At 46.0% G+C, this 70604-nt stretch overlaps 3 protein-coding genes across 8 annotated transcripts in view; 2 read left to right on the plus strand and 1 right to left on the minus strand.

Moving 5' to 3' along the window:
• Positions 1 to 18971: 18971 nt before the first annotated feature.
• On the plus strand, positions 18972 to 39398 carry BTNL2 (butyrophilin like 2). Of its 2 annotated transcripts, none has more exons than XM_070418820.1 (9): positions 18972 to 19037; positions 21428 to 21600; positions 25488 to 25838; positions 27592 to 27873; positions 28885 to 28905; positions 32980 to 33327; positions 34461 to 34742; positions 36163 to 36273; positions 36784 to 39398. In XM_070418820.1, the coding sequence occupies exons 2-9, from the start codon at positions 21522 to 21524 to the stop codon at positions 36963 to 36965; spliced, it is 1656 nt and encodes a 551-aa protein (XP_070274921.1). In that variant the 5' UTR covers positions 18972 to 19037; positions 21428 to 21521; the 3' UTR covers positions 36966 to 39398. The 2 variants fall into 2 exon arrangements, with proteins under 2 accessions (XP_070274921.1, XP_070274922.1); XM_070418821.1 differs by having other exon boundaries at positions 18981 to 19037; positions 21517 to 21600.
• A 5139-nt stretch (positions 39399 to 44537) lies between these two features.
• On the minus strand, positions 44538 to 59608 carry LOC139012654 (butyrophilin subfamily 1 member A1-like). 3 transcript variants are annotated; one of them, XM_070418822.1, is made up of 10 exons: positions 59387 to 59608; positions 58620 to 58748; positions 57710 to 58057; positions 51162 to 51443; positions 50877 to 51044; positions 50267 to 50287; positions 48659 to 48685; positions 47829 to 47855; positions 47587 to 47613; positions 44538 to 45905 (listed from the first exon to the last, which is right to left on the minus strand). In XM_070418822.1, the coding sequence occupies exons 1-10, from the start codon at positions 59412 to 59414 to the stop codon at positions 45256 to 45258; spliced, it is 1707 nt and encodes a 568-aa protein (XP_070274923.1). In that variant the 5' UTR covers positions 59415 to 59608; the 3' UTR covers positions 44538 to 45255. The 3 variants fall into 3 exon arrangements, with proteins under 3 accessions (XP_070274923.1, XP_070274924.1, XP_070274925.1); XM_070418823.1 differs by having other exon boundaries at positions 59358 to 59608; XM_070418824.1 differs by lacking the exon at positions 51162 to 51443.
• A 4736-nt stretch (positions 59609 to 64344) lies between these two features.
• Positions 64345 to 70604, plus strand: part of LOC139013278 (butyrophilin-like protein 1) — a 10962-nt gene continuing 4702 nt past the window's right edge. The window contains exons 1-5 of one of the 3 annotated variants that reach the window (XM_070419452.1): positions 64345 to 64635; positions 65174 to 65310; positions 68042 to 68392; positions 69687 to 69968; positions 70079 to 70279. In XM_070419452.1, coding sequence (XP_070275553.1) covers positions 64496 to 64635; positions 65174 to 65310; positions 68042 to 68392; positions 69687 to 69968; positions 70079 to 70279 — 1111 coding nt within the window. In that variant the 5' untranslated portion in view covers positions 64345 to 64495. The remainder of the gene's footprint in view (positions 64636 to 65173; positions 65311 to 68041; positions 68393 to 69686; positions 69969 to 70078; positions 70280 to 70604) is intronic. The other 2 variants (XM_070419453.1, XM_070419455.1) reach the window with 2 other exon arrangements.

A 70604-nucleotide genomic window follows, 5' to 3' on the forward strand; every position in this document is an offset into this window, starting at 1 on the left:
TGATTTCTGACTATTAGTTTTGTATCATGCTATTTCACTAAATTAATTTATCAGTTTAATTTTTTTTGCTGAAATCTTAGGATGATTTAAAAATATATATATTTCATTGATTTTTTTTTTTTACAGAGAGCAAGGGAGAGGAATAGAGAGTTGGAAACATCAATGATGGAGAGAATCATTGATAAGAGGCTTCCTGCATGCCCCCTACTGGGGATCAAGCCTGCAACCAAGATACATGCCCTTGACTGGAATCAAACTCAGGACCCTTCAGTCTGAGGGCTGACGCTCTATCCACTGAGCCAAACCGGTTAGGGCCTTAAGGTGATTTTCACATAGTATTATGTTACCTGTAAATAATTATAGTTATACTTCTTTCCAATTTGAATGACTTTTTTTCCTTGTCTGCTTAGTGTGGCTAGGACTTCTAATAGCACGCTGAGTAAAAGTGGTGAAAGTGGACATTCTTGCCTTTTATTTTCTGATCTTAAAGAAAAAGATTTCAGCTTTTCACTGTTGAGTATAATGTTAAGCTATGAGTTTGTCACCCCGGAACTTGCTCACCTAGGGAGGCCAGTCACCCTCTGTCTGACTCTCATGCAACAGTCCCTCCCCTGCCCTAAGTCAACCCAGAGCCAGGTACCAGGCAACCAGCCATGGCCTCCACAGCCCCAACCCACTGGGGTTATTCAAACTAGCCACTCTGAGCTGCTTCCTCCGCCCTCCCTTGCACCCTGCGGAAACCCCATAAAGACTGGCCTGGGCTCTCCCCGCAGTCCCACTTCTGCTCTGACCAAAACCTCCTCCTGCTTCCTCTGAGGCTGTGTGTGGTGTGCAGGCCCCTTCTCTCCAGAAAGGGAAGTAATGGCATTCACCTCTCCTGGTAGGGGCCTCAATCACCTCCGCAGGTTAAAGTCCCACAGGTACAAGTGCAGTAATTTGCGCAGTGAGCAGGGTGACTCAGCATGACAGAGATCATGAAGGCGTGGCTCTGGTGATGGGAGTAGTGCCCTGATAAGAAGAGGAGTCCACATAGAGTTCACTCTCTCCGCCACGGGAGGCACAGCCGGAAGGTGGCCATCGGAGGTGAGCAGCGGGCTCTCACCAAGACCCCACAGGCTGGTACTCAGTCTGGGCTTCCCAGCCTTCAGAACTGTGGGAAATAAATGTGTTATTTACACCTCCCAGTCCATGATATTTCGTTACAGCAGCTGCCTGAGGAGAGAAAGAACTACTTTGATCCATGCCCCCAGGACTGCCAAGGAGCTTCTCAGCTTGAGATTGCAGACCACCAGGTCCAGGTGCCTGGGCTTTCTTAGTGCCACTGCCTACTGACACGTGAAGAGTCTCCACTGTAAAATCAAATTGCCACAAACAACGACTTTTAATGATAAAAAGCTGAGGTCACGATTGCTCTCCTAAATGTCGACCCCAGGCCCCTGAGGTGATTGGGACACCCTAGGACAGGAGCCACTGATCACACAAAGGCCACTCAAGACAACCAGGAGTTTGTAAGGTAAGCATTCAAAGGAAAACAAAACAAAACAAATGAACAAACAAAAATACACACACAAAAAAAGACCCCAAATAATCAGGGACAGACAGGAGAGAAAGAAAAAGAAGAGGAAAAAGGTTACCTGTCTAGACATATGACCCATTCTAAAAGATTTTGTTTAAGAGAAAAAAGGAGGCGGGGGTGGGGGTGGGGTGGAGCAGGGACTTGTTATGATGCAGGCAGGTGCCTAGAGTACCAGGTCCCTCTTCCTCTTTTCCTTGTATCAGCCAGAGCCTAAGACCTGAACTTCAGGAGAAAAAACCTAAGCAAAAATAATAATAATAATAATAATAATAATAATAATAAAACAAGATACCTGAGGAGCAAATCAAAGGTAAATAAATTACATATATTCTGTAAAGTTCCATCTTTTAATACAATTGAAAATTTATACACAAATATATATTTGTGCATTCAACATCTGCCCCCTGGTGATCAGTATGCATCATAGCAACCAGTAGTTCCACAGTTCAGTCAATTTGCATATTAGCCTTTTATTATATAGGATAGGATAAACTTGCTTAATTAGACCTGCTTTCTGATTTAGGTAAACTTTTTACAACCCAGCGAAGCACCCCTTTGTTCTCCCTGCATGATCTACAATAACAATATGCTTCGTGTTGATATTTACTGCTGTGTTGCTGACAATTACCTGAAAGAGAAGTTGGGATGCTTCACTGGGTTGGATAAAGTTTAGCTACATCAGAAAGCAGGTCTAATTAAGTAAGTTTATTCTATGTCTATAAAAGGCTAAGCTGACTCACACATGCCCAATACATATAAAGCTCTTGCTGGCTCCAATCACAAGCGTGTGTTTCAATCTGTCTTTACCCATTGTGAATTTGGTTGACACTTCTATTATTGAGAAAGGGCAAATAGCGATATTAAAATATTTCTTCTAATTGATTTCCTTTCAATGTGCACAAATCCATGCACTGGGACACTAGTAGTAATATAGTCCCCTGTAAATTAAAACAGGGCCTTCTAGGATTAAACTTATTATATCAAACCTAATTAATAAAAGGAATGATTATCCCCACTGCTTCTCCTTTGATAGACAATTTCACTTGTTCATAAACTTGCAAAAAATAAAGTGTGCCTCACAGTGGATGACTGCAGCTTTAATGCTGGAGTTCCCCCATTGAGGCCTCAGATCCAGCCCTGAATGTTAACACCCAGTTAACAACCAGCAGCATTTTGCTGTAAAAACTTGGCTAATGTGTTCTTTTCAGTGCCTGTTTCAATAGCCTCCCAGCTGCAAGTTGGGCTCGTCAGAAGGGACACAGCACACCTCCTCTGGGCTGCAGGTGGGTGGGCACCTGGGCAGCTTCACCATGGTGCATGGTCTTTGCAGCAAGATCTTAACTGCATCACTTTTCTCCAGGGCACAGGTGTGACATTACATAACATTCTCCTCCAAATAAACTCACTTGACACTGTCACAGGGCACAACATCCAGCGTCTTTTCTGTTACTTGGGTTCTGGTGACGACATTTCCTTCATTCGCAGACTTGACTTCCAGGTGTAAGTCAGCTCCTGTTAGTGCCGCAGAGACTCCTGCACTGAAGGACATCGGCAACCTCTTCTCAAGCTGCCCGAGGGCTTCCGGTGCCAGAGGCTGCCCTCATTGGCCTCCCGATGTACAGCATTGAAACAACAGACAGCCGGCTGTATACCAGGCTCCCTGGAAAATACAAGCTCTTATCCACCCTGAGCCTGTGACCCTCTGTAACTCAGCTGCCCCTTATGCTCATGGAAACAACAAGTTTGGTCCAGCCACCACGTCCTTCTTAAGACAGGATCGAGCCAGAGCTGGGCCCTCAGGTGTATCCCACCTACAGGAAAGGGTGGCTTACTCTGTCCTCAGTCCCTTGCCAGATGTCATGATGCCAGAGGTCGCCCCATCCCAGGCCCCTTGGACACCTGGGAAGCCCTTTAACTGAGTGAACAGCAGTGAGCGTTCATGAACTATATGAATGGCACTGCTAACCATCAGACATGACGGAGGTCCCTGGAATATGGCTGATTTCCATCCCTTGGCCAGATATCCTTAATGGATGGGGCCCAGAGAGCATCTCACTTGGCCAGAGTTTAGGCAGGCATATCAGCACTGGATAGATACCCTGGCCAACAAATGGAGCCATCTTCACATTTATTACAAACGGTTGGGTTCTTGTCTGAAAATTGGGAAGAACTTTGAGAAACTCTTGTTTCACAGATACCCAAAATATAAATCAAAATCACACATCTCTCCACATTACTAAGACCATATCCTAAGGCACCCCAAACACTCCTCATTCCCTTCAGAGTAACTGGCAATAACCAAGACACTCGTGCCATTTTCCAAAATACATAATCTGGGGCTCTTGGGAAAGGCACTCAATGGACCGTTCATGTCCCTGAGAGGCCCCGGGTCGCCAGTTTAATTGAGAGACATAATGGTCTGCTCAGGCAACTCCCTTTCAAATTCTAGACCAACAAATAAATCCCTAAATGAGTCTGGGTCTTTCCCATCTTTATAAATTGTTGATCTTGCCTCACCCACGGGGGCTGGCAGCCAGACGGAGGATGCAGGCTGCCCTGGGACCCATCAGCCATAGGCTGTTCCCTGGGCCAGGTGACTGCTCCTCAGATTGAGGAGCCATTTAAGTCCAAACTTCCACCCAAACCCGAAAACCTGGCAAGTGCAGCTGTTGGTGATTGTTGATCCTATTACTGGGCCAGTGGTTTACAATCCAGAGGCCCAAACCCTCCAAATGAGCCATTGTTTCAATAAACATGGCAAATGCCCCACATCTTCTCAAGTGTGTACACACGTAAAAAGAGTAGCCCAAGCCCCACTCCCAGACTCCCTCACCCTGGCTCCTCAGCGCACTCCTGGAGATGACATCACCTGAGGGCTGATCGGCAAGTCCAAGACCCACTGCCATGAAGATAACTTCACCCCAGACATGCAAACCTTCGCCCTAGCAATGCCCACAAACTGCCTCTCTTAAGGCAAAGTCAGACAAAGGACAATTTTGCTTTTCCCGATTTGAAAGTAGAGATTCCATTATGTTTCTCAGCCTGCTGCCAGCTTAATCCGTAATCCTACCTGTGACTTTCTAAAATGGAGATTGTTCATTTCCCCAGGGGGCACCTGCCTCATATCAGTCAACCTCCCGCCCCGACCCTTACAGAGAGAGCCACTCACTGTCCCACTACCTTCTCCTGCTAACTGCCTGCAGTTTGTCACCACTACCTTTCACCTTACACCTGACCATGACCACACTACAGCCACTTCTCCCCCTTGGTTACACACAAATGCTACTAATGTTTACATAGACTTACCAGTTCATATCCTCCAATAACACACCTGCTGGGCCTGCCACCCTGACCTCAGCATACTTCTAACATTTGCAACGCCACCAAAATATAGCTAAAGACTCTAAACAATTTCAAATATTTTCTTGGCTAATGCCATGTAAATAGAAAACCTAGTTATAGGCTGGCCAACAAGGTCTCCTTATACCTCTGCTTGCATTTCTCCTTTCTCCTTTCATAATGAAATGTTGTCTGTGCTTTTTGGAGCAACTTATACCCTACACCCTAAAACTCACCCCAAAGTTTCCTCACACGATGCCAGGTAGCAGCAGAGCAAATGAAACGCACTGCCCGAGGTTACTGCTGGTCCCGCCGCGGTACGCAAACCCACATCCTGGGGCTGGAGCCCCTTCCAGAAGCAAATCGGCTGCTGTTTTCACCTGCTTCCTGATCCGATGTGAATGCCTCTGGTTGCAGGGACTCGGAAAAGCAGTGTCCAGGTCCAGCCCCGTGGGATGCAGAGCCCAGACATGAGGGAAACGCATGTAGTGACAAAGGACAGTATCTTCAGTTCACAATTTTTTGAATAGTTGCTCACAAATATATTACTCTTTTCTAATTCTTTCTCGCAAATTTTATTTTTTTCTGTTGTCCATATATTTAATGGATTTTTAATTATTTTAATTACTTTAAGGTTGTGAATACAAAAAGGGACTATGTAATAAATCTGGAAAGCTCAGTGGCCTGAAGTAGCCTCACAGGGTGATGTGATCATGAATTCCTAACTGGGCAGGTCCTGGGGGGAGTCGTGCCCGAGGCTCATCTTCACCATAAGAAAGCCCTGCCCATTGCATTGTGCATCTAGGTTAACACACCTTTTTATTTTTAATTTATTTTTGACACAATTACAGATGCCCCCCATTCCCTGTCCCACCCCCCTCCCAGCCCCAGCCCACTCCTCCCCAGCCCTCACCACACTGTTTGTTGTTTGTGTGTCTGTGGGCCGTGCATCTATGTTCTTTAGCCAATCTCTTCACCTTCTTTCACCCAGTCCCCCTCCCCGCTGACCCCCTGCAGTATGGTCCGTGCATCCATGCTTCTGGTGTTATTTTGTTGTCAGTTTATTTTGTTCACTAGATTCCACATATAAGTGAGATCATATGGTGTTTGTCTTTCTCTGTCTGACTTATTTCACTTAACAGTCTAATCTCCATCCTATTGAGGTCAATCCATGCTATCCCCAAAGGTAAGAGTTCTTCCTTTTTTACACATGCATAGTATTCCACTGTGTAAATGTACCACAGCAGAGAAATCTCTTTTCCAGGTCCCTCGGAGGCATAACCACCTTCAAGGGATCACATGATCTTGTTGCCGTTAATACCATTTCTATTTACTATAAATGTTAACTCTCCTGTACCCACCAATGTAAAAGAAGTAGGCATTGATTCATTTTACTCTTTAATCATAGAGATTTCCCATCCTTGCTTTCTCTCACCTCCTTAATCCACCATCAATGGATTTCATTTGCATCCCCCCCTTTATCCCAAATGCATAAAAAGAGCCACAAAGCCCCTGGAGCCTTTTCTGTCTGTTGAGGTATTGTTTCTGGGCCTGCCCTCAGTTAGGCTCAAGTAAACTCTAACAAACTCACAACATTTTTTATTGTTTTGAACATTCTTACACCAACTATTCTGTATTTAATAGAAACATTAATGCTTTTTATATTAATTACACTTGGTTTAACATCTGATATAGCAGATCTTAAATGTTATCAATCAGATTTTAGCCTCTGGAGTTAGTGAGCACCACTAGGATCGTATTCTTGTTTCCCACGCCAGTATAGGATGTGTTAGGCCACCGCAGGATAATTCTCCCACTAGTAACAACTAGAAAAACAATAATCACATTTTAAAATCCCACTTTTAAAGGAATCACTGTTGACATAAGAAATGTCCAAACCTGTAGAGAATTTTTATGAGTTTATTTGAGCCAAACCAACAACATTGCCAGAAAAGAAGATGTCAAATGCTCGGGAGAATGACAGTTTGCAGCTTCTTTTATGCATTTGGAATTAAGGGAAAAACATAAGGAAGTTACCTGAAGGTGGGAGAAGGCAAGTGGGGACCAGATTACTGTACAGTTAACAAGATCATGTGCTCTCTCGGGGATGATCATTATTTAAAGGTGTGCTCACCTAGATGGACAAAACTATGGGCAGATAAATCTTTTACTAAAGAAACTACAGGCCTGGGGTGTGACTGCCCCCATGACCTGCCCAGCTCGGAGGTTATGATCAGGTCACCCTGTGTGGTCACTTTGAGGTAGATTTATTACAGAACCCCCTTTTTTGTCCATAATTCTTTTATTAGAATTAGCATAAAAGGATTTAAAATTATTATGATTAATATGTTCAAATAAAAAAGAAATTTGAGAAAAGAGTTTCAAAACATAATTGTAATGCAAAACCCATCAAACTGATACTTTGAAAATAAAAAAATACATCTCAAATAAAGGGCTTAGTAGGAAGATTAGACAGAGCTGAAGAGATCAGTGAACTGGCAAACAAAAAAACAACAGCTCCCCTAGAATTCCATACACCCTGGAAATGTTCTTCAGCTATTAGAATGAATGAAATGGTTTTTAGACAAAAGAAGGAGTTGAAAGGGATACATTCAATTTCCATTTTTATTAGATGATATGATAGTCTTACAAGAAAATCTTTTTGCCCTAACAGGTTTGGCTCTGTGGATAGAGCGTCGGCCTTAAGACTCAAGGGTCCCAGGTTCGATTCCAGTCCAGGGCATGTACCTTGTTTGCGGGCACATCCCCAGTAGGGAGTGTGCAGGAGGCAGCTGATTGATGTTTCTCTCTCATCGATGTTTCTAACTCTCTGTCCCTCTCCCTTCCTCTCTGTAAAAAATCAATAAAATATATTTTTTAAAAAAGAAAATCTTTTCAGGAAAAACTTTTAGGATTAATAAGCAAATTTAGCAAGATTACCATAACCAAGATCAGTACTGACAACTGTTTTTGTTTAATGATCTATTGATGTGTAATAAACCAGTTCCAAATGAGTGGCTTACAACAGCTGTTTTGTTCATGAATCAGTCTGGGCAGGGCTCAGTGTGGAGGACTCAGCATCTGCTGAGGTGCCTCAAAGGCTGTGACCCCACAGCTGGAGGCTGGAACCAGCTGGAGCCTCACTCACTGGCTCGCTCGCTCACTCCTGTGGTTGATGCTGGTTACTGACAGGACCGTCCTGGGTTTGGCTGTAAACACGAGGGCCTCTCTGTGGCTGCCTGGCTTCCTCCCACGTGGTGGCTGGCTCCAAGCATGGGGCCACCTAAGAAAACCAAAGTGGAAGCTTCGTTTTCCTAAGGTGAGGCCTCAGAGACTAGTGCAGTGTCACTTCCACTCTTTCCTATTTGTCAAAACATCCCAAATGAAAAGGAGATGGATAGAGATGGATATAGAAGAATTCGGGAGCAATACCTTCAAACAGGTGCATCACGAGTGCTCAGTCTTGTCACCTGACAGAAAACTGGGAGCCCTGCAGTGACACTGGGAGGCAGGCTGGCTTCTCAGAAAAGCACCTGCAGCCTCACAGGTTCCCAGTGAGACTCAGCGTAGTGGGTACAACAGGTGGAGGCAAGGAAGTCCCCGGTGTTGTCAGATCTTGCCACCACCACCATTGAGGAGATGGTGAGAGAGGGTGGCCAAGCTCAGGAAGAATAACTGAGTATTCACCATGTAGCCCACATTTGAGAGAGAAAGAGAGGGAGAGAGAGAGGCTATTGATCAGTTACATCACATTAACTGAGAGGACTTTGAGCTGTGACATGACTGGAGCCCTGAGCAGTAGCCCTGGAGATGTAAAGGGGAGAAGGACAGCCTCCCAAGACCATCAGGTAGTGCCCTCTAAACCGACCTGAGCCAATTAGGGTTGAACAAGAGACTCTGGCCCTGGTTGTGCTGCCGCCACGAGACCACAGGTGCCCAGAACTGCAGGTGAGACTCAGGCAAAGAAACAAATCTACACTGTCAGATGAGTGGATAGGACGGTGGTGTACACACACAACGGACACCATTCAGCCTTAAAGAAGGAGGAAGTCCTGCTACATATGACAACATGCATGAACTCATAGGACATGCTAAGTGAAATAAGTCAAGGAAGGACAAATGCTGCATGATTCCACCTACATGAGGATCTGAAATAGTCGAACCAATAGAGACAGAGAGCAGGAGGGTGGTGTCCAGGGGATGGGGGCGAGGGACTGGGAGTTGCTGTTGAATGGGCACAGAGTTTCAGTTCTGCAAGAGAAAGTTACAGAGACCCGCTGTGCAGATTCCCACCTACAGTGCACAATACTGTGCGGCACACTTAAAAGTTGGTTAAGAGGGTAGATCTCATGTTGTATTCTTACCACAATAATGAAAAATAAAATTAACTGGAGAAAGAGGTGGATCAGAACATATAATTGCTATCAGCAAGAAGGTTATTTCATTACAAGTTACCTCACCAATACCAGAGGCCAGCACTACCCTCCCAGAGGTTTTATAACCTGGGTGGGTCTCTGTCTCTTCAAATGTCAGAGAGAGAGAGTTGGCTCTGAACTTCAGTGTGTGCTGGCCCTCCTGCCTCCCTCTCCAAGGAGCTTCAAGATCTGGCTTGTATGCGGGGAGCTCCCACCACGGGCCTGAGAGAGTCCTGAGCTCGGACATCGGGCAGAGACCCCGTCTGCCTCTGCAGCCTCGGGCCTGGAGCTCAGCCCTGTGCCCACCAACACTCAAGAAATCACCTGTGGGGGACTCTGGCGTGAATCAGGGCCCCCTATTCCTGCTTTCTCACTCCATCCCTGTGTCACCGCCAACATCTTACCTGATTCCAGCAGCTGTTCCTCTGTGGGGTCCAAGACATCTCCTTAGCCTGAGTGAGGAAGCGCAAATAGCCCATGGATGGTGGGGACAGCTGGAGACCGTAGCTCACTCGAAAGGATGGAATATTTCATCCAGCCCATGGTGCGTGCACAGCTCTCCCTTCCCTTTCGTGGGATTTTTCCTTTTTCTAACTGTTGTACCGGGAGCATTGGGCTAATCTGACTATTCCCTACACCAGTGGTCGGCAAACTGTGGCTCATGAGCCACATGTGGCTCTTTGGCCCCTTGAGTGTGGCTCTTCCACAAAATACCGACTTCTGCACATGGGCCACAAAGTTTCAATCGCACTATACGTGCGCGCCCGCACGTGGTATTTTGTGGAAGAGCCACACTCAAGGGGCCAAAGAGCCGCATGTGGCTCGCAAGCCGCAGTTTGCTGACCACTGCACCTACACGCAAGTCAGAGTCCCATTAGTCTACTCTTATTTTCTGATATTCTCTCCTGTTTATTCTGGGTCCCCTTTTGGCTACCGGGCCCTCATGCCTGTCCACCTGGCTCTTCTGCACCCAGGCACCTATATGCCTTTTAAAAAAATTGAGGTCTTTGTAAAAGGAAAACACGAGAAATGCTTTGAGGCTCCAGATGAGGTCATATTTCCCCAGAGGTCATTTAGGTTTGCTTCCATCGGCCAGCCAGGCACCGCTGCCTCACACCAAGGGACTCCGACCAACATTGAATCAGGTAAAACGTGACCTTCAGTCCCTGTGAGGGATTGCCTATTTCTAGCTCATCCTTCATACTAGACGGTCAGGTTTGTACTGAAAGTCCACTTTTACCCGAAGGGGCCCCTCCTTTTTGTGAGCCATGAGTTTAAAATGTGTCCCTCTGGCCCCTTGGACATGGACACGCCAAGAGGATACATGGTGTGAGTGTTTTTGTGCAACGGGAACTGAGCCACATGAAAAGGAACACAAATCTGAGTCACCTGGAGCTGCCGCAGCTTCCTGTCGGGCTTCCCCTTGAACCTCAGCTTCCTCCTCCTGTGACGAACAGCCCTACGCTCCTCTCACCGCAGCCGGGACCCGGGAAGCACCCTCTGCTTTGCCTCCACATTTTCTGGCCTTTGCAGGTTAGCAAGTCATTTGCAGACGTGACTCTGTCCCACCTGGTCTGGGTCAATATCCTGCTGCTCTTATTCAAGGGGGTGATGCAGACAGTGGATTCGTTGGGGCTGGATACACACCTGGATGGTTTTGGATGTGAAGGTGCGTTCGACCTCCACAGGGTTCGCTGGAGACTTGCCCTCCCCACGACCCGCCCAAGTGCTTTCCGGGCTGCCTGTGCCTCAGCCAGCAGTTCTAGGTGAGCAGAGAAAACTCTGAGCCTCCACGTACACCGGGCCCTCATGCCTGTCCACCTGGCTCTTCTGCCCCCGGGCACCTATCAGGGTTTGCACCTGATGACTCGTCTACAGAAGAGAAAAACACCAGGAATGTAAAAAAGATGAGGCTATTGATTTGCTTGCTTTGCTTCTAAAAATGGAATAACTGCCTCCCTTTTGCTGCCGTGTTCCTGGTTCATAGGGCGCGGCTGCTGCTGCCTGTGCGCCTGTTGTAAAGGCGTCGTCAGAAAATGAAACATTCAGATTTCTAGCCTTTTCCAAAGGTCCTCCCGTTAGCAAAGAGCCACAACAAATATTCCCATGCTCATGCCTCTTCTTTCCTGTTTTATTCACCTGATCCCTTTTTTATCATCTGCTTTTCTGTCTGACTTTTTCCCGACTCTCAGTTCTGTCCTGCTGCTGATCAGTGACACCCACCTCATCAGTCTCTTCACAAAATGTGGGGAAGTAGCTCGAATCTAGCGGTATTTCCGGTGTCGTCCCACATGCCCCTTCGCGGGCAGAAGATCGATCATTAAAAACTATCCCCGAGCACTCCTCAAACTGAAAATTATGTGAGCCAACACTTGTTTGCAGGGACAGTAAATAAAGAAGTTTTGGAGAAACTCACGTTAGCTTTATTAACTCTCACCTATGGTAATAAGACGGTGTGTGTAGTCTGCATTTCAAGACCGGCTGAAAACCCATGTTCAGATGTGGAAGGTACCACCTCCCAATGCCTCCTTCTCCACAAACAGCTGGAATGTGTAATGCTGGGGCAATCATACCTTGTCACCTCCCCCCGCCCCCTCTTTCTTTCATTCTGTACGTTCTTTCCTGTCCCTGCTTCACCTGTCATTAAAGGGCCGGTCCAGGTGCACAGGAGGGCGGGGCATGGAGGTGATGAGCAGACACCTGAGGGAGCAGAGATCCTGCACAATCCGGTGTAGGAGGGAGAGGGAAGCCCAGCTTAGCTCGGGAATAATGTGCTACAAACAGTATACGCCCTGACAGATGCTCAGTGCCTGGAGCGTCCTCCATACACCAAAGGGTTGCAGGTTCAATTCCCGGTCAGACACTCACCTAGGTTTTGGGTTTGATCCCGTCAGGATGGATATGGAAGGCAACCAAGCAATGTTTCTCTCTCCCTTCTCTCTTTCTCCTCTCTCTAAAATCAATAAAAACTCGTGTGTGTGTGTGTGTGTGTGTGTGTGTGTGTGCGTGTGTTTAAAAAGGGTGAACATTTCCCTGGAGACAGCAGTGGCTTCCTTAATAAAAGAGCAGGCTGGCTCTTCCTGAAACCTCCCTCTCTCCCAGTCGCTGCCTGTGAGTAAAAATCAGATGGAAATGCTGTGAGGACCTTACAGGATAAAGTTCTTAAAAACTCTAATCAGATCTCAACCCTACAAGTTACAGTTTGTCCTCATGCAACGGAAAGAAGAGCGTACAGGTGGCTCCCAGGCCGGGACCAGATCCAGCAGTGGCTCCTCTCGTGAGCTCATGCCAGCAGCCTGGGGAGGCACCGACCCTGAGCACTGACCACCTGGACAGCTGGGGACCCTGAGCACCCACCACCCGGACAGCTGGGGACCCTGAGCACCCACCACCCAGACAGCTGGGGACCCTGAGCACCCACCACCCAGACAGCTGGGGACCCTGAGCACCCTCTCCAATCCGGGACCCCTCGGGGATTTCATTAGCGCCTCTCATCAGCGTTTTGTAGTTGACACTGGTTTGTAGAGACAGCACACATCGTTTGGTTAAATTCATCTCTAAGTATTTTATTGCTATTGTAATAAAATTACTTTTTATATGCAGCATTCTGCTGCTAGTATATAGCATTGTAACTGTTTTTGTAAACTGCCATTGTTAAATTCACACATCCTGGACATTTAAATAACTTTCTTAGGGTTTCCTGTGTAAACATAAAATTGTTTTCCAGGCTGCAAAGTTTATTCTTTGCCCAAAAGAGTCGGAAATGGTGTGATCTGCTTGGCCCATTTAAAACATCATTTTGAGGTATAAGGCCCGCTTACTTAAAAACTTTAAGGTACATTTTAAAAATCGTTTCTCATAACCAATTGTATGTTTAATTACAACCAGTCACAGTTAGTTAAATACCTTAAACATGATCGTGGAACTGAACAGCCACCAATTCCCGTGCTCCAGGTTAAGTCATTTTCACGGCCAGGATATCCTACAAGGGGTAGATTTCCTTTCTCTCTGCCAATATCCGGCACTCCTTGTTTTCATGCATCCGCGACCACACATCCCCTGATGGTTACAGCACCGTGTCCCTAACCGGGAACGCCCTGCACCCGCACCCAGCACCTGCGCCTGGCAGCGCCATCCCGCACACCAGCTGCGCCCATGTTGCTGGCTGCCTCCTCAGTCGCCGAGTTGCTATAATTTAGTGCCTATGTCCTCCCCTCTAGTGTTTTCGGCGTTGCTCCTGGAGCGTGCCGGCAGGAAGCATGATGGCCAAGGAAGGTAGGATGAGAAAGCAGCCTTGCCTCTGGCCTCTGCCTCCCCTTCAACCTCTCCATGGCTCCCCGCCTCTCTCCATGCCATCACTGAATTTCTCTGGGGCCTCCAAGGAGATTGAAGCATATTCTGCAGCAGCAGTTTTCCATTATTCCCGCTCCCATTCCGCACAATTTTGAAAGGAAGAGATGGGAAGTTAAGATCTGGGACGTTAGGGGGCACAACTCAGTCCTCCTCGCTCAGGGTGAAGTCGGTCTGCCTCCTGGACACCTGGTGCAGGTTTGTGGACAGGCACGCCCTCTGGTGGTCAGATGCGGGACTGCAACAGTCCTCTTTGCGTGAACCAAGGAGCGTGGCAGGGTGTGCAGGCGAATGCAGGAGGCTTGGGCGCTGGGGTGCTTTACCTTAACCCTCTTCCTCCCTACACTCGGAAGGTTCTCTTTCCTCCAGTGTGCGACCTGCCGGGCGATCTCTGTGAGTGTGCGGGCCCCAACCCGCGTTCTGGCGCCTGCACAGCGCTGGTTTGCTGGTGGCTGGGACTGACAGGTGTGTTTCACCCATGTCCTCACCTCTTCCCGGGAACTCCACTCCTACAGGCCGAGCCTGCGTGAAGTCAGATTCACATAATTTTATCATTTTCAAAAGATCACGCATGATAGTCATTTCACACTTTTGTAACTTTTTCATTTAAACGTTTAAATCTTTCAGAAGAATTGGTTTATCAGATAATTTTTGGATTCTAAGACCGCGATCACTCCAACAGCACAGCCAGCTCTGCAGCTTAGACTGCAGGTTCATCCGAACCAGGAATGACCTCGTTCCATCCCCTAAGTGAGAAAGTTCTACTGCGTTTCTTCCCTTTTTTCTTTTCTTTTCTTTTCTTTTCTTTTCTTTTCTTTTCTTTTCTTTTCTTTTCTTTTCTTTATTTTGGATGCATTCTGGTGGGTACTCTATTATAACATGAGGATATTTTGTTAAGAAAGTGGGGTGTGGATGGAGTCTTGGGGGCCATTACAGTGTTAAAGTTATGCTTCTGTTGGCATGAACTTTCAAAACCACCCTCTTCTTCATTCTCCTTCACAAGACTCCTCCATCCACAGGGTGTCACTTTGCTTTTTCTTCCGTGGGCCTTGCCAGATGGCACTGCAGTGCTTCCCTCTGAGTGGGATGGACACTGTCCCTGCCCTAAGCCAGGGCATCTCAGGTGGCAGCCAAATCCCATGCCCACGGTGCCCTGTGGAGGCCAAGGGCAGACTGGGTGAGGTGGGCGAGGGCGAGGAGGCTACACACCAGGCAGCCCCAGAGCTGTCTCCTGGCAGTTTATCCCCACATCACCTCCACCCCATGGACCCCGAGATATCACAGAATAACTTGTTTCTCTCACAGAATAGCTAGTCTCCAGGTGATTTACACCCTGGAGCCCACCACCCTGTGGGTGCAGCCTTCCCAGAGGTGGGCTGTTGACTTGCCCCTGTCCTCCTGCACACAGAGCCCCTCTAGGACCTACTTCCACCCTTACTGACCCTGTAATGGGCGACCTGGACTCCTAAAACCTCAGTGTGAGGTGATCATTCCCCACTCCCAAAACCAACTACCTTTTATTTGTGTCAGAAGCATTCATTTGCAAGAGAAACTAATCTAGGAAACACTGTTTTAAACAACATTTCAAGGCCTCAGGCTTCTTCCAAACACCAGCAACAATGAGAGTCAGGCAGAGCATAAAGACTGATGGGGGAGGGAGGGACGGAGGGTCCCAATCCCCTCCCCAGGTGGCCATACTGAGGAAGGAAGGCCATCATCCACCTTTGAGCCTCAACCCTCTTTTCCTCTCCTGGGAACTCCAGGCCTCTGACCTGTATTTGGGTGGGCGTCTCAGGGCTCAGTCAGTCCGTCTCCCCTGCAGGCAGGAAACAAACCCAGAGGCCTGTAGGGTGATGATCTGCTGTGACACCGGTGTATGGGGGCTGAGGATTCCCTGTTCTCTCCTTGAGGGAACTCTACATGTGTAGGCCCAATGCCGGGGACTCCGTGAAATGAATAATTATTCTTTCTGGTGAGTTGACCTGACAACTGTCAACAAAGGTTTCTACCAAGTCCCCAAGACCTAAGCTGATCACCAAGTCCCCAAGACCTAAGCTGATCACCGAGTCCCCAAGACCCTCACTGATCACCGAGTCCCCAAGACCCTCACTGATCACCGAGTCCCCAAGACCCTCACTGATCACCGAGTCCCCAAGACCTGAGCTGATCACCGAGTCCCCAAGACCTGAGCTGATCACCGAGTCCCCAAGACCTGAGCTGATCACCGAGTCCGCAAGACCTGAGCTACCTTCTTTCCATGGCTTTCACTCCCAATAACAAAATCTTATAACTAGGTTGGGACTTTGTGTCATAATTATATTCTCCCACTACCCTTTTAAGAATATTTTTATGTGAGTTGTGTACATATTATCACTATTTTATTTTTGTTTAATTTATTGAAGTGACATTGGCTAATAAAATTATTTAAGTTTCAGGTATACGATTCTACAATGCATCATCTGCATATTGCATTGTGTGTTCACCATCCCAAGTCAAGTCTCCTTCCATCACCATTTATCCTCCCTTTACCTTCTTCTACTTCCCCCCACCCTTCTTCCTTCTGGCAGTCACCATACTGTTGTCTGTGCTCTTGAGTCTTTCATTTTTTTTATTTTTATTTAATCCTTTCTCCCTTCTCACCCCCGCCCCCTCTGACAGCTGCCAGTCTGTTCTTTGTATCCCTAGTCTGTTTCCACTCTTAGTTTATTAGATTCCACATATGAGTGGAATCATATGGTACTTGCCTTTCTCTGGCTGGCTTATTTCACTTACCACAATATTCTCCGGGTCCATCCATGCTGTCGCAAAGGGTAAGATTTCCTTCCTTTTTATGACTGAGTAGTATCGCTATTTTAAAGCTAAGGACATTGAAGCCCCAGAAATAAACAGACTTATCCAAATAAATCTTGTCCAAATTTATAGCAAAAGTAGAATTAAAATCTCAGACATCCTAAGCTCAGGGCTCCTTTTGTCATTTACTGGCTGAGGGAGCCTTCATGTGGGTCACACATGACAATAGCATTTGGAGGAGGAAACATCTGTGAATGAATCACCTTTGGAAGAAAAGTCCTTGAAGGCCAGACAGTGAGTGTGCCTCTGCTGCCCTCTGGTGGCCGTGTAGATGCATGGGTCTCTGGAGACTGACCATAAACAGAATGCAGACTCCCGGGTTCCAACACTATGTCCATCTTCAAGGGGTTAGGGGATATGTGCAGCGGGTAGAACATTTTCACAAGTCTGGGTTGAAAAAATTCTGCATTTTCCTATAACGGTTCCTAATTTTTAAGTCAAGCACTGTAATGTCTTACAGCAGAGGAGTTAATCTAGCAATTTCCAGAACAGTGGCTTTCACAGAGTGAATAATTTAAAATCAGCTCCCCCCAGGGTTGTTTCTAAGTGCTGATAGAGGTGCAGGGTGGCTGCGGAAGGCTCCCCTCATATTTCCGGCCTTGACCCCCCACTTCCTGTCATGGCCATTTCGTGCCCCTGGTGGTCACTGCCCTGGTGATGGCCATCATATCCCCACCATCTCTCTCCCCTGCTGTATCATTCCGTGCCAGCATTTTAGGCAGTGAACTTCCATTCCAGTCCCTAAGCCTTCCAGGGCCACCTCTTCTTACCGGGGTGTGTATGGAAGGGGACTGTGGGGGGGCGGTGAGGGGTGAGGGGTGAGGGGTAGAGGGGTGGGGGTGGGGGAGAAGGTGGAGGGGGTGGTGGTTATTGCCTTCCTTTTGCTGATGCCCTGCAGCTTTGTGGGGAGGGAAGGCTGTGGGCACCGCTGCAATTCCCAAAACAGAGGGAAGGGGGCGCTGTCCGCCCTGGGGAATGGAGGCAGACACGGAAAGGAGACGCCAACATTTACTTTTTTCTCTTCTCTTCACACCCCTCACCCTCCACAGGGGGAAGGGTCTTTATCACACTGGGAGGTGGAGGGAACATTCTCACATTAAGAATAGCAACCTCCAGAACAAAATCTTACCCTTTGCGACAGCATGGGTGGACCTGAGGATATTAAGCCACGTGAAATAAGTCAGACAGGGAAAGGCAAATATCATGACTTCACTTCTATGTGGAATCTAAGGGATAAAATAAGCAAACAGACTCAGATACAGAGAACAGACTGATGGTCGTAAGAGGGGAGAGGGTTGGGGGCTGAGAGAAAAGGGTGAAGGGATTGAGACTACAGGTTGGGAGATAAATATCGTCACGGGGGTGTAACGTACAGCACAGGGAATGGAGCCAATAATACTGTAATAACTAATATGGTGTCAGGTGGGCACTGGGAGTACCAGGGGGCTCAGTTTGTGAATTACATGAATGTCACCTCAAGTTAGATCTCCAAATGCGGGCTGATCACGACAGGCGAGGGGAGACACTGCAGGGAAAAAGTTTAAACCTTATCCTCATCTCGCATGTGCGTGTGTTTTACACCGAAATGAATTCCGAAAATGAAGTTGTTCTGGGAGCTCTCGAATCCCCGAGAATAGACCTGCGGACCCAGGGCTACCTCCACGGCGATTCAAGAAAAACTGACTTAAGGGGAAACTCAACCTGAACAACCCCCATCCGTAAATGTGCCTACAAGCTCGAGCGCTATAATTTTGTGCCCAAACACTGTGCTGAGAAGCCTACTCAGTTTCTTTGGTCGCTATTGTGGGGGGAGGGGGGGTGTCGTTAAGCTCTTTATTTCCCAGCAAAAGGGGATAAAGAACCCGGGCGGCACTGAGGGCACACAGGGGCCTGGGCCTGGGCTGAGCTGCTGGAGAAGGCCAGTCCTTTCTCCCGCCTCCGCTGTCTCCTCAGCAAGACCAGGGTGGGACCGGGCTGCTGGGTGCCCTCCTCACTGGGCCTCAGCCCTGCTTCCAGCTCTAAGCCTGTGAGCACCCTCTTCTGAGACCTCGGCCTGGGCCGGGGTCCTTGACCTCTAAGAGGCAGCGGGAGGGGTGGAGGCAGACCCCGGGGGAGGGAGCTGCTGTGCGGGGCCTGACCCCTGTCACCGGGCCGCGCCCTGCCCTGGCTCTCCGGGGACGGGTGAGCCCAGCTAATGCCACCGTTCAGTCTGCAGGAGGAACGAACTCATAACTAGACCAGGCAAAGTCCACGGGTCCGAGTTTCAGTTTTCGGAGGATCGCAGCGGAGGCGGGACACGCCTCTCCACTGGAATCTGTCTGATTTCTCTGGGCCTCTGGGTGCGGCTCTCCCAAGGCAGCATTCACCCTCCCAAGCCCGGGCCTGGCCGCTCCCCGCCCGCGCCCACAGCTGTGGCTCCAGCCTCGGTCACCTGCTGCGCGGATGGAGGGAGCACCTGAGCCCCAGTGAGGAGGGCGCCCAGCAGCCGGTCAGGAGCCGGCAGACAGGTGAGTGTGCTGACCCGGCGCAGGACCAGGACAGGGTGTCCCGGGGGTTAAGAGACAAGGAGCGGGTGTGGACAGGTGGCACGGCCCGGACACTGTCTGTCGGAACCCCTCCCACTTGGGTTCATCCTCCGACCCCCTTGACACTCCTCGGAGGGCTGCGTGAGCCCCAGTGCGGCTGTGAGCAGGAGGGTGCGGGAGGGGCGCAGGTCCGCACTCAGGAGGCTGGGGCACCTGGACGCTTCTCACACCTGGTGCTTGTCTGCGTCTTGAGCCACATGGCGATGCAGGGGAAGAAGGTAGGACAATGGTCTCCATCCTGAGCAAGGAGCGGGGAGGTTCAGAAGGACCTGCCAGGGGCTCCGCTCACAGCAGGAAACCGTCACCTGAGTCAGAGGACCCTTTGCTTCCTCTCTAAACATGTCCTGTTAGCATGGGATACGCTGCACCTGTTTTTTAAGTTACACAGATATATAAGCTTCAAATTTGGTGAACTGACTTAATTCTCACTAGTTAATTACTGCAGTTCCTTGGCACTTTGAGAATTTAAGTTGTGAGGTATATATATATATTTTTTTTTTTAACTAGAAAACCTCATGCTGGGTGATGGTAGTTTGTAAGGGTCTGCGGTGTGGTGTTAATACTATGTGCTCAGACCTTGGGCTCAGAATTGTAGTCCACCGAATGGCTAAGCACAGACCACGCACCCCCGCCTCCTAACACCGGTGCTTCCTGGGAAAGTAAGTGAAAGGGGCTTTTCAGAACCTGGTGACACACCCGTTAGAGCCTCTCTCTGACAACACCGGAGTTTGCCATATTCAACATCCACGGCAGCTTCGGGAGATTCCTGGCCTCCATTCAAAAGGTAAAATAGAGATGTCAAAAGGCTGACCGCTAAAATGTTATGATTTAAAGTCACAATTTACCAGTAAGTCCAGTTGCAAAAAGTGTGCCAACAGCTTCCTGCGCGCGGTGGGCAGATGGTCCAGGCGGGTTTTCCCGGGCTGACAGCGGGGGCTGCAGGGCGGCCTGTGCTCTGTGGGAGGGTCAGCAGCACCCCAGCTGCCACCTACTGGATGCCCCTCCCCCGTGACTCCCAAAATGTCTGCGGACATTGCCCATCGACCTCGCAGCTCAAAACTGGCCCCTCCCCACCGAGAACCCTGGGCCAAGGCAGTTTCTCCAGCTCATACGGGGCACAGAGCTCTCTCCGGCACCAGGGAAGGGTAGATGCACTTCACAACTGTCTTCCAGAGCTTCGTTGATTTGGACAGTTCTTGCTGGAGTGCAGCTGTATTCCCCCCTCCCCCCCCAACACACACACACACACACACACAGACTGATAAGCTGGTTTGTGGCAAGTGTGGGTCTTTCCTCCTCAGTCACAGGACCAGCGAGGGTGCAGGGTGTGGCCTTCGCTCAGAACAAAGGTTCTGCTTATCTCAGGGCGGCAAGGAGGCCTCTGCAAGTTCCTCGGTCTGGGGGGGTGAGGGGGGCGGGGAGAGGGAGAGACACTGGGACCTTCCAGAGCGCACAGCCTCGTTTTCATGTAAATATTTTAGCTCTTTCGGATCTGGGCACTGAGACTGGGCGTACAGCAGGTTCCCTAGAGGTTTTGGTGAAAGTGAGCGTCGCTTTAAACCCAAGCAGAGTGAGAGTAAAACCAACTCCCAAAGCACCCGAGTCGCAGCCTCAGGCTCAGGTGGCTGTGATTCCCCGCCTTGTAGTCTCCGGACATGGGCTTCTGGCTGACAGCTCCGAGCAGGCTCTTCTGCTGGGAGTGAAGCGAGTCCTTCTTTCAATACGACACTCGGCACACCCTGTAGAGCAGGTCTTATATGCCTTTCATTCAGAAGTTCCCAGATTTCAAAACGGAAGCTGTGGCTCTTTGGGTCTCCGGAGCTTTCCAAGGTCCTGGCCGGGACGCACCGGCTGTGGCCTGCGCCCTGGCGTGTGGTTTACCCACCTCTGCCTGGCTCCTCCTTTTAGCCATCCCCGTGCCTTCAAGCCCACGCTGCAAGGCCGTCCAGGGCTGCTCCCTAGGTCCTCGCTGCGTGGAGCGCCATTTCCACGGCTCTTCCCTCCCTTTTCCAAGGCGGCCCTGCCTGGCTCCCTGGGCCCCAGCGATGGAGGCATTTGCAGGAGGGCCTGGAGGAGGACTGGAGAAATATTTGCCGCCTGCTCTAGAATTTCTGCATGCCCAGGTAGACGGAACTAAGGCGATTTTTAAAGTAAATATTACTGTCCCTTTAGCCCAGGAATGCGTTTCATTTCCATCAGGCCTGAACTCAGCTCAGAGGGCAGCACATGTGTCGGAATGGTCAATGACTGAGAAGGGAGCCCAGGTCATTTCACTGTTTGCGCGCGGAGGCATTGATGGTGATTCCTCATAGGACCACGGAACCGCGCCGGGAACCAGGGAACCACTCGGGTGGCAGCCTCACTGAGGTGCAGCAGCTGCTTTCTCTCCTGTCTGCTTCAGGGAGGATGGTGGACTTCCCGGGGTACAGCCTGCCAGGCGTGGCTGCCTCCTTCCTCTTCGTGCTGCTCACCATGAAGCATCCAGGTATGCCTCCTCCCCCTCCATGGAGCAGTCAGATAGGCCCCCCTCCCCCTCCATTGAGCAGTCAGATAGGCCCCCTCCCCCTCCATGGAGCAGTCAGATAGGCCCCCTCCCCCTCCATGGAGCAGTCAGGTGGGCCCCCCTCCCCCTCCATGGAGCAGTCAGGTAGGCCCCCCTCCCCCTCCATGGAGCAGTCAGATAGGCCCCCTCCCCCTCCATGGAGCAGTCAGGTAGGCCCCCCTCGCCCTCCATGGAGCAGTCAGATAGGCCCCCTCCCCCTCCATGGAGCAGTCAGATAGGCCCCCTCCCCCTCCATGGAGCAGTCAGGTAGGCCCCCCTCGCCCTCCTGTGCACCCAGGTGCAGAGTCCACAGCCCAAGGTCTAGGAAACTAGCAAGGGTGGGGTCCTGGGACCAAACATCTGGGTTCTAAGAGGGCCTCCACCTCCTGCCTTGGACAGCTGCTTGAGTACCTCCTGCCTCAGTTTCCTCAGTTTTATCGGCCACACAGCACTGAGAAAGGAGGCTGTGCGAGCAGTGAGTCAGCCCCCGGAGCATCTGGCCAGACCACTCCTCCTCCTCCTGCTCCTCTGGGATGCATTTGGGGCTAGAAAAACGCTTTGTAGCAAAAATCAAGTAGCGTGAAAACACCTGGAAATAAGGAACTAGGAGCGACTTCTAGTAAACGGGCTTGGAAAGCTCAGTAGCTGAATTTTGTTGTCAAAATATTGTCCTTTGGAAAAGGATTATGAAAATGCAGAGTCAGTGGGTGATGTCCGAGCCACAGGAAATGCAGTGGGCAAAGTGGGAAAAGCACCAGCTAGAGCATCAGAAGGCAGAGCTGCTTTGGGCTGCAGGGGACTATGTGGGGTGAGCTGGCCTTCACTCTGGACATGGCAGGTCCCTCACAGGGAAGCAGCCTCCAGGTGGGATGGCCACCTCTGGCTTCAGTGGATTCCATCAACAAGAAGGCAGGTGACCCACTTGGGTCCTGCAGCATTCTGTGAGGAGCCTCTACATGACACTGAGCCACTAAGCAAGGCCAGGCTCCTGCTAAGGGGGTGGGATCTGCACAAAGTCCCTGCAGCACAGAGACTGAGAAAGACAGCACATGTGGCATAGGACATTATTAAGCACTAGAGGCCTGGTGCACGAAATTCGTGCACGGGTGGGCTCCCTGGGCCTGAACTGCAATCAGGACTGATCAGGTCCCCAAAATCCCTGCCTCCTCCTTCCCTCACAGCCGAAGTGCTGCCACCTTGTGGCTCTCTGCCTCCTGCTGCCTCCTTCCCTCACCCTCAGTGCCCTGCGGCTGCCGCTTGTCATCGGCCATGGTCTGCACCACCCCCTGGTGGTCAGCACATATCATAGTGAGTGATCAAACTCCCAAGGGGACAATTTTCATATTAGCCTTTTATTATATACTCGAGGCCCGGTGCACAAAAATCTGTGCACTTGAGGGTAGGAGGTCCCTCAGCCTGGCCTGTGCCCTTTCGCAGTCTGGGACACCAGGGGTGACCACTTGCTGGCTTAGGCCTGCTCCCCGGGGGATTGGGCCTAAGATGGCAATCCGACATCCCTCTGGCAGCCCAGCAGCCCTCGGGGGATGTCCATTTGCCAGCGGGGAGCAGGCCTAAACTGCCGTCAGCCTGGCTTGTGGCTGAGCAGAGCTGCCCCCTTTGAGAGCGCACTGACAACCAGAGGGCAGCTCCTTCATTGAGCGTCTTCCCCCTGGTGGTCAGTGTGTGTCTAGTGACCAGTCATTCCCAGTTTTTCTGCTGTTAGGGTCAGTTTGCATATTACTCTTTTACTATATAGGATAGAGGCCTGGTGCATGAGAGGGGGCCGGCTGGTTTGTTCTGAAGGATGTCCCAGATCAGGTTGGGGGTCCCGCTTGGGTGCCTGGCCAGCCTGGGTGAGGGGCTGATGGCTGTTTGCAGCTGGTCACATCCGCTTCAGGGTGGGGATCCCCACTGGGGTGCCTGGCCAGCCTGGATGAGGGGCTGTTTGCAGCTGGTTACACCCCCTTCCGTGTGGGGGTCCCCACTGGGGTGCCTGACCAGTCTGGGTGAGTGGCTGAGGGCTGTTTTCAGGCTGGCAGGCGACTGAAGCTCCCAACCTTTCCTTTTTTTCTTTTTTTTAAATTCTGGGATATATTTACCTTCTATGGCTGTCACTGGAGCTGAGAGCCAGCTTTAGCTCTGAGGCCGGCTCAAGCTCTGAGGCCTCAGCTGCTGACAGCAGGTATCTGGGGTTTGTTTAGCTTCTATAATTGCACCATTGTTTCTTAGAGTGCAGCTCAGAGCTGGGCCGTGACAGGCGGGGAACCTTGGTTTCCTCCATCGCCGGGGCAACCAAGCCTCATGTTCGCTTCAGCTGCGTGGCTGCCGGCTGTCATCTTGGTTGGCAGTTAATTTGCATATCACCCTGATTAGCCAATGGGAAGCGTACCGGCGGTACGGTTAATTACCCATTTGTCTTTTATTAGATTAGATGGTAGGATAAGGAATAACACATGAAACTATTAACCTCCTCAATTTGCAGATAACAATGAAGGAGTCAAACATGACTCAACATTTGATTGGAAGGTTCAAACCCTAGACAAATCACTGCCCTTAATCCACCACAAATGTTCTTGTAAAAACTGCCTCCTAAAACAACCCCAGGGACTGGAGTCCTGCCTGCTCCACACCAAAAAAGAACACACACACACACACACACACACACACACACACACAGCAACAACCAAAACCTCAGTGTTTGACCCAGGATAAGTAAAACTCTGAAAAGTTGAAAAATCTATTCAATAAATGTATTACCTAAATTTTTAAGACAGTGATTACATTGTCAGTCACTTACAATATAAAGTGAAATTACGAAGTATAAATCACTATCCTATCTAATAATAGATAAACATGGTAATTAACCGTACCTTCATTACTATTGCCATTGGCTGATCAGTGTGATATGCAAATTAACCGCCAACAAAGATGGCGGCTAATTTGCATACTGAACGCAGGGCGGGACCCTGGGAGCCGCCATCCAGACCCCCGTCTTCGACCCCAGGAGCCGCTGGAAAGCCAGGTTGCAGGCAAGGCGCCCACCCCCCTCAGGACCCAGGAGCCACCTTGCCTGTGGCCCATGATAGTGATCATGATCGGAAAACTGGGCCGCAGGCAAGACAGCTCCCTGGGACCCAGGAGCCCATAGGTGAGGTCTGCAGGTGAAGCAGCAATCAAGCTATGAGGGGGAGGGTAGGGGGCAGACGGAACTACAGGAGCAGCTCTGGCCAGAGACTGAAGAATCCCACCAGAGTGAGGAGCAAAGACTGAAGGCTCCCGCCACAGCGAAGCCTGTGTCCAGAGCGAAGATGGAAGGCGATGGCCAGAGTGAAGGTCTGCATCCCGGGTGCCAGAGGAAAACTGGTGCTGGCAGCCAGAGGAAAGAAGGCCTATTGCAGGAATGTTTGTGCAATGGGCCTCTAGTAAATATAAAATAATTCAGTAATATGGTTCCCAGTTAAAAATGGATTTACACATTAACTTATATGAGAATGAAAACACCCCGGAAATGATGGCTGCAGTATTTTAAAGGTGAAGAAATTGAGATTCCAAATCTCAAATCTCACTGAAAATAATGGATTTGCCCCCAATCCACACAGCTGGCGATAGATTCGGCGCTGACTCACATTTGTGGGCTGTGTGTTATTTTCAGTACATGGAATTGTTCCTGAAACAGCCACGTGTGCAAACCTCCAGGCTGGGCTGCTCCAAACACTGAAACTGGAACCCGCCCTCCTCCAGGGGCCTCCATTTGGGTAGCGGGTCTCCCATAGCAAGCAAGTTAGCATCCAGTTGGCATTGCCTGGTTCCTCTTTTGCACTCTTTTGTAGAGGACTTCAGAGTGATTGGTCCTGCTCCTCGCATCCTGGCCAGGGTCGGGGAAGATGCCCTCCTCACTTGTCAGCTCTTCCCCGAGAGGAGCGCGGAGCACATGGAGGTGAGGTGGTACCGCTCAGAGCCCAGCACGCATGTGCTGTTTGCACACCGGGACGGAGCTGAGGTGAGCGAGATGCAGGCGGAGGAGTACCGGGGCCGAGTGGAGTGGGTAGAGCACGACCTGGCCAAGGGAAGCGTGGCTCTGAAGATGCACAATATCCAGCCATCCGACGACGGGCAATACTGGTGCCGTTTCCAAGAGGGGGACTACCATGGAGAGACCAGCCTGCTGCTCCAGGTGGCAGGTGAATATCCGGGGAAAGACACCAGGTCTCGGATCTCAGAGGGAGAAGTCTATTGATTTATGGGAAGTTCATGGCCAGTTAAAAAGCTCCCTTTAATCTTTGAGGCACTTCCCAATGCCCAGTCCTCCACCCTGATCCATCTGAGGGCAAATGGTCCCGAGGTCTCCGGAGCAGGCCCACATGGGCAATATCCCCAAACTGAACTGGTCTGGTTTTGACTATTCTTGACAGTTATTTTAAATCCCTGGCATGCGGTCGTTCGCAGTTTTGCGGAGGATGATTTGTGCCACACAGGCTGATGTGCAAGGGCAAGTTCATCTCTGAGTGAGTCTAGCTGACTGCTTAGCACCCATGTCTCAGTGGAACTGGTTGGTCTCTTCCCACCACCAATACGCAGGAACTGAGATGTGAACCCTTCTTTCTTTGTGTAATGTCTCCAATTAGAAGGCCAGTGATGGGGCCACAGCGGTTAAGAACTTGGTGCCTTTATGGAGATTATTATATACTGTGTCCCATGAGTCTGGGACTCACTGTGAATAGCAGGTTCTGTCTTCATAACGCTTCTGTAAAGCAAAGCAGGAAGGAGTCCAGAAGAAGGGGACCACGAAGAAAGGATCTGTCTTTAAGGAGAACAAATAACTGAAAATTAAACTGTCAGATGGTTTGCTGGCAGGAATAACTCCTCCACATGCTGAGGAGAAAACCAGGCAAATCCATTTACCTTATCGGCAAAATAGTATCTGGCTGTTTCCTAGCACACCCACCCACTTTTTCTCTTAAATACTCATAATGTTCGAGGTGGTTCAAGATGAATGCAAGAACTGCGTGTTTCTGAGCTGTGGAGGGTGCACATTACTAAGGTGTTTCACAGTCAGGGACACTTGAAAATAAGCTACACACTTTCCTAGGCTCTCGCTGAAGGAGTGGGTCTCCGTCACCCAGCGAGTGACAGACACTTACCGTGTAGGGAAAATGCAGTCCCCTTTGTTTGGGCTTGAGAATTGTGTTGAATAGAGAAAGAATTTCAACGCTGTGTAAAACTAGGATTTCACAAACACATTTCCCCATTGAATAGACTATTTAGATGTGGGAGCTCCTCATGGAGCATCCCATTTTACACACCCAGCTGCCTCAGAGCGTCCCAAGGTCACAGCCACAACAGAAAGAATGCGGAAGGTCCCCAGGGAGGTGATTTCAGACTTGTTATTAGTCTGTTTAAATTGGAGTCAAGTTATCATCCAAAATGTCAGACAAAGTGATACCATTGAAAAGGACATAATGTTATATTTTTATTTTCAAGTGTTCCTGATAGAGAGGCCTTGGTATGTGCCTCCCTCCCCCACCCCCCACACTCCACATCTCAGAAACACATGGATTCTTTCATCCATATTGAATCGCCTTGAACACAATAATATTAAGATGAAGAGAGGCAGAGGTTGTGGCTAGGGCAAGTTCATGAATAAATTATAACACATCTCTGTTTCCAGTACTAGAGACAACAGCCACAGTTCATATGTCTTTTCCTCTTATTCTCTGCCTAGATCCTTAGAAAAGTATTGCTTATTTGCAAAAATTTATAGATCCCGCCTGGGGAACAAGCACAGTGGATAGGAACTCCCACTGGGATGGATGGAAGACTTGGGAATGGTTTTTGCTCCCCAGACCCCTAGACGCCTACTCTCTCCTTCCAATGTCGCCCTGATCTCAGTCGCCATGATTTGTGACTGAATGCAGGGCTATGTCCTCTCCACAGGTCTGGGGCCCGCCCCGCACATCCACATGGAGGGATCCGTGGCAGGTGAGATCCAGCTTGTGTGCACTGCAGATGGCTGGTTCCCAGAGCCCCAGGTTCATTGGGAAGACTCCAGGGGAGAGAAACTGCTGACTCTCTCTGAGCATCACATCCCGCATGAAGATGGCTTGTTCCACGTGGAAGCCACGCTCGTGGTCAGGAACGCCTCCACAGAGACTGTGTCCTGCTCCATCCACAACCCTGTCCTCACCGAGGAGAAGGGCACAGTCTTCTCCATCCCAGGTCAGTGCTCTGCCCCCAGGACCAAGATGCTCAGATTAGCAGGAGAGGTTCTGGGAACTGCTGCAGAGCACTGGATATTTTTTAATCAAGAAAATTATCTAGCATTTAATAATTTGTATTGAAAGCTATAAAACATTTATGACTAAAATGTATACATTGTATTTTGAATGAATAGCTATTGCTAATGGTGTTTCAATTATTTCCAATTTCAAGATTTTATTACTCACAAGTATGCATGCCATTGTATAAGAAAAAAAATATATTCTTTCAGCTGAAATGTTTTCTTACGTGATATTGTACCAGTTACTTCTAGGAACTTGTCATATGAAGATAATCAAAGATGGAGACAATTATTTACACAATAGCATCCTAATTATAGCCTTACTGGTAAATAGCAATAAAAACAATGGCCCAATGAAATTACATTATAGCATCAATGAAAAATAATAATGGTTGAAATTTTAATGGTTGAAAAAACTCTTCATTATGGACTATTTAATGGTAAAGATTACATCTGTCTATTATATATCTATCTATATAGTAAATAGGCATTTCCAATCCTGTAAAGATTTTTGAGCTTTTGGGATGCCATACATATTTAGACATAAGGATATAAAGACAGAGCTATTCTTATTATAGATGAATACAGAAAAAATTGAAGTAGATGCCATATGTTAATATTAACATGGGACACACTATGTTTTATCTCTCAGTTTGGAATTATAGGTGATAATTGTCTAGGTCCATATACGTTATACTTTCCATGCATTTATAAAAAGGGTATGCATTATGAGGTGGTAGAACTGAGAGCGTTTTTATTGTTCAGAGGAAAGGAAAAGCAGCTGAACCATGAGGAAAGAATCAATATTTTTTCTATGGTTAATTTATTTTTTATGAATCTGGATTTCCAATAAAATGTAGGACTTGCTTTTTATTTTTGTGAGATATTTTAACTCCTTTTTCTTAGAAAAAATTGCTTACTTAACATGTTGTTCTTGTTCTTTTTTCCAGAGAAACTCCAAACTGAGCTGGGTAAGTAGCCGCACGCCCATGGGTGTGGATGAGGCCCTGGGCTGCCTGGAGGGAGCCGGGAGCCCTGGGCCTAGCAGGCCCCAAGACACCGCGTGATCCCCAGGCGAAGCTCCGCCCCCTGGCTCCCCTGTGCCACAGTTTGCACCTGCCCCTTGCCCAGGGCGCTCCTAACCTCATTACCACACGACTTGCTTTCCCAGGTGCAGCCTGGGACCCTGTGCTGCCTGGGCTGATAATTCTCCATTTTTGTCTGTTTTGTGTTTTTCTTTTTCACTTAATGGTTGGACTGCAGGTATTTTACTGTGCCTAAGATAAGTGTTTTAAAAATAGCCAATTGATATTTGAATGTATCTCGCTTTCTCCTTTACCTCGTTTTTGTCTTCCTCCTTTTTGTGACCTCTTCTCCCAGCCCATGACCACAGCCTGCACCTGCCCAAATGCATATGAACTTGTGTCACTCATCTCTGCCATCCACACCCTGCTCTCCGTCACCTGTTACAGGAGTGTGTGTGTGTGTGTGTGTGTGTGTGTGAGAGAGAGTGTGTGTGTGTGTGAGTGTGTGTGTGTGTGAGTGTGTGTGTGTGTGTGAGAGAGAGTGTGTGTGTGAGTGTGTGTGTGAGTGTGTGTGTGTGAGTGTGTGTGTGAGAGTGTGTGTGTGTGAGTGTGTGTGTGTGAGTGTGTGTGTGTGTGTGTGTGTGTGAGAGTGTGTGTGTGTGAGTGTGTGTGTGTGTCTGCACGCCCGCCTGTGTGCACATCAGGTGAGCATAAGCACACTTCTGTGCCCATGTAGGAGTTTCTAGGAACATCAGGGTGGCAAACACTCCCCAACATTTCCCAGAGTTTAGTGTGACACTTTGGACCCCAGTGGGCCATAGAGATAAAGGAAAGGGCCTCAGGAAGTTCAAAGGTAACTCCACAAGCTGAGGAGAACTGCACACCTGTGTGCCTCACCTTCCAAGTTGGATCCCTTTCTGTCCGGGGCAGCATCTGCTCCCGATCAGACAGAAACCTTCCCCAGCAGCGCTTGTCAGTTACAGATCAGAAAGCCAAGCCGGTGTTGGGCAGGTTGGCGCTTGTCTCTGTCCTTCAGGAAGGTGTTAGGTGAAGTGTCATCCTCTGAGTTATGGGGACCCAGCACGGAGTACAGCCTGAGGCTGTGCGGTTCCTGAGTTGTGCTGGCCTCTGGGACGCACTGAAACCAGAAGAGAGCCCAGCTTCCCCAGACTCGGAGGCTGGGCCCTCCAGTGCCTGGAGTGAGCTGCCGAGGAGGCAGGAGCATCAAGCCGCCTCTTATTTTCCTCAGGAATTAGGGCTCCGAGGCAAAGGAGGGTTGGCAGACCGAGCTCTCTCTGGAAGTCCCGAGACAGGAACCCCAGCTCCCGCTCTGGCTAATAATGTTGTTGGTTTATAAAAGTAATGACTAGTTCTTCGAAATATTAATTATATGCTGGGCACTATGCTAAGTGCTTTACAGGAATTTTTTCCTTATGTTATTTATAATGGTTAATAGAATTATCCTTATTTTACAGTTGGGGAATAATCTTAGAGACATATGTGGTTTGCTAAAAACCATGAATAAATTGTGATGTTTGCTTTCTAACCTATGTCTAACTTATGGGTGCAAGTTCTTAATCTTTTATGTGTGATTTAAGTAAAGCGTTGGTCCCTATTTTTCTCAACTTTAAAATGAACATGTTGAATTTAATCTCTAAAGTGTCAGCTTATAAGAGTGTTGATATGATATGATAACATATGTAGTATAGCCCTGGCTGGTATTCTCAATGGTTAGAGTGTCAGCCTAAGGACCAAAGGGCTGTGGTTTGATTCCTGGTCAAGGGCATGTAACTAGATAGCAGATTTGCTACCCACCCCTGGTTAGGGCCTGTGTAGAAGGCAACCAGTTGATCTCTCACATTGCTACTTCTCTCCTCTCTCCCTCTTCCTCTTCCCTCTCTTTCACATTCTGAAAATCAATGGAAAAAATATCCTCAGGTGGGGAATAAAAGGAAACAAATCATATATAGTATAGTATAATATAATTGAGCATATCGGGGAATGAGATAGCCCCTTAACTGGATATGCTGACTGAATGAGGATTTATGTTATCATGATGAGATGGTCAGGTTTCAGGGAATGAGTGTGTAAGTTGGTGGGCTTCACACTCCAGAAAGGTTTTAATTTTTCAGTGAATATTCCGAAGGCATTTCAGGAGCATGCGTCCAATTCTCAAAACTAAAACAAAACAGGAAGTGTGAGCATGGATTGGGGGTGGGGTGCTGTGCACACAGCTGTATGGGAAGGGTGTGTAGAGCTGTCCTCAAGTTCTTTCCCTGGTGGAGCATCAGTTCCTGACAGGCCTGGAGGGCTCCGCGGGACTTTAAACTCGATTTTCACTTGGATTCTGGAAGGACAGGAGTTTCATGTATCTATAACACACCTGATTCCAAACTTACATTATGCTTTCTTCAGTTTCCATTAACATCAGTTTTAGCTCTTAATTAACCGGTGCCTGGCAGGGTGATCCAGTTTGACATGCACCACGGGCCATGCACCGGGGAAATCCTCAGATGGTAGCAGAGATGAGGAAATGGTCGGTTTTACTGAGTAATTTACTGTCAGACACACAGGTGGAGGAATAGCAGCAAGCTAATCCCTACATCATTTTTTCATTATAAAAATTGAAATCATAGTTGGTATACAATCTTATCCTGGTTATATTAGTTTCCAGTGTACAGTATAGTGATTCAACATTTATATACCTTACACTTGTGATCACCCCACTAATTCTAGTAATTATTTGTTTACTTTTTGACTCTTGCATTTGTTTTTAGCCTTTAACAGATACACACGGAATGGATACATATTTTATATTTCAACAGATACATACTGTTTTAGGCAAAATTGAAGGGCCAACCAAACAAAATGCTGGAAATAAGTGGGAATTTAATTTTAGCTAGAACAGAAGGAAATAATCTGAAAATTAGAACTGTGTCAACAGTGATTTTTCTCGCTCGAAAAGTACCTAGCAGATTTTGAATAATTACATAATGAGAATATTTTTGCCTTTGTTGAGCCCCATTCAGATGATATGCAAATCTATGCCTGTCTTTCTAATATAAATGATCACAACATATGTGGAAGCTTTCTGACCATTTGATAGGAAAGGATGACTCTCCATTTAGAATAGAGCAAAGCTGGCGTGGCCAGGGCCGGGGAGCTGGAGGTGTGACAGCTCAGAGCCAGGAGAGCCGTCCAGGGACCCTCCATTCTCCAAGATCAGACTCCGCCTGTGGCTTCATCTTCCTGTTGCATTCTGTATTTGCCAACCTCCCCCATTCTTGATCTTATTTTTCTCAAAATCATCTGGGGACATTGAACTCGGTGTGTTTAGAGCCCCACACATGTGCACCTTGGACAACTGAAATATGATGGCTGGATCTGACTTCTAAGGTTTAATGAAATTGAACTGGGAGAAGGTTTCTTCACATTTGATTACTACAATCCACCTGAAACTACCTTCCATGCCCCCCTCGTCAAGGCGGAGGGTGGGGTTTGCTCCAGTGCCGTCAGCCTCAGGCTGCGTGCCTCCACTCACACTGATGGCCATCCAAGAGCTTTGCACCTATTATTTTGTTGACTCCAGAACAACCTCATGAGTTTGTAGGGATATATTTGTTTTATAGTTTAAGAAACTGAGGCATACACCGATTAAGAGTTGTTAATGTCATGCAAATTTGAAAGGATAAGGTATTAATTGTATTCTAGAAGTTTTAATTGCAAAATGATCTTATTGGCTGTAACCTGAATACAATTGTAGTTAGGGGCAAGTGAGGGCTTCGTTAGTGAATTTTTCAGACTGACATACATGATGGGATGGTTCGGCCTTGAGAAGGACAACCTCTATCCTGATCACACCAAACACCCTCCTCTCCAAAGGGTGACCTTTAGCTTCGAGCTCCCCTGGGGTGCTGGTGGGACCTAAACCCCACTTGAGATGTTCTTGCCGATGACAGTTATTTTTGCTCCATTTTGAGTCTTTTGTTGTGTGTTTTTTTTTCCTGTTGTATTTAATAGCTTCCTTAAAAGTGATTGGACCTTCCCAGCCCCTTCTTGTCAGAGTGGGAGAAGACATACAGTTAACCTGTTGCCTGTCCCCCGAGGCCAATGCACAGAGTATGGAGGTGAGGTGGGTCCGAGCCCACCGTTACCCTGCTGTTTATGTGTATATGGATGGGGACCACGTGTCTGCAGAGCAGATGGCAGAATATAGAGGGAGGACAGTGCTGGTGACTGACGCCATCAGCGAGGGGAGGCTGACCCTGCAGATACACGATGCCAGGACTTCAGACGATGGGCAGTACCGGTGCCTTTTTGAAAAAGACGGTGTCTACCAGGAGAACACCTTGGATGTGAAGATAGTAGGTAAGGGTTCTAGATAGATGTTTGGTTCCTACTGCTTTAACATGGTAGTTCTGGGAAATTTCCCCGGCATCTGAAATTTTCTTAATGTCATTCACTCATCAAATTCATAATGAACCCTTTGATGTGCAGTAACTGCCATAGATACTTAAAGTCCACAAACTCAAATGGACCAGATTTAATTCCTTGGCTACAGAATTTGTACCCTTCTTAGGATCTCCATAAAGTGACCATCCATTTAGTGAAATGTGAGAATTTTTTGCCATAATTTTACACAGCCTACTATTCACAGAGTGTTATTAAAATTTTGTTTTTGTGTTTTTACTGGGAAGTGTAATGATTCAAAGATTAAACTAGATCCACATATAAACAAAAATAGTAAATACTGACAGAATTGGCAGGCTGGAGGAGGAAAGAGAAAATTGTTGCCTGCCTCATAATTTGCCACTGTCTATACCTGTGAATGAAATGGATTTTCCAAAGCTAGAAAATGCCATGGAAGACATAGGCCAACATCTTGGATGCTGTACGTGGTTCTCCCTTTGATTTTGTGTCTAAATTAATAAACACATTTAGGGAATATCCACAGGAGTACATGTGGAGAAGTTGAATGGCCTCCATCACTTTCTGCCACTGGACATACAGAAAGGGTGCCCCCCCCCAAAATGTGTACACACTTGAAGAGGTGACAGCTCAATTTTGAAAATGAATGTATTTTAACAAACACTACCTTTATAACTCTTCAAAGTGTGTGTATACATTTTTGGAGGCACTCTATAAGATTTTGATCTTGGAAACTATATTCTCTTGCTTATTGACTCACTTCCTGGTCATGTGCTTTATGCCCTGGTCAAAATAACTTTGTTGTCAGGTAGAGAAGAAAAAAGATTGGATTTGAAATTTATTGCATCCTTTAATAAGTCCTAGGATAATTTTAGAAATACAAAAAAATAAAATAAATAAGCCAACAAAATGAAACAAAAGCAAACCACTCCGGGCAGTCTCACCCTCAGTGGAGGATAATTCCCCCGGAAGCTTTGCCCTGCCCACTCAGTCTCCCGTCCCCTCGGTGATCTCACTGCTCCTATTGCCACTTGCAGAGACTGAGGTTTTGTGTCCTGGTCCCTACTCCCCAGGTCTGGGCTCTTCCCCGCGGATCACCATGGAGGGCCTGGCGGACGGAGAAATGCGGCTGATGTGCTCTTCGGAAGGGTGGTTCCCACAGCCCCGCGTGCAGTGGAGGGACCTGGAAGGGAGGACAGTGCCCTCCTTTTCCGAGGTGCTGGCTCAAGGCAGCGATGGGCTGTTCCGCGTGGAGGCGTTCCTTCAGGTCACAAACAGCTCTGCTGGGAACGTGACCTGCTCCATCGGCAACCCCCTTCTCGGCGAGGAGCAAATGACAACGTTTTTTCTCTCAGGTGGGCGATCCAGCTGATCCTCGCAGCCGTGGGAATGAATATGAGGCCCCCCAGAGGTTCTGTTTTGCTCACGGTGGATTTTCTTCTGGATTAGAAACTAATTTTCCTTAACACCATCTTCCTGGCTGTGGCCTGGCCACTTTATCCTCCCCGCTCACTTTCCACCTTGCTGTCCACGGATCGTGGTGATGTAGCCGGAAAAGGGAGGGGAGAAATGTGTGTGTGAGTGAATGTGTGCATGTGTATGTGGGGTGTGTGAGTGTACGTATGTGTGTGGGTGAGTGTGTATGTTTGTGTGTGAGTGTGTGCTTGTGTGAGGATGTGTGTGTGCATGTGAGATGTGTGTATGCATGTGACTGTGTGAGTGTGTGTGACCGTGAGTATGTGTTTGTGTGCATGTGTGTGTGAACATGTGTTTGGGGGTGAGTGTGAATGTGTACATGTGTGTGAGTGTGTGCACTATGTGAGTGTGTGTGTGTGTGTGTGTGTGTGTGTGTCTGTGAGGAGCAGACAATAGCCTAAACTTCACTAAACTTCTGCTTCTTCAGGGTGGGGAGGAGCAACCGACTTCCTCCCTCAGGTCCAGTCCCACCTCCTCTCCAGCTCAGGAGTTGGTCAGATACAGTTGAAATTTGCCCAGTTTTATGATTTAACTAGGGGAACTGTGGGCCGTGAGGCTGCGGTGAGCACATAGGTGGATCTCCGCCCATCCTCCGTGCCCCTGCCCAGCCCTTCCTGCTGTGGCCCCCATACCCTGTCTGCTGGCAGCCCTGCTCCCTCCACCATCACTTCACACACTGACAGCACTGGCCCTGTTCACATCCGCTGCTGGCACCAGCCCCAATTGCTCCACGCTGTCAGCGGGTGCGAGTGGGGCCAGCACCATCAGCCGGTATGAGCGGTGGCTGCTGTCCCAGTCGCCCCTCAGGAGCAGTGGGGAGGTGGAGAAGCCCTCGGGGCAATCAGGGCTGGCAGCTGCTGCTCGCACCTGCTGACGACACCAAGTGGTTGGTGCCCGCGTCAGGCACCATCAGCGGGTGCTAGCAGCGGCTCTGTCGCCAGAAGAAGGCGCAAGTAGAGCCGGCACTGGCAATGGGTGTGAGTGGGGCCGGCATTGGCAGTGGGTGAAGGCACTGGTGGAACTGTGGCATGAAGGAGCAAATAATTTTCAGTAACCACCAGAGGCTCGCCGCAATGACAACAACCAGCGCCCTGCCTTGGTCTGGTGCCCCTGCTCACCTGCTCCACCCATCCCACTACAGCCAATGCCCACCATGTTCTGCCCTCACCCCCTGGTGGTCAGCGCATGTCACAGCAATCGGTTGTTCAATTGTTTAGTTGTTCCACTGTTCGGTTTATTTGCATATTAGGGTTTTATATACTAGTATATTGATAGATGGGATTTTTGGTTTAATTTTAGACTCCAGTATGACTTTTTCATGGAAGATACTGTCTCTCTTGGGACTGCTTCTCCTGGGACTGCCTGTTGTGGTGGCTGTCGGCCGGATCTGGATGAAGAGCTTTAGTAAAGGTGCGTGAGGCAAACAGACTGTGGGCACACTGGGCAGCGGGAACCTTCTCTCTTCAGGAGGCGCCTATGGCAGTCATTCTCCGAACAGTCAGTAACTGATGAAACATGAGACTCCATGACGTACATTCATGCACTCGGATCAGTGCTGAATGAGGTGATATAGAAGTGATATAGAAGCAAAAGGATGTAAAGACAATCATCTGTGGCTATGGACATTCCCAAGTGCTCTCGTTAGGGGAGAGGAAGAAAAAGGTGGAAAAGCCAGCCTGGCTTTCCGGGCTGTGAGCATCTCACTGAGTCTTTCACAATGTGGTGACTTGCTTATTGGTGATGAAAGACTTCTCATGTATTGAGATGCTATTCTATGTGCCCTGGAAAGTTCTTCCACTTTAAATTTCTTATGTCACTGTAACATTTGCTTGCCTGTTTGGATGTTAATTTCACAAAATTAATATTTTTAATGCTTCCATAATATTGCTTACTATCAGATTGGAATTTCTTCCTCTACAGTGAATGAGACACTGGATCCAAATACAGCTCACCCAGAACTGACCCCTTCAAGGGAAGCAAGCATGGGACAGTCATGCAACCAGACATCCCACAGGGACTTGACAGCGTACCCCATGCTCCAGGCCAGGAGGAGAGGTGGCACTGGGAGGCGAACGCTGAGGACAGGATGGGATGGGTCCTAGCTATTGACAAGGACAATGCTGGAGGGAGTCATCTCTGTGTCACCTGAAAATGAGTTCGGGCAGTGTGTGCTATGGACACGAGTCCTGAGCAATGCCCTCTTCTCATGTGTTCTCTCCCTGAAGATGGCCCAGGAGGAGTCATACTCTCCCTTAAATGTGCCTGTGGACACCTCTTCTTTTATAACACGACCAAGTGCCCTATGGTCACCTTCCCCCATTTTATTCTCCGAAACTCTACACCTGCTCTTCATTCTTTGGCCCCTAATGTAGGTTCTCCTGGCACAGTTCCCTTGGACTTTGGAAACCAAAATTAGCTTCCAAGCACCAGCTTGTTTCTTTTTTTACCTTCAAGTGGGACTCACAAGACCATCAGGTACCAGATCTAAAGTGCTGTAATCTCTGGCTTCAAATCTGATTTGGTGACTGCTCCCTTCAGAGACATAACCATCTCAAGTCCTCTGATATCCTGCCTACTGATCACAATCTGATATCTGGTGACCAAAGACCCTTAGAAAGTCCAATAGGGAATGCAATTTAGCCTAGAGAAGGACATGCAGGAAATGGTCAAGTATTTTATTGGTTTCTTTAAGAAGATGACAATTTGCCGAACCGGTTTGGCTCAGTGGATAGAGCGTCGGCCTGCAGACTCAAGGGTCCCAGGTTTGATTCCGGTCAAGGGCATGTACCTTGGTTGCGGGCACATCCCCAGTGGGGGGCGTGCAGGAGGCAGCTGATCGATCTCTCTCATCCGATGTTTCTAACTCTCTGTCCCTCTTCCTTCTTCTCTGTGAAAAATCAATAAAATATATTTAAAAAAAATATGTTAAAAAAAAAGAAGATGACAATTAATTATCCAAGTAGGGCTGAGAAATTATAAATACAGTTTAAAAAGAGTAAAAGAAAATACAGCTGAATATACAGAGAAAACCTATTGCTAAGATATAATCTAGAAAATCATGCAAAATGTGGAATCCCAGACTTTTTCAGAAAATTAATAGAAAATGTGGAGTGGAGACAATTTTCAGAAATTCTAGTCCAAGAGAACATGTAATTATGTATCATGTATATGAAATGTCAATTTTGTTTTTAGAGAAAAATGAAACAGTTTAAAAATCAATAATTATGAAATAAATAAACATAAGCAATAAATGTAACAGAGTAAAAATATGTTAAAATCATAATAAATTAAAGAAGAGAAGTTACATGAGGAAGAAGAAATAATGTGAAAAAAATGTCTTGGAAAAAGTCTTAACATCTTCTGAGGTGAGAATGGGGAAAACCTGCAAACGACACTGCTGCTTCCCAGGTTGGCAATCATCATAGAGTTTTGTTGTTCTGTGAAGGTCATTCATCTACAGCAGCGGTTCTCAACCTGTGGGTCGAGACCCCTTTGGGGGTCAAACGACCCTTTCACAGGGGTCGCCTAAGACCATTGGAAAACACATATATAATTACGTATTGTTTTTTTGATTAATTACTATGCTTTAATTATGTTCAATTTGTAACAATGAAAATACATCCTGCATTTCAGATATTTACATTACGATTCATAACAGTAGCAAAATTACAGTTATGAAGTAGCAACGAAAATAATTTTATGGTTGGGGGTCACCACAACATGAGGAACTGTATTAAAGGGTCTCGGCATTAGGAAGGTTGAGAACCACTGATCTACAGCATTCTGGAGTTTCTTTCCAGTCATGATATTCTTTTTCTGTTTAAACTCATAACTTTGTGTTTGAAACTATGTTAATTCTTCCACAATTATGGACACATTTATTTTATTTAGTTCTTAAAATTTTTAAATTGAGGTATGTGGAGAGCGGCTACAGCGTTTGGACAGGTTCAAGCCTGGGACTAATGAGAGGGAACGATCCTCTCATGGCAAAGCCACGTGCAAGTCCCAGAACAATTATAGCCAAAGGCTATAGTTGTAAGCTTGACCTTTTGGTCCGAGCCTGTGGTCCCATATGGCTAAGTGATATGAGCTGTGGGAGGTGCAGCAAGTAAACAAAGCTTGATCAGGCACATAATTGAGTAGATTCGAAACCCGCAAGAGCATTGTAAACATCTTGACCACGCCCTTACTTTGTCTCGTGGAATCTGGCTATAAAATAAAGACTTGGCTTACAGGCTGTGGCGTTGTCTCTCCATCAGAGAGGGCAGTGTCCCACCTAGACTAAGCTTTATTCTCTTGGCCATGCCAGCTCAGCACAGAGGTAAAATGCGCATAATATAAGGTTTATCATTTTGACCATTTTAAAGTACACAATTCAGTGATATTTATACTTTCGTAATATCATGCAGCCATCATCATTATCTATTTCCAGAATATTTTCATTATTCTAAAATGAAACTCCATACCCATAAGCAGGCACAACACATTTTTCCTTCTCCCGAGCCCCAGGTAACTGCTAACATACTTGGTCCTGATGTAATCACATATTCTCAATCTATACCAATAAAAGGGTAATATGCTAATTAGACTGGGAATCTTCTGGATAACCTTCTGGACGTCTTTCCAGACAAAGCCATGATGGTGAGGCCGAGGCAGAGATGGTTTGGGGCGATCAGGCTGGCAGGAGAGAGCAGTTAGGGGGATCAGGCTGGCAGGGGAGAGCAGATAGGGTGATCAGGCCAGCAGTCAGGTGAGCGCTTAGAAGCCAGTGCTTCTGGATTGTGAGATTGGGATCGGGCCTAAACCGGCAATCAGACATCCCTGAGGGGTCCCGGATTGGAGCGAGTGCAGGCCTGGCTGAGGGAAAACCCCTTAGGTGCGTGAATTTTGTGCACCCGGCCTCTAGAATTCTATCTAATAAAAGACAAAAAGGGTAGTTAGCCATACCTCCTCTATGCTTCCCATTGTCTAATCAGCAAGATATGCAAATTAAGTGCCAACCAAGATGGCGGCTGGCAGCCATGCAGCTGAAGCGAGCAGGAGGTTTGCTTGCTCCAGGGATGGAGGAAGCCAAGGTTCCCTGCCTGCCGCAGCCCGGCTCTAAGCTCCAAAAGCAACAGTTCCAAAAGCAACAAAGTTTCAATTATAGAAGCTAAACAAACTCCAGATACCTGCTTTCAGCCAGCCACAGCCTCAGAGCTGGGAGTGCCAGTGAAGGCAACAGAGTTTCAATTATAGAAGGTGAATAAATCCCAGAATAAAAAGAAAATAAAAAAGGAGAGGCTGGGAGCTTCAGTTGCAGGCCAGCCTGAAAATGGCCCTCAGCCCCTCACCCAGACTGGCGAGGCACCCCAGTGGGGACCCCCAACCTGAAGAGGGTGTGACCAGCTGCAAACAGCCATCAGGCCCTCACCCAGGCTCTCCAGGCACCCAAGAAGGACCCCCACCCTTATCTGGGACACCCTTCAGGGCAAACCAGCCGGCCCCCACCCGTGCACTAGGCCTCTATCCTATATAGTAAAAGGGTAATATGCAAACTGACCCTAACAGCAGAAAGACTGGGAATGACTGGTCACTATGACACACACTGACCACCAGGGGGCAGACGCTCAATGCAGGAGCTACCCTCTGGTGGTCAGTGCACTCACACATGGGGGAGCTCTGCTCAGCCACAAGCCAGGCTGATGGCTGCCAGTACAGCGGTGGTGGTGGGAGCCTCTCCTGCCTCCTCAGCAGCGCTAAGGATGTCCGACTGCAGCTTAAGTCTGCTCCCCGCTGGCAAGTGGACATCCCCCGAGGGCTGCCGGGCTGCCAGAGGGATGCCTGATGGCCAGCTTAGGCCCAATCCACCGGGGAGCAGGCTTAAGCCAGCAAGTGGTCATCCCCCAAGGGGCCTGCGAGAGGGCGCAGGCCAGGCTGAGGGACCTCCCCCCGTGAGTGCACAAATTTTTGTGCACCAGGCCTCTAGTTTTATATAAATGGAACCATGAAACATATGGATATTTTTGTATCTGGCTTTTTATATTCAGTATAATGTTTTCAAAGTTTGTCCATGTTGTAGCATGTAACAGTACTTCATTCTTTTTTAGAGCTGTTTAAGGTTTACAGCACAATTGAGTGGAAAATCCAGAATATTTCCATATATCACCCCATAGCTTCCTCTGTTAATAATGTCTTGCATTGGTGTGGTATATTTGTTACAATAGATGAACAAATATTGATACATTATGTTCAACTAGAGTCCACAGTTTACACTGGGGTTCACTTTTAGTGTTATATGTTCTATGGAGATTTACAAATTACACATTTTGATACATTAATATGCCCTTTATATTTTTAATACAAATTTAGTGATATATTTAGTAGTAAACAAATTTAGTAGTAAATAGGTTAGCTTTGCCTTAAAATATTTTTTGACATTACTCTATTTTGATTTAATGTAACTGAAAATGTTTTATTTAATATCTTGAGGTTGTCTTCTTTATTTTTTGTTTTTATTTTTATCACTTTAACCTTTCTTCCTAATCAAACTAGTTCTTTGCTTGTTAGTCTTGTGTCCTTGTGCAGATCTTATATATAAATGCATATATTCCTTAAGAAAATTTCACAAAAATATTTTTTTATCAGTCAAAATTTTTACTAGCTAAAGAACATAATTTTTTGTTAGCTCCCCAAATTAGGGATTAATTTACAATCTCACTTCCAGTTCCAATAAAAACAACCCATAGGAAAGGAGAGTGATTAGAGGCTTGGGTAAAATGCCACATTGGTGAGTCAAAAAGGATCTTGATGCATAGATGGTTGTAGTCATGTAAAGCATGGCAACTCTCAGAATAGATGTAGAGATTGGATGAATCTTAGTTTCAAGGAGAGAACTGGAGGAAGCAGAAAAACTAAATTTGTTAATCTCCCTGAAGGACTTTTTCCTTATTTGTCAGTAGATTATAAGCTCCATTATGGCAGAAATAGTTTTATGTGTCCTCACAACCTAGAAAAGTACCACCAGTTAGTTGATCAATAAGCATTTGTGGGATTCATGAGTAGATTTATAAGTAGGATATTTATTGAATCCTTATTTGTAGAATGCACTCTGCTAGGCCCTAGAGATAAAATGCTTAACAAGATATAATTTCTGCCCTACATTTTCTATTCTATTGAAGCTTATTTGTTTTTTCAATGTCCTATCATACCTTTATAAACTCTACTCAGAATGAGATTTCCAGAGTAGTTTAGCATTAAAGAATTCAATTGATGGTGTCCGACTGTGAATTCAAGCTCATTACTTTGCCAGAAATCATAAGCTACTTGGTGACCCTTCGCTGCTTGTTGTTTTGCCCACACTAGAGATGAGGATGCTGTGGGTGATGTCACCCTGACATTTCTACAACTGGTTCTGAAAACACCAATCCTCACACTTTCTTTCATTGCCCACCTCCAACCTATGCTGCCCAGTCTCCAAGCTTAGAGGACAAAAGCTCATTAAAATGAGTGGAGAAGTGACAGGTGGAAGAATCCTGTGTAGAACAAAGTATGCATTTAGTTCCAGTGGGAGAGACACTGAAAACTCATTCGAGAACCTCATGCTGAATATCCTAAATTTAGAACAAAAGAAAAATATCCTAAACTGAACCCATTATCCTTCCTGCTCTATATCATAGTTCCAATCTCATTTTTTTTTTCTGTTTTGTTGTGACCCTGTGTATAGGGTTCTCATACATGGAAATCCCTCCTCATCTACCATTTCTATTTAATTATAGCAATTTAATATTTTTCCACTGTTCACTTACTTCTCTCCTGCCTTTATTATTTCTTAGGTGTTGTTTGAGTCCCTCCCTTTCTCCCACTGTCAGTGACATGAATATTCTGTGCTCTGGTTTTATTCTTCTTGGGTTGAAACACTGGCTTTGCCACTTAATGAACCTCATCCAGCATGGCCAGTGGTGAACCTGAGGAGAGGCAGTGAAGGATTAAAGAAAACAGACAAGAGAATATAGTTGGGGCCAGGTGGATCACTGCACCTGGATGAGGACACAGTGACACAGCCTGTTAGCTGAATCTTTATTTTATAGTCAGATCACACAAAGCAAAACAAGGGCAAGATGTTTACAATGTTCTTGCGAGTTTCAAATCTGCTTTTTTCCTGTTGTTGCAATTCTCTGAACTTTATCAAGCTTTGTTTTGGTGGCACTTGCTGCACCTCCCACAGCCCACATCTCTCAACTACCTAGGACTACAAGGTCAGACTATATGGTCAAGGTTACCATATATAACCATAGCCTTTGGCTATAATTGTGCTGGGAGGCTCTTCCTTCCAAGCTGAGACTTGTATGTGGCTTTGGCACAAGAGGACCATGCCCTCTCATCAGTCCAAGGCTTGAACCTGTCCAAACGCTGTAGTCACTTTGCACAACTTAGTGTGCCAGGGAATTTTTGCTAAGGAGATTCATCTCCAAGAGAGATTCTTAAGAGACTCTTAAGAATTCTTAAGTCTCCAAGAGAGACCTGTGGTTTAAAGAACTGTCAATAGTGTAGAAAAAGCTAAGTTGTTCTCTTCTATCACCAGGAAGGGAAGGCTCACTTAAAAGGAGAAGCTCGTATTTTCTATCCTTGAAGACACAAGCTTGGTGATGTTAGAGAAGGCTTAGCTGCATTAAGGCAAAGGAAACCTCAACAGTGGGAAGGACATCGTCAGCGAGGAAAACAGGCAGTGTTGTCAACTCTTCTCCATGAAAGCTGCAGATGTTTCTTCGTGTTTATTTGACTAATTTTACTTTTTACTCTGAAATCATAAACTGCAACATCAATTCCTTTCTCATTCACATATTCCCAGAGGACAAAAGTCTGGACTTGCTGACCAGTGAGAACTTGTCTGTATACATAAAAGCCTCTCTCTATATAAAAGCCTAAGCTGCCGAATGACCAAACAACCAGTTGACCGGTTGCTATGACGCGCACTGACCACCGGGGGACAGACGCTCAATGCAGGAGCTGCTCCCTGGTGGTCAGTGTGCTCCCATAGCGGGAGCACTGCTCAGTTGACTGACAGGCGCTAGACACAGGGCTCATGGCTGGCAAGCGCAGCTGCAGCCTCTCCCGCCTCCACGGCAGTGTTACCAAGCAGTGGCCACCAAGCGGCAGTGGTGGCAGGTACATCAGGGCCAGGATGAGTGGGAGCAGTGCCCGGGCCAGGCTCAGGCTCCTCCCCAGGCACCTGCTGCTTCACACACTACTATATCCCTTGGGCGATGTCAGACTGCCAGTTTGGGGCTTGCAGGGATCCGGCCAAAACCAGCATTCCAACATCTCTTGAGGGGTCCCAGATTGTGTGAGGGCACCAGCCAGGCTGAAGGATATCACCTGTGCATGAATCAGTGCACCAGGCCTCTAGTTAATAAATAAAAGGCTCACCACAAGAAGGCTTGGTCTCCCACTGGAAAGGTTTTACCATCCTCTCCACCACATGGAAGACTCCAGGTTTACAAGTCGAAGGGCAAGGAGGCAAGAACAAGCTGAGCTATTAACTTTCAAAAGATTTGAATGATTTCTGTGTATTTCCAATAACAGTAACATGTACTGAGAATTCACTCAGCTGTTGATCCTTCTCTTTAGACACCACCCCTCATCCACATTTGATAACACAAACAATAACTGTAGAAAATTTCTCTGTAGATGTATTTTTAAAAATATTTTAATATAAATCTTTATTGATGAAAATATTACATGTGTCCCTTTTTTCCCCCATTTCCCTCTCCCAACTCCCTCCCCTCTAAGCCTTCACCACCCACTGTCTGTGTCTAGGGGTTATGCATGTACGCATATGAGTTCATTGGTTGATCTCTTCCCCCCTCCACCTTCCCCTGCTTTCCATCTGAGGTTTGAAAGTCTGCTCGATGTTTCTATGTCTCTGGGTCTATTTTTCTTCATCAGTTTGTTTTTCATTAGATTCCACATATGAGTGAGATCATGTGATACTTATCTTTCTCTGACTGCCTTATTTTGATAAGCATAATGCTCTCTAGGCCTGTATATGCTGTTGCAAATGGTAAGAGTTCTTTCTTTTTTACAGCTGCATAGTATTCCATTGTATAGTATTTATTTCAACACACACTGAGCAATGAAACAGAAGAGATACCATGCATTTGTTTGCAGTTTTCTTGTGACAAATGGTTACTGCTCATAGAGACCACATTGTCCCAAAGATAACATCAGAGGAAATTCTCCCAACGATTTTCCAGTTGCCCCATTCCTCTTTCTGCTTCCCCCTCTTTGAAAGGGGCTGAAATGTTAACCTACTGAAAATGGGCTACTCTCCACACAGAAACAGCTTTCTCACCCATAAGAGCTTCGAGTAGAGGCAGCTCAGAGATACCTAAGGCACTGACACTTCACTTCTTATGGAGGTAACAGAGAGTTAGCTTCTTGGGGGACGCCCATATCAGAACTCCTTGAGTGAGTCACAGAGGTCTTTGGAGAAGAATCAGGACAATTTTCAGTGTGATCTGAAGCTGGGCAGATGGCCACAGATGTGCCAGGACCCTGAAGGCTAAAGTAAGGACGGAGGATCCCACAGAATTGGATTCTAGTGAAGGAATAGATGTGAGATCCATCAACCATGTTGTAAAAGGACACATCCCCAGCCTCCCAGTCCAGGAACACTCCTATCCTGTGGGGGCGCTCCCTCAGCGACAGAGGCTCTGACTGGGAAGTGGGAACCCAGATTTCCCCTTCCTTGTATGCCACCACCCAGAAATTCTTTTCTGGACTTTCTACAAACCACCCCTCTCTCTTCACTGTATCTGAGCAGACACCCAGTGCCCATCTGGTTCCAGGTCCACCTGCTGTTCCCACTTTTACTTCTGCCTCCCAGTAATGTCTCCCTGCGGTAAAGCAATTCTGGCCCAGAACACTGAAGATGCCCTCTTGCTCCTGCTGTGTGGGGCCATCATGGTTCTGAGAAACGTTTTCTTTTGAAGAAACATGTGTTCTATCCTCAGATAAGATGAGTTTGGTATGAGCTGTTTCTGGATCCAGAGTAACAGCCACTGCAGGTATAAAAAAAAGAAAAAAAAAAAGAAAGGTCATTCCACAATCAAGACTGGTTGGTTTTAGGAAAGATTCAAATACAGGAAAAGGGGCATGTTGGAAAGAAGGAGGAAGCAGTGGAAGAGTGGGTAAACCGTTGTGTTCTATCCATATCTAGTCATGGGAGACGCCTGGTGTGTAGATCATAGAAGGTAGGGGTTGACAGGACCTCGGGTGGCCACCTGTTCCCCACAGACAGACACTGTTTAGGGAAGACAGCTGTCTCATCTGAAAGCCCAGGGTTGGGTATTGCAGGATGGGGGTCTCTCCAATTTCCTTCACATGCTGGCTGTTTGCTCTTAATAATTAAGTCGTGCCATATTTCAGTCACACTGTACCTATTTGCATTTAAGCTTCTTTGGTATCTTTTTTCTCTGGGCTTATGTAATAACTCAGTTATCCTTCTCACACAAACACTTTTTATACTTCTAATGGCTGAAATCCCAGGCTCTTTAGTCAGAAAGCCCCAAATTGTGACAATCACTCCATCCTTAGGAGCTTGGAAGTTGGCGAAACCACTTTGCTTCTCTCAGCCTTGCTTTGCCCTCATGACAATGAACCTAATTCTGATCCTTCAGCATAGGAGTATGGGGAGCAAGAAATGAGGTAACATGTAGAGTTTAATACTATGTCTTGCCAGTGATGAACACTTGGTAAACTTTAGCTTCCAATAGCTCTAGTAACACTAACACTATACATTAAGAGTAGCAGTAGCACTAGTACTAGTAGTAAGTAAACTGCTTCTTGTCAAACCCAACATTTTCAATAATTAAAGTTTTTCTAAAAATTTATATGTGGGATATTATGTGTTTGGAGGATTATGTTAACTAGAAGATGGGTGTGGATGTGGGGATATTCAGAGTAAAGCAGCATGCAGTAGACAAGCAGTTCTCAACCTGTGGGTCACGACCCCTTTGGGGGTCGAATGACCCTTTCACAGGGGTCGCCTAAGACCATCGGAAAACACATATATAATTACATGTTGTTTTTGTGATTAATCACTATGCTTTAAGCTTTAATTATGTTCAATTTGTAACAATGAATTGGGGGTCACCACAACATGAGGAACTGTATTAAAGGGTCGCCGCATTAGGAAGGTTGAGAACCACTGCACTAGTCATTGACAATCAACTCTAACTCTGGAAAGACTCTGAGGCCAGGGCCATTGTGTGCTTGCACTGAGCAGCAACAAGCTCTGCTCTGTCTCAGGATGGCTACATAGCAGACTTCCTTCCGGCTGAACTTTTTTCAATGTTGTCCGCATGAATAAATCTACCCTGACGCTGAAGTCTCAGACTGAACATAATTTCTTCATGGCAGTTTCTTTAATCCCCCATTCCTTCCCCTCACAGCAATTGCTTTTTCCTTCATAACATTCATCACAATTTGTATGTGCACTTTCACATGGAGTCAGAGACCAGCCCTGCTGTATTTATTTGACACTGAATGAATAGTTGTATAGATTTAGGCTGAATGAATGATATCAAAATAGTAAGAAATCTGTTAATGTTTCAGCATGAAATTGAGACTGAAGTGAAAGCCATGAAATGCCTAACCAAGGAGGTATTATTGGGTGTTTATATAAATGTTTCTGGTTTGTATAAAAGAGATTATGTAGGACAAAAGAATAGGACCACTCACCTGCTTTGAAATGTTCCTTTCTCCAGTCTAAAGAGAAAAAAAATTCATGTTATCATGTTAAAATACGGCAAGAACATGTCCTCTGAACTAGTGGGATGCTTATTCACTTAGCCGCTATATTTTTCTAGATTCTCAGTTTCAAAATAAAATCTCCAGAAGATGGCGCCTTTCTAAACACGCCCTGGAAATGGCTCATGAAATCCTGGGGCACCTGAAGCCCCAAGACAACATCAGTTACTCACCAGCATATAACCCAGCTTTTCTCCAGTCTGAAATAAAACAAAGAAGTTAGATATTCCCATTCAAAGGACATTTGCTTCAGATTGAAATTGCTGCAACTGCATGAAATCTGAAGGTTTATGATAGTGCTATATTTCTGTGTTCGTCATCTCAATGAAAATTATGGGATATTTGTCTTCTTTTATATTTCCTGTACTATCTCTTCACACTTTCCATATCCACCAACCCGTCTGTGATAAAATATGAGGGTCTGGTTCTTTTGGGAGAAGAGGATGGGCTATAATTGTGAAACTGTGTTGTAAGTCCTGAAATTGCATTGCTGCCTTGACATCTTTAAGCCTCACAAGGTTCCAAATGCCCAACTGTGAGTTGCCCTATTCTCACCAGAAATGCTCTCCATCCAGCAGGAAAAGCTCCCACCCAGCTAATTCCCCTACCAGCCAAGCCGCTGACCCCCACCTGTCCTCAGCCCAATAGTGGGCGTCACCTCCCTGTCAGCTGGCAAAATTATTCAAACATGCTGATCACATACTTCTACAGAAAACAGTAGTGCCTCATCCTCCTGTCATTATGATCCTACCTCCCACATCCCTGCTGGTTGACTCGGCTCCCAAGTGCAGCCTCCATGTGTCCTGCACGGTGTGTGGTGCCTTCCCCCAGGATGTGAGTATATGTGATTAACAAACCGCTGTCAATCTCATCTGCCCAGTGTTGGGTGACCCCCTTATTATTTTAGGGTGGGGTATTCCCCCTCACCAACAAGGTCTATAGGAGGGAATCAGAACAGAGGGGCAGATGAGATGGCTGACCCAACAATATCAGTATAACTCACCTTGATTATATAATTCCTTCCTTCTGTCTGAAAAGCAATAACAGCCTGTGAGATGCCAAGTGTACAGAATAAAGTAATGACTAGAAAATCTACACTAATAAAAGAGAAACATGCAAATTGATCATCACTCTGCTACGCCCCACCAGCCAATCAGGAATGAATATAGAAATTAACCCAACAAAAAAATGGCAGGCGCAGAGCAAAGACTGAAGGCTCCAGCCTGAGTGAAGACAGAAGACTAAAGACTGAAGAGGCTTGGCTTCTCTGCTGTGGTTGGAGCCGAGAAGCCTCCAGGCGTGGCTTCTCCGTTGAGGCAGGAGCAAAGGCTTGGGTTCTGGGTGCCGAAGGAAAATTGGTGCCGGCAGCCAGAGGAAGGAAGGCCTATTGCACGAATCTCTTCATGTCATGGGCCTCTAGTCTATATAATAAAGAGCCAGGATGCAACTACCATTAGAGAAGGACCAGACCAGAAGTCAGTGCTGGGTTGCCGTGGTGACCCAGCACTGACTGGGGCTGCTACTGGCGCCCAGACCCAGCACTAACTGCCTAGGGCAGTGGTTGGCAAACTGCAGCTTACGAGCCACATGCAGGTCTTTGGCCCCTTGAGTGTGGCTCTTCCACAAAATACTGACTTCTGCACATGGGCCACGAAGTTTCAATCTCACTGTACGTGCGCGCCCGCACGTGGTATTTTGTGGAAGAGCCACACTCAAGGGGCCAAAGAGCTGCATGTGGCTCGCGAGCAGCAGTTTTCCGACCACTGGCGTAGGGGGCTGTGGATCAGGCCCCGAGAGAGGCCTTCAGAGAGTGAGGCAGGGTCTGATCCGTAGTCTCTGTGGCAGTGGTTGATCAGAACTTGCTTCTCTTTCTCTCCTCATCTGGCCACTAGCCATGCCTCTGTTTCTCTCCACCAGGGCTTCTGATCAGCCCTGCCTTTCTGATCAGGCCCTTTTGATAGGCCCAGGGACACTGACTGGCATAGAAATTAACCAATCAGAACCAAATCTGGGTGAATGTAAGGAGCCAATGACTGCCTAGGAAGTGGAGCTTTTGATGCTGACTGGCATAGAAATTGACCAATCAGAAACAAATTGGCCAGCAGAGGAGGGCAGTTGGGGGGAGATCAGGCCAGCAGGGGAGAGCAGTTAGGGACGAGATCAAGCTAGCAGGGGAGGGCAGTTGGGGGCAAGATCAGGACAGCAGGTGAGGGTAGTTAAGGGCGAGATCAGACCAGCAAGGCAGGGCAGTTAGGGGTGATCAGGTAGGCAGAGGCAGCTGGGGGTGAGATCAGGTCAGCAGGGGAGGGCAGTTAGGGACAATCAGGCAGGCAGAGGCACTTAAGGGCAATCAGGCAGGTAGGCAGGGAGGTTAGGGGTGACCAAGCATGCAGGCAGGTGAGTGGTTAGGAGCCAGCAGTCCCAGATTGTGAGAGGGGTGTCCAACTGCCAGTTTTGGCCCCATCCCACAGGGGTCGGGCCTAACCCAGCAGTCGGACTTCCCCTGAGGAGTCCCCGATTGGAGTGGGTGCAGTCTGTGCTGAGGGAACCCCCTCCTCCATGCACGAATTTCATTCACCAGGCCTCTAGTAAAATATAAAAAATAACTTACCAAGCTCTTTCTTGAATGATTCTAAAAAGGCAAAAAAATAACAAATCAGATTTTACAGAAAAAGTCCAACATTTACTTTCTAGACTGTTACTGAGCCCAGATCCTAAATGCTGCTTCCATATGTCTAGATCAGCGGTTCTCAACCTGTGGGTCTCGACCCCTTTGGCGGTCGAACGACCCTTTCACAGGGGTTGCCTAAGACCATCCTGCATATCAGATATTTACATTATGATCCATAACAGTAGCAACATTACAGTTATGAAGTAGCAAGGAAAATAATTTTATGGTTGGGTCACAACACGAGGAACTGTATTTAAAGGGCCAGAAGGTTGAGAACCACTGGTCTAGATCAAGAAATTTATCTTAATTGAGAATTACTGTGACCATTTATTCTTGACTCCATGTTTATACCAGTGAGTTTCCTCTCTCCATTGGACTCTATCATCCTATTTTTCTCATGGAGGTCCTGGGCTGCATGCCTTCTTGATGGTCTTGGGCTCTAACTAAGTCCTACACGTGTCTCTGTGCCCCAACAGATGCCATCCATATACATAGCCGTGCTAACAAACTCATACATTTACAGATGTCCCCAAGTCTCCTTCAGTTTTACCTTTGTCTTGGCTTTCTTTTTCTTTTTCCTCCTGGACTTCCTGTACTCTCTTCCTTCCCTGTTGCTCTTTCCAGGTCAAAAATACAACAGCACCGATGAAAATCCCAAGTAAGAGGAAAGTCAGAGCGAATGCTACTTTCCAAGGAGAGGTCCTAGGGAAGAAGGGCTCTGATACAGGGCCCCAAAAACCTGATCAAAAACATACACTGAGCAAGCCTATCCCACCCCAGTTCCCACACATCTCCTCCTTACTCCTGTCCTGTCTCCAAAATGAGCAGAGCTGACCTGGGATAAAAATGGTTTCCACCTGCTCTTGTCCAAAGAAGGGGTTCTTCATGGTGCAGGACACCTCTCTCCATGAGCTGTCTCTCACAACGAGGAATGCCTCAATTTGAAACAACCCATCATCGTCTTGGGTCTTGTCCTCAGAGAGAGAAGGTATCTTCTCTCCCGTCACATCTTTCCACTGTACCTCAGGCTGGGGGAACCATCTCTTGCCTGTGCACTTCAGTCTTATTCCTCCATCTTCTGTATCCACCATGAAAATACGAGGACCAGAGCCCAGACCTGGAGAGAAAAGTCATTCATCTGAGACCTGGATACATTTTGTCCAGAGGTCCTAGTGTTACACAGTAACACTGTGTGGGGAGATGGACAAAGTACCATAGTTCTTGGTGGAAGGGCAAGGCATCTTACCTTCTCCCATGAGATAAATGGGTATATGTAGTTCAAATTCACAAGAGACCTGAAGTTGATACTGGGACTTATACTGATACCTGTCACACCTTCTCTACCCAGAGATATCTGCAATTGGTCATAGAAGGTTTATAGAAGGAGCATAGTAAAATTTGCCAATGTTGAATTCTTTCAGAAAACAACAATATCTCTATCTCTATCTCCATTTTTATCTCTATCTCTATCTATATTTAATCTATATCTATATTTAATCTATATCTATATTTAATCTATATCTATATTTAATCTATATCTATATCTATATCTATATCTATATCTATATCTATATCTATATCATCTATATCTATATCATCTATATCTATATCATCTATATCTATATTATATCTAATCTACTAGTGGCCATGGATTCGTACACATTGAAAGGAAATCAATTAGAAGAAAGATTTGTGAGGTAATTACATTATTGCAAAAAATTACATATCAACATAGTATATATAATACATACAAAATATTTTAATATCACTATTCGCCCTTTCTCGATAATAGAAGTGTGTGAGTCAACGTTTATTTTTAAATTTCCAGTGCACATAAACTGTACTGGCCAGTCGGTCAGATGATCGGACGGATGGTCAGTCACTTAGACTTTTATATCTATCTATCTATCTATCTATCTATCTATCTATCTATCTATCTTCATATCTATATCTACCTATTCCATTTATTGGAGTCTCAGGAAAACTAACTTTTGTGCTTAAATTGAGACTTCTTATAGTCACTTCCTTAAACAATCTCTATCTTTTTCCAAATTTTCTTTCTTGTTCTGATTAGGGATTATATACAAGATGAAGGTAGCCAGGTGAATTGAGTCAATTAAGGAGTTAACATCTATTTTATTTTTTACTCTCATCCATTTATTTTCCCTTTACCAACTCTCCTCTTCAACTCAGCACAGGCTGGGTTCATTTGGGGGTCCATGTCCCCAGCACCTGTATCAAAACATCACATTACCAGAATGCTAGAAGAATCCACTGTCTCTTTGAGAATAATGACTGTCTTGACTTCTAAAACTATATATTATTTTGTATTTTTATGAATCCTCTTATGTCTGGCTCAGTCCTCCTTCAATTCCTTGGATGTAGAAAATATATTAGGAACCTCAGCTACAATATCTCTCTCTCTTCTTTTTTTGCTGAAAATTATGATATAGCTAATAATTGTTACTACCAGACCCTGGCCTGCCCAGGAAGGACACACTACTAGAAAACAGAAATCAATCTGCAAGACAATCCTTAGAACTGCCTGGGGGGCTTCTAAATCTCTGGGAGAAAGAAAATGACTGCACACAGGTGAAACTGGTTCTAAGCAAAATGAAGCAGATCAAAGCCTAGGGAGCAAGTACTAATAGACCAAACAGACCTTGTACCTCCTGGAAGAATGTAACCATTGAAGTGCCAAGTTGAAATAAGCAAACAGAAACCACACTGGCATTGAGAAAGGAGCAGGAAGGGATGCCCATTTCTGAGTATAGAAGCGGTTGTACTAGAGTCAAGACAAAGGTCAACTAGATGGAAGATAGTACAAATGTATAATCAAGTAATTCCTTCTGAACATTGGACTTGCCTTTATATGTATAGGTCATTCAAAGAACTGGTATGGAAAGGTACTAAAAATACTGTGACTCCTGCGAGGTTATTACTGGGAATCTGATTATCTTTTACCTCCTACTGGGAGGTCTCAGTTACATGGCTCAGGAGAATATGTCACTCTTTCTTTCAAGACTGAATGGATTTTTCTTCTTCCCAATAAAGATACAGATAAAGAAAACACATAAAACAAGCCCATAGATATCTTATCAGGATATAATCAAATGAGAAGTGTTAATTTAAGAGGTCAAATATTAAAAGAAGAAGGAAAACAAAACATTATAATTAAAAAAAACATGTTTGTCTTGGCAGAGAATACAAAGCTTTAGAAATGGGAACTCTATGGTATTGTCAAAGAAATGATCAGATAAATCATTATAATCACACAAAGAATTTAGAATTTACCCAAGTATTTATGAGAAGTTTATGGGAAACAATGTATTTGTTTCCCACATTATTCACTAATGTTATAGAGATGAGTGAATATGTCTAGGAAAGATATTTTGAGAATTCCATGAATATTTATGTTAAAACAATTTCAAAGGATTAATGATCGAAATGTAAATAGGAAAACAATAAAAAGAGATAGAAGTGAATTACAACTACAGGCAGTTAACTGTAAAAAAAATCTCACAAACATAACGGTGAGCAAGAAAAGCCAGACATAAAGGAGTTTGTGTGTGTGAAATTCAAAACCAGGCCAAATTAACCTGGCTAACTTAGGAGTCAGATGAGTGATTACTCTTGAGGAAATGGTGAGCTGAAGGGAAAAAGCAGATTTTCCTATGTCCTAATTATGTTCCGTTTCCTGATTTGGGTGCTGGTTTCTCAAGGTGTACTTGCGTTGTGAATATTCATTGAGTGATATATTTAAAGTCAGTACTAAATTTGCTATGCATGTTAAATTAAAATACATTTTACAGAAAAGTATTAGGAGAAAAGAGGTAAAATATTTTTGTAATGTTATTATATAAGAGTTCATCTAAGAGCATCATAAAAATAAGACATAAAAGATAATGTTGACAGTTGACAGCATACCTTTAAACTTCAATAATTGAAAATTACTGTAAAAATTATAAGACAAATACATACTAGGAAAAAGTCTTTCAATATTTAGGAGTAAAAGAGCAACTAAAACTCAATCAAAAAAATTTTAAAAAGATGCCTCCCCAAAAAACCCCAGCTAAGTAAGGGGCATGAGCTAAAATAATTGAAGGTAAAAAAATATGAAAAACTATCCAATGTAAATTTTTGTGAGATATCAGTTTTTACTTTATTTTTATTGTGTGATATAATATTTTTACCTATCAGATTGGTAAAAATAAAAGCAGAAGTAATTTAATATTCAGTGTCATCAAACATGTGAAGAAATGTTTATTTTCATACATTGCTGTTAGAAGTGTAAACTAAAACAATTATTAGACTGTTCACATATTTAAGAAATTTTATGATTATCTTGAAATTGGAATTGTTAAATTATAGGGTATAAACTTAATCATTTAAGAAAATTTATCTGGTGAGAACCAACTGCACAGAGACTTATATGAAAATATGTGCATTTTGCTATTTTTGCAATGACATGGAATTGAAGACAATGTTCATTATAAAGTAAATATTCACATAAATTATGAAATTTCTATATCATGAAATTATTATTTTTATATCAATTATTATTTCTATATCATGAAATTTCTATATACCTGTTACTTGAGTTTTTCTCTTAGCTTTTCCCTGTCCTGATTCCAATTATAATATTTCAGTTTCAGGGATATTCGTTCAGCTTAAAGTAGGAACTACATTGTTTTGCTATATTGTTGAATGCATGTTATGACAGAAGTTGTGTGATATGAGTGGGATAAATGGATGCCAATGAGCTAATGCCTTTAAGGAGAACAGAAAGAAGCTTTGATAGAGTGAAGGGGAGATTTCTCAAAAGTCAGAAATCTTCAGGTGCCTCTTGATTCATTGCATCAGAGACTTTATACTAACCTTCCCGGGGTCAAGGTGAAGAGATGTGACAAAGCCCGGATGAAGAGCATCCTAGTGGTAACCAGTGAGGGGCCAGGACTGGGGGGGGGGTGTTCCTGAATCCTGAATGCCACAGGCTACATTAGACTCCAAAGGCATATTCAGAATTATTACTCAAAGAAAAGAGGGGCAGAAAGCTCCAATAAGAACTGAGGCATAACTTTACACCAGCCTGAATGGCTGAGAGCTCAAAGACAGACTTAATTTTGTTTGTTTAAAAAATATCTATCTATTTATCTATCTATCTATCTATCTATCTATCTATCTATCTAATCTAATAAAAGAGAAACATGCAAATTTACCATAATTTTGCTACCCCTCAAACCACGCTCACCAGCCAATCAGAGTGACTATATGCAAATTAACCCAACCAAAATGGCGGCCAGCAGCCATGGAGCTGGAGCAAGCTGAAGGCTTGGTTGCCCCGGCGATGGAGGAAGCCAAATTTCCCGCCTTCCCTGGTCGGCTGTGGCCTCCGCTAAAGGCAACAAAGTTTCAATTATAGAAGATAAATAAATCCCAGATACCTGCTTCCAGCCAGCCTCCACTGGGAGCTTGGGTGGCTGGGGGCCATGGCCAGCCTGCAAACACCCATCAGCCCCTAACCCAGGCTGGCCAGGCACCCTGCTGGCCTGGTCAACCCTAACTGCTCTCCCTGCTGGCCTGGTTGCCCCCAACTGTCCTCCCCTGCTGGCCTGATTTCACCTCTAACTGCCCTCCCCTGCTGGCTTGATCACTCTTAACTGCTTCTGCCTTGGCCCCCACCACCATGGATTTGTCCGGAAGGAAGTCGGATGTCTGGAAGATGGCCAGTCAACCTGGTCTAATTAGCATGTTATCCTTTTATTAGTACAGATAGATTATACAGGATAGTATTGCTTAAGTGTGTGTGTGTGTGGCGGGGGGTGCCTTTTTCAGCAGGAGGAGATGCTCTTGGCAGACAAAAACACATAACCCCTATATCTGGACTGATAGCCAGCCTTATGCACTATACTAACAAACCAGTTATTAAAAAATTGAACCACTTTCTTACACCTTAACCAAACAGCTGTTGCCCTTAAAACCCCTCCTCCGCCCCCACCTTATGTTCTGCCTTCGCAGTTCACCCAGATTTGGTTCTGATTGGCCGGTTTCTATGCCAATCAACATCTCTGGGCTTATCTCTGGGCCTTATCAGAGAGGTGGGGCTGATTCACAGCCATTCCAGGCTGAACTGCTGATCTCTCAGAGAGAGAGAGGAATGGCTGCTGGCCAGGCCCGAAGAGACAGAGAAGCAGGGTCTGATTTGCAGCTTTGAGGCTGCAGATCAGACCCTACTTCTCTCTCTCTCTCTCCGGGTCTCACCAGCGGCTGCAGTAGCCACTGGTCAGCTCCTCCTCTCTCTCCCCAAGAGGTCAGCAGTTTAGCCCATTCGCCAGTCCCCGCCCACCTGAACCTGTTGCCTGCACAGCGCTCAGTCATCCCTCTGGTCGTTTTGGATGTGACAGCCCCTGGGTTTTTATACATTAGGATACCTTTCTGAATTGAGTTTGATACAATGAGTTTACAGTATTATTGTAATTAAATGAAATAGCATCAATGATGATAAAACTTATGGTGGTTAATTCAGTTGTGACCAAACCTCAGTCCACGGTGGCCTTTCCCACTGGTCCACTCTTCAGGGCCTTTTTATTTCCCCCCAAATCGTTAAGTCCATTTTTTTTATCTACGGTTTCACTTAGTTATGGAATGTTTATTATTTTCTGACCTCAATTCTCTAAGGATAACTTTTTTCCTGCAATATCAAGCCATCCTGTCACAACCCTCAAGTCACTTTCTCCAAGCAATGCACTTAAGACACGACCACCAGCCGTCCTGCCTGGGCCAGTCCCTTGCAGCAGCTACCTGGGATTCTTGTCTGAGAGTGATGGTACATTTGGTAAGGATGGCACTCTCCTGCCCATGTATAGGAGAGACACAAGAGGCCTATTTTTATGGTAGACTAGAGGCCCAGTGCACAAATTTGTGCATGGGTGGGGTCCCTCAGCTGGCTGGTGATTGAAGCCTATCAGGGAGCCGGTGGCTGGGAGAAGGGACCCTGGATCCATCCCCGACTGGGGTGGGGGACCTGATTGGGGGCTGCTGGGGAAAGGGGCCATGGGAGATTTTGGGGTGCCCATAGGGACCCAGATTGGGCCAGTTGGCTGCTGCAGTTCCCGTCATAGTGACCTGTGGTTCTGGTCGTACCGGTTGTTCTGGCATTTGGTCGCTCAGCTTTTATATATATGTAGATATTTAGGGAATAGTTTAATTTTGAAGTACAGAGCGATGTATGTATAAATGGAAAAGGTGTGGGGCTAAGCCCAGTCTAGGATGTCAACCAGCTTGCAGCATACTTGCCTTTGTGTCTCTGTCCTTCCCCCCAAATCAAATGCAGAACACTTACATTTCTCTTAGAGCGGTCTATGCTCTCAGACAATTACTCACCGATCACCTTTAGCTCCAAAGTTGCTTCTTCAAAATCATTTCCTTTTTTAAAAAAACACGTGTACATCCCATTGTCCGAGACCCTAACGCTGCGGATTCTCACAGCCACTCTTCCCTCCGCGATGTGATCTTTCACCAGCTCGGCCCTCCCTCGGAAGTCCACCAGCTGCTGCTCCGTCTGCTCCACTCGGTTCTCATACGCGTACACGGCATCTGCGAACCGCGAGCGGAACCACCGCAGCTCCATGTCCTCAGCGCTCATGGCCGGGGCTACGCGGCAGGGCAGCGCCGTGTCTGCACCCAGCAGGGCCACAATGGGCTCCGAGGGAGCGAGGACCGTGAATGAATCTGTGGGACAGACCGAAAGCGACAAGGATAACACAGGACCCAGGCGTTTTCTGACACAGCGTCATCACAGCCTGTGGAGACCCATAGGCACTCTGTCATCCAGACGGCCGCCTTCTGCTGCACACACCCAGGCTGAAGATGGGGGAGCAAAGACAGAGAGGGTGTCTACACCTCCGGAGCTTACAAGCAACATGGTCATCTCATGTTAAATAAATGATTTTTTAAATTGCATTGGTGGTAAATTCCATGAAGGGGGAGGGAAGAGGGCTGGGAAATCATGAAGCTAGAGTTTTTCATTAGAAAAATTGCATGGGCATCAGAAAGTGCATTCCCCATGAAACTGAGACCTGCACAAATTAGAACGCATTAGTGAGGTAATTCTGCCTGATCCTTCTCTCTAAAATAATCGTATGATGACTTATTTGCCCTTGTGTATGGGCAAATAAATCATTGTATCAAAATGAAGGATTTATAATTAATCCAGGTATGTATGAGACGTGATTGAATCCTTCTATTCAGAGAACGAGAGAATCCAGGGATAAGAATCTTTAAATATTCTCACCTGAGCCCCATATGGACACCTGGAGAAGCAGGATCGAGAAGAGATCTCTGGGCAGAGAGAAGTCCAGGGAACCCACCATCTTTCCCAGAGTGGAGGACAGTGTGCCACAGAGGGAGGCCCTGAAAATACCTGGAGGAGCGACAAAGATGGACCCACAGTAAAAAGTCTAACCAAGGTGGTTCACAGAAATGGCTCCTATAGCTCTCAAGCAACTGTGGTGTCTCACTCAGGGACTCCAGGGAAGCCTTTCACACTCACTAAGGACGCCTTTTGCCTCCTTTTCCAAGGAAACAGTCTTGTTCCATCTTGACAGCCATGTTCTGCAGTAATATATCTGTCCACGATCTCTCTAAACTCTAATTCAAGAACATTTTTGTTCAATGGATGGGGCAGACAGGAGGTGAAGAGCAGTCGCTGAGATAGATGGCGCTAGGGCAAACATTACTCTGGCCTCAACAAATTCTGTCCCCACACATTCCTATGGGATTAAGGGGCAGATGTCGCCTGGTCTGCTCTCTGTCAACCCCCAGGATCCTTCCCCAGACTCGACCTCTTCCCTCCCTCTTGCCCACCACCTACAAAATGCAACCCTCACAATTTTAAAATCTTACACACAATATACAGAAGATGTATTATAGAAGAGTTCACCTGAAACCTACATCATTTTACTAACCAATGTCACCCTACTAAGTTCAATAAAAAGTATAAAAATACCGTAATTAATTAAAAAATTCTTACAGAGATGAAGGCATCCAGGAACTCCTCACCCTCACTGCCGCAGGCACTGAATCGCATACTCTGCCATTCTGCCCGGTTACCGCTCTTGGCCACCACAGGTCTCTCCTCTGAGACTTGCTCCGAGAAGCCCAGGGGGATATCAGTCCTCGGAAAACTCGTGGCTGGGAAGGAGGCCTTGGGTGGTCTTTAAAAGGGTTTCAGAAAACTGGAAGACAGACGCCCCTGAATAGCTGCTTCTCAGCAGTGTGCTTCTCTTTGGCCACCTGACATACTGAAAACTAAAAGTAAAAAAAGATAAGGAAAGAGAACTTTAACCTAGCATGGTAATAAATCCATCAAATAATTACATACTTATTGTGCCATGCCAGCAAGGCCAAGGGTGAACCTGAGGAGCTGGCACAGTCAAGGGTGAACCTGAGGAGGGGAGGTGAAGGATTAAAGAAGACAGACAAGAGAATACAGCTGGGGGTCTGCGGATTTCCCATGCCTGGACGAGGACACAGAAAGACCCAGCCTGCAAGCCGAGGCTTTATTTTATAGTCAGAGCACACAAAGCAAAACAGGGGAAGGGGTCAGCATGTTTACCATGTTCTTGTGAGTTTCACCAAGTTTTGGCAGCACTTGCTGCACCTCCCACAGCTCATTAGCTACCTAGGAAGGAACTAGGGAGGGCTATAATTATGCTAAGAGGACTCTGCCTCCAATCTGGTACTCGTTTTTGGCCCTGCCACAGGTTTATCCGAGGTTTGACCCTAACACTCCCAACTTATGAGCTATAGAGAGAATCAGGAACAAGCGCTTTCTTTCTTTCTGAGAGGTATATTACCCAAGTTAATAGCAATGATATAAGAACTTGCCTGACTGACTTAAAATCCTGGTGAGGCTATTTGCAAGCTGGTGATTTTAAGCAAGTTATACAACCTCTCTGTGCCTCACTTTTCTTATATGACGACGGGTTTGATGATAGTACCTACTCTAAGTTTCATGTGACAATTACATGAATTCATACATCTAAAGCACTTAGAAGACTGCCAGTAACTTTTAAATTCTGTAAGTTGTTAGCAATTTTTCTTTTAATGCCTTGCTTCATTCACTTCAATATATCTGCTACCCTATTGTTTTCTAGTTTATTTTTCCCAGTTTTATTGAGATATAATTGACATATAATATCTGCCAGTTAGGCCCTTTATTAGACAAGGAATTAATAATACATCCATGCTTTCTGACTCCTTTTCTCCCAGACTTAGAAATTTTCTCCATTGACATGTTCTCCATCTTGTCCAGGATAAAAGGAAAAGAGCATAAAATTCTGAAGGTGATTTTCTGAAACCTTTTATCTTCCTTTCCTGCTGTAACTATGAGAGGTAAGGGTGACATTGCTGTCATCTGTCTTCACAATTCTTTTTAATTTTAAAAGTCCTCCAAGTTCTATGAATTCTAGAATAATTGTGTTTCTTGTTTATAAAGACAGAACAATTCTGAGTTAGATCCTGAAAGAATTTAAACAGGTACATTTTTAAAATTCTGGATATAAGATTGAATATCTATATATGGCTTATAAGAAACACAGAAAAACAAATACACACCAGACATAGCCTAACAAAATTGGTGAAATTTCAGTATTAATTTGGAAATAAAAACATTCAGATAGAAACCACTCCAAGAAGCAAGATGCTCTTTCAAATACAGACATTTGCTAAGAACACATAACTTTTTAGGTTGTTTGGTGCTGACAACATACAGCAGAATTAAAAAATGCAAAATCTGTTGGGACCTCAAAAAGAAATTTATAACCGTAATTAATCAGAAATGAACAGACTATTACAAAACATATAAATGAAGTGATAGAGGTTTTAAATAAATAGCAACTATGCGATATCAAATCTTTTATTTTATGACTTGGTAAGATTCAACAACTTCTCTTAAATTGAATAATACACATCCACTTTAGGCAGTTAAGATGGATTAGTAGAATGACTCAGTGTGACACTTATCTAACCCCTTCCTCCACCTTGCTCAGTGTCAGACCTTTCCTAGGTCCGCCTATGAAAATAAATACCAAAAGTCTGTCACCACCACAGGAAAGCCACACAGTCTCCCTGGAGACAAATACTCTATTTGAAGGGGCTGCCCGGAAAATAAGAAAACAGATCAAATCAGCAGGTGACTCCTCTATTTCTAGGTGGTTAAATTCAGCAGGTAACATCTGCCAAATCTCTTACCTCCCACCTTACCCCAACTCAAATAACAATGACCACCCAGGGGAGGAGAAAACCAAGCCTAGAAGTATCCATACGTTCACCCTGCTCCAAGCCCCTGCATTGAAACCTGTAACTGTCTCTCGTTATTTATTTTATTTTTTTAAATATATATTTTCATTGATTTCAGAGAGGAAGGGAGAGGGAGAGAGAGTTAGAAACCTCAGTAATGATGAGACAGAATCATGGATCGGCTGCCTCTTATATGTTCCCTACTTGGGATTGAGCCCACAACTGGGCATGTGACCTTGACCAGAATCGAACCTGGGACCCTTCTGTTCACAGGCCGATGCTCTACCCACTGAGCCAAACCAGCTAGGGTGCAACTTTCTCTCTTTATATGAGAGGTTTTGTGAAGAGAGAACTTTTGATTCCTTGCTTGTCCAGAACTTTACTGTTTTGTTTTGTTGTTTTTTGTTGTTGTTTGCTTTACACTTAAATGATAGTTTTGTGCCTTAGATAATTGTAGCTTCCGCTCAGGGAAGTAAAGCCTATATTCATTTGTTTTCTAGCGAATGATAAATGGCAGGTGTATGGAGGACTCTGGGGGCTTGGAGGTTTTTGCTTGCTTGCTTGCTTGCTTGCTTGCTTGGAGATATAAAACTTTACAAGATTTCATGTATAAATGACCCATTTTTCTCCAATGATCCAACTTTATTTAAGTGTCCAGAGGCCTGGTTCTTGCCCTGATTTTCCTTCTTTCTATTTGGGGAATCCTATGAGCTGAATGTTGAAATTCTGGATCTGTTGCCCCTAAACTTGTGCTTCCTAAAGTATGTCTCTGATTTAATGTACTGTCTTCTGGGAGAATTCAGTAACTCCGCTTTTCTAGCCTGATATGTTTATCCTCAGTGCTGTCTACTCTGATACTGCCCCTCCTACTTGGTTTCTATTTCAAGCCAGTTTTTCATTTCCAAGAATGCTGATTGGTTCTCAAATCCTGCATCTCCCACAAATGAATCTTTCCTTTTACACTTCAAAGTTTTATTTAAAAAATCTTTCTATTCACATTTTTCTTTACTTTTTCATGTTAAAGAAATCTGGAAATTAGAAATAGGCAAATATAATAGATAGAAACACCCACATTTCTACCACTCAGAAATAAATACCCTATCATTATTTTTGTGTGATTTTGATGTCTACTCTTCTCTAATTATTAAACAAATAGAATTATACTGTTCACACTGTTTAAAAACTGCTTTTTGAAATGAATAGCTTGTAGTTCTCTCTTTCTCCTCACTTTTCTCTCTTAAACAACAAATACTGATGTGTACGTAATATAATTCACTCAAAATATTTTCCACAGATTAATGGACTCTACTCAAACAATTTTCTGTTATTGTGGAAAATATCTGTTATGTATATAGATTTTCCAAATGTATCTTTACAGCTTTGCTGGAAATGTATATTAATATATTGACTTTTTAGAACAGAGTACACACACACACACACACACACACACACATCATCAATTTCAAAGTAAACAAAAGAGGCAAGTAGTGTTTCAACTCTCCTCTCTTCCCCTCAGTGTTCCCTTCCCATTCCCCAACATTTCAGCCCTAAACTGTTAGGTGGGGTCAGGGCCCAAGTGCGCCAGAAGGAGCTGCCCAGCCTGGGGTGAAAGGGCTTGAATGCACGAGGAGGGAGGCATGAGTGGGGGGCAGCCCTGAAGAGAACGGCAGAAGAACGTATTTTACTTTAGTCAAACAATGCAATATCATGCAGCAATAAAAATAAAAAAGTGCCGATACACACAACGTGGCTGACTCTCGAAAAACATTGTGTTTAACTGAAGAAACCAACACAAAATCACATATCGTGTATGATTCCTTTCTCCTTGTTTTGAAATTTTAGAACAGGCAAGAATAAGTTATAGTGATTTGCATGAGATTCCTTTTGTTCATCCTGGATTGTCCTGGCGAACAATGGACATGAAGAAAATTTTCAGTTGATGGAAATGTTCCACATTTTGATCGAGGTGGTGGTTATATGAGTGCGAGCATTTGTAAAACCTCACCGAAATGTCTTTTCAAAACCATGTCTCCATTGTGTGCAAACTAGATCTCAGAAATTTAAATTATTAAAAGCTGAATGCCCCTCACTGTCTCTAGAGAACTTAGGTGTTTGGTATCCCTTTGGCCAGACTGTTACTGGCTCCCACAGTAAATGTTTATGCACTGGCTAGTTGTGTCTCTAATTATCTGTAAACCTTGTGAGAGAGCAAGGTGTAGTGACGTGCAGGTGAAGAATCAGATTGAACTTGGAAAGTATGTGGAATGGAAAGAAAACACCTTTGGAGCACATTCTGTGTCTGCCACTGTACAGCTGGCTATTGCTTCTTTCTACTCCTGGGAGCCCTAAGGTTCTTGGAGCACAGAGCCTCCCCTCTCTGACCTCCTATTTTCCCCGCAAAGCTCTGCACACGGCTTCCAATGTCCTTCAGGGTGTGGTTTTACTCCCCAAAGGGAAGCATGCTCCTGTTGGTCTTATTGTCTAAATCAGTCCCGTTTGTGAATTGAACATTGGGATGACCAACACCTGAGTATCTTACAGGAAGATTTCCTCTCTGAAATATGTGACTGCCGCCCTCTGCAGGCAGGAGGAGGAACTGCACTGAGCATTTCCCACCAAAGCAACTTGAGAGTTCTTATCATTCCATACTCAGCTCAGTCCAAAGTCCACAGCGATGGCCTTTATTCCTCCACTTTCAAAGTAACTAGAGAGTGGAGGCAGGCTGTGCCTTTCTCATCAGACCCTTCTCGGAGAGCATGCCAATGCCAGTGCCTCCTGGCAGTGGTGTTTGCCTGCCTTCTGAGGATATTTTCCCAATCAGGGCAGGTTGAAGCCTGCTGCTCCCAGCCCCTGCAGCCACAGCCTTGGATGCTGACCACAAGGACAGCTAGGCGCAAACTGCCTCTGGAGCGGGCACTGTGGGTGCACGGAGGAGACCCGGAGCTTCCAGGAACACCCACCCTGTGGCCCAGTCTGGACGGTGAGAGAGAAAGGTGTGGGATGCGCAGGTGTGTCTTTGGGGCATGTGGGGCCTGGGAAAGGAAGGGCTTGACCTCAGGGTCACATGGTGAGAAAACTGCCTTCCTTAGGGAGCTAAGCCACAAGAGCTGTTAGTGGTCAAAAGAAATAAAAAACGTATCAATGAAGGCATGAGTGAATGAATGAATGAATGAATGAATGACAAGAAGGAGAAAGATAGATTGGCTGAGAGAATGGACTGATTTTGTGTCTGACTTTGTTTCTCAACGTTGAACTCAGGACTTTCTCTTTCAAGAGAGCCCTGGTGAGAGGCGCGCCCCCAGGCGAGCAGACAGCTCACAGGACACAAGAGTAGGGTTTACAGCTGTCCACACCTTTGGGGGAAACAGCTGGTTTTCAGAAAAAAAGAGGAAAGAGAACCCACTGGCAGGTGGGTGGGAGTTGGTGGTGCTTATCAGAAGGTCTGTGAGGGACAACAGGCAAAACCCTGTGTACAAAAGTCAGTGTTTGGGAGGGGACTTTTTTCTAAGACCGTTCACCCTGTGGACTTTCTCACCCTCTCCTCAGCCCACCCTCCTCCCTCAGAGTTAACACTGTGAGTCCCGAGCTGCCTCCTGCTCTGAAGATGGTGGGTGTTCCTGGCTGTGCCGCTGGCTTTCTCCTCCCGGTCCTCCTCCTCCAGGTGCCCGCATGGTGCTCCGCAGGTCCGTGTTCTCCCTCGAGCTTTTTACTTTTTTGGCTTGTTTTCAATGGCTCTTCTGTGAGGATATAGCAGGCTATCCAGGGGTCACACTCTGTCCGGGACTGTGCCTGTGTCTGCTGCCAGCAGGGGTTGGAGGGCTGGGCCAGGAATGGGAGTGATCGCCTTCATGTCAATGTCCCTTATTCCTATGGTTAGACCTCATAAAACTCAAAGCTGTAATATTTATCTAAATTTTTATTGCCTATGTGTGATTTTAGCCTGTTTAATTTTGATGTAAATGTTTGTAAAACGATGTATACACTGCCAAGAAAACTCAATCTGTGTACAAAGACTTTGGACTCAAGATCCCTGAGCTCTATCTGGTTATAATCTTGGGAAAAGGTATTTATTTTTTCTGGGACATGAGTTTTTCCTTTATATAATAAAAGGACCTTCAGTATAAAGTTTTCAGACACCAGGCTTAAAGATAAACCAGCTATGAGATTATAACAATGATATTTTTCACCTCTGATTTAAGGTCAATTAAGCAGTGAGTATCAAATGTTTAATTTCCATATATGTTGACTCAGCAATCCTATAAGAATGTACCCTAAAGATAAGCTCTCCCATATGTATACTTATTATATACTAGAGGCCTGGTGCACGAATTTGTCCATGTGGGGTCTGGCCAGACCACCCCGATGGGGACTGATTGCCGGGCCAGCCAGGGGGTGGAGTTGTGGTGGCTGGCTGGCCAGCCCCATCCCCTGGTCAAACTCCCAGTCAAGGGGACAATTTGCATATTAGCCTTTTATTATATAGGATAGTGTTTATTATGGGGCTGTTTGTAGTAATAATCAATGTAGGAAAGTTTAAATGTGACGGTGGCAACATTTAGGACTTTCTGTACTAAAATAGCTGGATGTTCCTATTGCAGAAATTGATACACAATGACCCCATTTCTGTGAAGCAGAATGATATTTTCCAGTTCACTGTGGCTTTAAGGAATGCCAATGCCTTTTTCTAAATAAATGACTCACGTAACATGTATGGCCAACAGCCCAGTACAGTTGGTAAGGAATAGATATCCTTTGAGTTATACCAGCTCCCTGGGTTGTACGCAGGAAGGGAAAGGAAGGGGCCTTGGCTCAGTCCAGCCGAATGGCCAGTGTCATGCTCCTTGTCCAGGACTGCCTGATCCACGCTCCTGGGACAGACCAATCAGGAGCTTCTTCTCTCAGGTCACATGCCTTTGCCATTAGTGCTCAGCCCTCCTGAGCACCCACACAGCATGCCTTTCTGAACCCTTCCCACCCCACCCTGCATTTGCTGGCCCTTAAATCCTAACCATTTACAGGATGCCCAGGATCCTGGGCCTCCGAATGCAAATGTTGCCCAGGGGGCATCAGTCACTTTTTAGTCATCATGGTTTTCTATGGCAAAACAGCTTTCAAGCAGATGTCTGTAAGTGACTCGACAAAAAGGGGTATTTTATAATGTAGGCAAAGTTCCCATTTAGGCCTGCAGGCATCCTCTTTCCCTTCCTTGGGGATCCAGCCCTCCTCTCTGGTAGGACTGCCCTGCTTCTTAACACCTGGAACCACTAGCATCCAAGTTTTGCACTTCTTTCAGTAATTCTTTTACATTATTATTTTTAAATTTAAAATATTTTTAAAATTTTCAGTTATAGTTAACCTTCAATATTATATTAGTTTCAGGTGTACTGCATAGTGGTTAGACAATTACATAATTTACACAGTGTTCCCCCTGATAAGTCTAGTGCCCCCCTGACACCATACTTAGTTATTACAATATTATTGACTACATTCCATATGCTGTACTTTACATCCCGAGACTATTTTATAACTGCCAGTGTACTTTTTAATTCCTTCACTTTTTATACCCAGTCCCCTTAACCACCCCTACCCTCTGGCAACCAACAGTTTGTTTTCTATATCTATGCATCTTTCTTGTTTTCATTTATTTATTTATGTACTTATTAGATTTCACATATAAGTGAAACCATGATATTTTTCTTTATTTTGTCTGCCTTATTTCACTTAGCATAATACCCTGTAGGGCCATCCATGTTGTCACAAGTGGTAAGATTTCATTCCATTTTCTGTAGCTGAATAATAGTCCATTCTATATACTAGTATGTACCACATCTTCTTTATCCATTCAGGAAAATAGTTTGTATGAAAAAAAAATTCTCTATGATTCCAAGCCTTCATAGTTATTAAAAATAAAAGATCTAAAATAGCTTACCTTACCTTATAAATTCTATTTTTCACCTTGGGACAGCCATACACTATAATCCTCCCGGCATCCCAACCCAACATGCTGTAACCTAAATGTCAAGGTCAGAAACATCTACTTATCCTTCTAGGAGTAGAGTGCTGGGAAGCAAAGGGAAGAATGACGAGGGAAGTACCTTTCAATATCCCTCTATCCACCACAACAAGAGAGAAATGCTTAATAAGTTACTTTGACATATTTAATTATCAATAAATCTCTTTTACATTGGTTTTACCTAATTCACATATAAATGCATAGAAAAAAATGCCTTCTCAGAGACCAAACTATCAATAGTTGTTACTTCAGGGGAATACAGTTGAAGAAGTCAGATTTTTATATATAAATCAATTTAAAAATATGTATTAACTTTTTGGAAAGTAATACAAATAAGAATGGGTCTTTCATCTCTTCTCCCCTCACTCATCCCCTCTAATCTCTCTCTGCTTCTTATGCAGCGCCCGGGTTTTCTGTGAAGGGTCCAGCTGAACCCGTCATGGTCCTGCTAGGGGCAGATGCCACTCTGCCCTGCCAGCTGTCCCCTGAGCAGAGTACAGCCCACATGCACATCCGGTGGTACCGAGCCCAGCTGTCCCCCGCTGTGCTTGTGTACAAGAATGGGCAGGAACAAGGTGGAGAGCAAATGCTGGAATACCGTGGCAGGACCGAGTTGGTGGGGGACTCCATCGGCAAGGGGACCATGGCCCTGCTGATCCACCACGTCCGTGCCTCTGACAATGGCCAGTACCGGTGTCAGTTTAAGGATGGTCAGATCTCCCAGGAGGCCACTGTAGAGCTGCATGTTATAGGTATGTCAGTCCGGCTCACCTGTCCTGCTCTAAAGCAAAGAGAAAGGTGAGGATGTCTGGATTCCAAGCATGTCCTTGTGATGCTGACATGCTACTTTACCTTGCAGAATATTTTTTTTTTGTTTTCTTCTTTTTTAAAATAATGAAAGTTGAAAGTATTACATATATCCCCTTTATGTCCCTACTGACCAGTTCTAGCCTGCCCCTGTCCCCTGCCCCAGGCCTTCAGTCTATTGCAGGACAATGTCAGATGCAGTTTGCGACTGGCCCTGAGAACCCTGTTTAGAGCTATCAGAAATCCACACCTTGTGGCACCCTCTGCTGGGGCTGAGTGCCTTTGCAAAGGACCAAGATGTACATCAAGGTCTGCTTTTCCTAGCCCCAGGCCCAGAAGCAGAGCAGGCCAAGACGGAAAGCCTCCAGAGATACTCCTCTGCCTGCCGTCTAACTTTTATTCTCAGTCTTAATGAGCCTATAAAGGCACATACAGCAAGGCATAACTCCACTGGGTGGGACTAGCAGTTTCCCACAGTGTGGGGCAATTGCTTCCCCTCCAGCCAAAGCTGCCTGGGTGGTCAAGGTCTCCCTGAGAAGGATGTCCTCTGCAGTATGAGGACAGGAAACTGGAGTGGCTGCTTTCTGAGCTCTAAACCCAGAGGCCCCAACTCTGGATTCTCCTCACACAGCTCTAGTCCACTCTGTCCTCCCTCTGCCAGAGGCCAAGGTGAGTGGCTGCACAGGAAATTTTGTGCATTGGCCCTTTAAGAGGGTGCCTGAATTTCCAGCCATCTCTCCTTGGCAGATAGAAACCCTGCTGCTTTTCACAGCCAAATGTTATGTGGGTACCCTTCTCAGTTCTGGTGCTCTGGGCTAGGGAGCCCAGCTTGGGGTTTAGACCCAAGAGCTCTCAGTGGGAACCCCCAACAGCTGAAATATCTCTCCGGAACTTTAGCTGCCACCTGTGGGAGCCCAGCCAGCCCTCTCACACCTCTGCCCTTCCTACCAGTCTCTATGTGGTGTCCACTTTCCATCCTTGGTTATTAGGGTTCTCTCCAGCTAGTCTGTAGTTGATTATTCAGGACTAAAGGCCTGGTGCATGACATTTGTGCACGGGGGGAGGGAGTCCCTCAGCACAATTATTGCTGAGGTGAAATTAATGCTGACTGTGAGCGGTTTCTTGACCTCTGTGCTTCAGTTTACTCATCTGCTTAGGGAAGGGCAGTGTGGCCTTCAGCCTCAGAGACTCCTGAGCACCAAAGACCATGTGTCTCAGGCACATGCCTTCTCTCCTCAGGCTTGGGCTCTGACCCTCACGTTCACATGACGGGGCCTGAGGACGGCGGGATTCGAGTGCTGTGCTCCTCAGGTGGCTGGTTCCCAAACCCCAGGGTGCAGTGGAGCGACAAGGCGGGAGTGAAGCTCCTGTCCCACTCTGAGTCCCTGACTCAGGACGGAGATGGGCTCTTCCACGTGGAGGCATCACTTGTCGTTATGGACAGCTCTCTAGGCAATGTGACCTGCTCCGTCCAGAATCCCCTCTCTGGGCAGGAGAAGGTGTCAACCATCTTCCTCCCAGGTCAGTGAGGCACAATCTCCAAGGCACAGCTGGGGGTGTGGTAGGGGGAGGGGAGGAGGGTAGGACTTCCCTCAGGTGGTCCTCACCGAGTCTGTCCCTGCCTGTGTCAGAGCCCTTCTTCCCCAGGATGTCTCCATGGAAGGCAGCCCTGGCTGGGACACTCCCTGTGCTGGTGCTCCTCCTCATCGGGATCAGCTACACTGGCTGGAGAGAACATCTGGCCAAAGAGAGAGAAATAACGAGGAGGGATGATGAATCTGATGAACGTGATCAGATGAAGCGTGAAAAGGAAAAGGCGCTTAATGCCAAAGGTAAATTGGAGCAGCAGGGCAAATGAGAGCTTTACAAAATAACTGGGGATACATTGTGCAGTGAGAATGGGGAAATAAAAGGTTGCCAAAGGGCCTCAAGGAAAGCACAGGGTACCAAGAATTCCACAGGAGCCCCCAGGGAAGGAGCAAACCATGTGGGAAGCCAGGAGGTCTGTGGGAGTGGCCAGGAGCCTCCTCATGTGGCTCAGACCATCCCGCGTCCTTCCATGCCTCTGTGCCCAGCCTATGCTGATGCTCCAACTGTGGAACTGTCTGCAACCATCTTCTCTTCCTATTCCTCCTTCAAGAACAAGCTTCAGAAACC

The sequence above is a fragment of the Myotis yumanensis genome, unplaced genomic scaffold (genome assembly GCF_028538775.1).
Source record: "Myotis yumanensis isolate MYYU_CA2020_CCGP unplaced genomic scaffold, mMyoYum1.0.hap1 SCAF_6, whole genome shotgun sequence".
Taxonomy (NCBI): domain Eukaryota; kingdom Metazoa; phylum Chordata; class Mammalia; order Chiroptera; family Vespertilionidae; genus Myotis; species Myotis yumanensis.

Excerpts from the sequence above, each read along its gene's own strand:
- BTNL2 (XM_070418820.1), top strand. The coding sequence starts at position 21,522 with ATGGTGGACTTCCCGGGGTACAGCCTGCCAGGCGTGGCTGCCTCCTTC. Across the intron at positions 33,328-34,460 it reads CTTGGATGTGAAGATAGTAG|GTCTGGGCTCTTCCCCGCGG; the intron begins GTAAGGGTTCTA and ends CCTACTCCCCAG. Across the intron at positions 36,274-36,783 it reads GATGAAGAGCTTTAGTAAAG|TGAATGAGACACTGGATCCA; the intron begins GTGCGTGAGGCA and ends CTTCCTCTACAG.
- LOC139012654 (XM_070418822.1), bottom strand. The coding sequence starts at position 59,414 with ATGCGATTCAGTGCCTGCGGCAGTGAGG. Across the intron at positions 51,045-51,161 it reads GGAAACCATTTTTATCCCAG|AGCCCTTCTTCCCTAGGACC; the intron begins GTCAGCTCTGCT and ends GCCCTGTATCAG. Across the intron at positions 50,288-50,876 it reads AAAAGAAAGCCAAGACAAAG|AATCATTCAAGAAAGAGCTT; the intron begins GTAAAACTGAAG and ends TTGCCTTTTTAG.